This window comes from Lissotriton vulgaris, chromosome 3_1, assembly GCF_964263255.1.
Source record: "Lissotriton vulgaris chromosome 3_1, aLisVul1.2, whole genome shotgun sequence".
In the NCBI taxonomy this organism is placed as follows: domain Eukaryota; kingdom Metazoa; phylum Chordata; class Amphibia; order Caudata; family Salamandridae; genus Lissotriton; species Lissotriton vulgaris.
The window spans coordinates 992,210,154-992,282,242 of NC_141689.1; positions in this window are offsets into that span (position 1 = coordinate 992,210,154).

A 72,089-nucleotide genomic window follows, 5' to 3' on the forward strand; every position below is an offset into this window, starting at 1 on the left:
CACGCAGATCGTGGAGATGCTGGAGGGCTGATCTTCGGTGCAAGGGCTGCTCGGTGGTGGGGGTTCTCAGTCCCCAAAGCACAACATCGAGGATGCCTCAGAAGCTGCGCAGTCAGCTTTTCGGGTGTCTTTCAAGAGGTCCGGTCCCACGTCACTCGGTGCCTCCACGGGTCCCTTCTTCGCAGGGACTGTGGATCGGGCTCTGAGAGGTCTGGGAGTCTGGTTCTTGTCGGGCTCTGGGCTCGGTCTCCGGCGGGAGGCGGCGGCAAAGCAGACGTCGAGTTGCTGGTTGGTACCTGTGTTCACAGGGTGGTCACTCCTTGGCCACAAGGGAGATTCTTCTTCAGTCTTCTGTGCAGCAGAATGTCGAAGTCCAGTCTTCTTCTTAGTTTTAAGTTGATTTCGGGATGATCTGCTGTGCAATGGCACTGCTCCCCCTCTTATTCCCAAACTGGGGGTGGATCACCTACTAGGTCCCTCCTCTGGGAGGAACCAGGAAGGGGGGCGGTTACACCCCCTTTCCTTTGTCCAGCTCCGCGCCAGGACTGGGGCTGGAAGGCCCCAGAACCGGTTTGGACTGGCCTATGCACGGGGACACCTTGTGTGCCCCGGGCATGTCTGATTCTTTTCAGCCCTGTCCTACCTAATACACAAAATCCTGTCTGGGGTGGTGCTCGCACCTCCCAAGGCAGGAAACCCTTTGTCCAGGCCACCATCTGCCGAGTTTCGGTCAGCAGCAGGAGGCCAGACTTGTGTCTGTGGTGGCAGCGTCCATTTTGTGAAGCTGAGGCTCTGTTTAACTTTAACCGGGGTTAAGGCTACACACATGTCGTGTCCCTCTAGAAGGGTGGAATGCTATCCCCGTCGCCAGAATTGGCGAGGGGATAGTATTCCAATTCGTATGACACCTTACTCGACATGTTTTGATAAAGCCAAACCAAAGATAGCATTTAACCGCGAGGATTATAATGCACTTAAGAGTATATGGTATGGCAATATCCCGGAACAGCTTAGGGAGTGGTTCCCGACAGCTGCAGACAGGCTCAGCTCATGCCAGAGCACCATCTCACATATTTCCAAGCACTCTGCCTCCAGGATTGATGAGGCCTTCCATAGGAGTGGCTGATAGGAACATATGTGTCCAATTTAGGGTTAGGCACAGACATACTGTACCTAAGTAAGAGGTGATTACACCAACTTACCCCAGCTGAGTGATCAGCCAGTTGTGTCAAATATGGAGGCCAGGCCAGGGGTGGCACAATACATGCTGCAGCCCCTGGCAGGCCTTGGCTACACCTATGCCCTGGGTACCTATGGTACACTGTTACAGGGGCCTATAAGGTGAACCAATTCCAATTGTGTTATGCACCTAAGGTACATGGAGTCCATTTTAAGGAGAGAGCAATCAGCCTGGGGCCCTGAATAGCAGGATCCCAGGCCAACTAAGTCAAAAACCAGCTAAACACCAGGCAAAAAGTTTGGGGGTAACCATAGTCAGATATCCACCTTCCTACATATTGTTCCTAGGCGTGTGCGGGAACCAATGCAGGACGCCAACCGCTTTAGTAAGCTGGATATCCCTATCTGTCGCGACATTAAGGGCCCGCCCAACTTCCTGCCAATAGTCTCCCAGAGAGGGGCAATCCCACAGCATATGGCACAAATCCGGCCCAATTGTATTACACCTGGGGCAAGCAGCGTCGGTCGCCCCAAAATACTGTTGGATTTTCCCGGGGGTGAGGTATGCCCTGTGAATGATATAGAAGTGAATCAATTGAAACCTGACATTCCTCGAGCTCTTCCGTGCCCGCCCTAGCAACTGGCCCCAGGTCGCATCTGGTATCTCCACCTGAAGGTCCAGCTCCCACTTGGTCTTCAGGGCTGCCAAAGGCTGCAAGGCCTCCCGCTGCATCCTAGCGTACAGGCACGTGACAGCCTTAAAGGTTCCCGCCGCCATCATGGCGTACTGGCAGGCCATCGAGGTGCCCGGTTCCTGCAGCCCTTCCCCCCAGTGAGCTTGCATAGCGCCCGTGACTGCTGCGTGCAGCAAGTAGTCGCCCCTCGGAAGGTCAAATCGCTCCTGCAGGTCCTGGAACGGCAGCAACACCCCATCTTCGTAAAGGTCACCCAGCATTTGAATTCCCGCCTCCTCCCATCCTAGCAAGCGCGACCAGTCGCCTCCATGTGGGAGGGAGGTGACCATCCCCAGGGGAATTTCGGGGGCATACATAAGGCGGACACCCGCCCGCTTACGGGCCCGGTCCCAGCAAAGCCGGAACGTCTGCTCCTCGACCGTCAGGTCTCCCACCCGGAGCTTCTGGTGCAGCGTAATATACGCCAGAACATGTCGCGGGGTGCCTTCCACTCTCGCGTCCTCAGGGCCTCTATACACCCTCGCCACCTCCTGAGTAAAGGTCTGCAGCTGTGCGGCTAAGTAATATCCTTCAAAATCCGGCACCGCCATACCTCCGTCATCTTTGGGGCGCAACAGAGTGTCGAGCGCTATGCGCCTCCTTCCCGTGCCCCACAAGAAGGCTATGACCAATGACCTCAGGCGTTTGAAAACAGAGCTTGGGACCCATACCGGGAGTGTTCTAAAATAGTACAAAAGCCTGGGCAGGGCTATCATCTTAAGCAGGGAGATTCTACCAGCCAGGGATAACGGCAGAGTTGCCCAGAAGTCCATGGACCCCCGCAGGGCGTTAATACAGCGAGTGATGTTGCCATCCAGTATGTCGGACGGGGTGTGGTAAATATAGACCCCCAAATAATGCAGGCAACGCGGCTCCCATCGGAGTTCCTGAGCAGTGAGTGGGCACGGTTCTCCCGGCCTCAGGGGGAACAGACAGGATTTAGGCCAGTTGACCCTCAGGCCCGACAACCGGCCGAGCCGCCCCAGTAGCTGCCGCGCCCCCTGGAGTTCGGGGCCCGCATCGGCCAGAAACATCAGCAGGTCATCCGCGTACAGGGAGATGAATTGCGGTCTCCCCCTAAACGATAAACCTGCGTAGTGGCGGCCCAGTCTGGCTTCCGCTGCGAAGGGTTCCATCGCCAACGCGAATAGGAGCGGGGATAGGGAACAACCCTGTCTAGTGCCACGCCTAATCGGGAATTGTCCCGAGATCAGTGTGCCCACCCGAACCCTCGCTACCGCCTCGGTGTACAGGACCTTGGTCCATTTTATATATCCGTCCCCCAGCCCGAAGCGACGCATCACCTCATACAAGTATCCCCATTCAAGGCTGTCAAATGCCTTCTCAATGTCAATGGAGAGGACAAATGGGGAGACGGCACCCGGCCAGTCCGCACCCATCAGTCCCGTGAGTCTACGAATGTTATGAGTGGTGTTGCGTGTCGGTATGAAACCACACTGGTCACCATGAACCAGGCTTGTCATGTGTACCAGCAGTCTGTTGGCCAGAATTTTACTGAGAATCTTGTAGTCCGTCGTCAACATAGACAACGGACGATACGAGGACAGAGCCGCACCCTCTCTGCCCGGTTTCAGGAGCGGGATCATGAGGGCCTCGCACATGGAGCCCGGGAGTCGACCCCTCGCCTGTGCCTCGTTGTACACCTCGCGCAGCCGTGGGGCAAGGTACTCTAGGTATTTACCATAAAATTCGATCGGTAGCCCGTCGAGACCCGGGGTCTTATTTCTAGCCATCTGCTTTACAGCACAACCTATTTCTCCAAGAGAGATGGGCCGGCCTAGCTCTTCCGCCTCCGAGTCTTCCACTCGTGGCAACTGTAACCCGTCCAAGAACTCTTCAAGCTCCTCCGCCCCTCCCGTCCCACCACTCTCATAGAGCCCCTCATAATAAGCACGAAACTTATTCAGGATCCCGGGTTGAGTGTGGCAGGGCTCCTCCCCAGGCTCCTGGATCCCCATGATCGGCACACCCCTCTGGACGGGGTTAGCAAGCCAAGCTAGCATCGACCCCGCCTTATCACCTTCCGCATGCGCCCTTGTCATGTACGCCTTGTGGTCGAAGCTGCGCAGCCGCTCCAGCTCTACCGCCAGCCCCTCCCGTGCCCCGCTAAGCCCCTCCTGCAGCTCAGGGACTTAGAGAAGAGGCGCCATAATCACCTCTTCTCTAAGTCCCTCAGCCGTGTCTCAGCCTTATCTAAGTCATCCAGCAGAGTCTTCCGAGCCCCTGCCGTGTGTCCAATACAGTGTCCCCGCACCACCACCTTAAACGCATCCCATTCAACCGCCCTCGTGGAGGCCGAGCCACTGTTCTCCTCAAAATACCTCTCAATGCGCTCACCCAGGGCCTCCCTGAACAACAAGTCGTCCAGGGTGTCAGGTTGCAGGCGCCATGTTGGCACGCAGTTAACAGTCACCATCCAGTCCAGAGACATCAACAAAGGGTTGTGGTCCGATAGCGTCCTGGCCAAGTATTCCGCCCCTCCCACCGCGGGGAGCACACACGCCGAACAAAGAAACGCATCCAGCCTCACATGCAGGTCATGCAGGTGCGAGTGAAAGGAATAGTCCCTAGTGGTGGGGTGTAACGCCCTCCATGCATCCGTGAGGGCCCAGCTCTCCTGCCATTCCAACCTACGCTTAGCGACCCTATGCACTGGGGACGCGCGCAGCGGGGGATGGGATCTATCTAATGACACATCCTCAACCGAGTTGAAGTCCCCCCCCAAGAGGACCGGCCCTGCCAAATAACCCGCCAATTTGCCCGAGATGGTAGATAAGAAGGCGGGTAGGTCTACATTAGGAGCATACACATTACAGAGAGATATCACCCTGCCTCTCAGCCTCCCCTCCACCGCCACATATCTGCCCTCCGGGTCCACCAATGACTTTGAAACCTGGAAGGGGACCCCCGCCCGTATCCAAATCAGTGCCCCCCTTGCAAAAGCCGAAAATGTCGTGTAAAATAGCTGTCCCCTCCAGCGCCTCTGCAGAGCAGCCCCTTCTTGCTTATTAAGATGTGTCTCCTGCAGGAACGCTATATGAACCCCCCTACGCTTGAGGTACGCCTGAACTTTATGTCTGCGCGTCATGGACTGCATACCCCGCACATTCCAGGTCACACATTTCAACGCCCCGGTACTAGCCATCCCCCCCCACACAACCGGACCAGAGAGCAAAGAACAATGTCCGCATAAGTCCCGCGACCACGGGTCCCCCCACCCACCCTCTCCAAACAGGAAGCCAAACCCCTCCAACAACAGCTACCCCCCGAGCAACCCCAACTGCTCGCAACTCCCACCCCCCCAGGACAGGCCCCCCCGCAACTGGAAGTACCCCCATCCAAACCAACACTCCCGACCACCCCTCAAGGAAAGGTGGTAATGGTCGCAGTCCCCACTGCGGTGACCTTAGGGGCCAGTAAGGCGTGGCTCAATGCGATATAACCTCAAAACAAATCAGCCCCGTACGCTCCACCCCACAATCCCCACATTACAGCTCCCCAAAACCTCAATTAACAACGTTCCATTGCTGCGGGCCCATTGCCCCGGTGTCCAACCAACGAGGTCACTCCACCAGTTCAGTTCAACACGCCTCCAGTATCTCCCCCGAAGTCTGCGGTGTCACAATAGGGCCCCGGGCTCCACCAAATTCCGATTGTCCCGTCTCCGAGCCCGTGCCCGGGTCCTCCGATTCCGTGCCCTTCCCGGACCGACTCCTGGCGGTCCTAGATAAGTCCACTACCGCCTGTAGTGCCGCCTGCCTCTCCGCCTCCGTCTGCGACACCGATGGTTTTCCGGTCCTCTTGCGGTTCCTCCTGATCCGTTGGGATTGCCTGACCGGTTGCGCCACCTTAGCCTCCTCCTCCCTGGTCTTAGCACCGTCCGTTCCCGCTTTATAAGTGTCCCACCAGTCCCAAGCGTCCGCGGAGGTCGTGAAGAATAATGTTTTCTCATCCACCACCACTCTTAGCTTGGCAGGGAACAACAGGGAGTACTTGACGCCTTCCTGGCGGAGCTCCCGTTTGAGGGACAGGAAGTTTGCCCGGAGTCGCTGCGTCTCAAATGTATAGTCCGGGAACATGGTGACCCTGTTGTTATCCACTTGAAATGGCCCTGCTTCTCTCGCCCTCTGTAAGAGCCAGTCTCTGTCCCGGTAATGGAGCAACTTGAACACCACTGGGCGAGGAGGAAGGCCCAAGGCTGGCGGGCGCGCTGGAACTCTATGTGCCCGCTCCAGGGAGAAGAAGGGGGACAATCCTTCCGGTGCCACCTCCGTCCGCAACCAATTATCAAGGTAGCCCACCATGTCGTCGCCTTCGATTTTTTCCGGCAGGCCCACTAGGCGAACGTTGTTGCGCCTATTTCGGTTTTCCGCATCTTCGGCCCTCCTTTCCAGCACCTTCAGACGGTCCATCACGTCCGCCATCTGGGCCTTCATTGTGGCTTGGCCCGGGGCTAATTCCTTAACCGTGATCTCCACGGACTTCACCCTGTCCTTAAGTTTGTCGTGGTCGGCCTTCAGGAGGCCCAAACCCGTCGCCACCTGAGCTATATCTTGCTGCAGGGCGTCCTTTGTGGTGGCGATGGCCTCCAGGATACGATCCTGCATCCGCTGCAATGCCGCTTGGTCTCGCTCCGCTCCCTCCGCAGCCTCAGTATCGGTCGCGCCATCTCCCTTCCCTTTCGTCTTCCCCATCTGGGCCGGCTCGTTCGGTGGCCTCCGAGTATGTTCCTGGTCGTCCTCTGTACGCCGTCGGGTTTCGCCCTCCGGCAGGGCTCCCGGGTCCGAAGTTATCTCCAAGAAGCAGGAAACACTGAATGACCGCAGCCCGGCCGGCGCCAGTCGTGCCAGGGGCCCGGGGCTCTTGTCACTGGGTCATTATCGCACTGTCGTCGCCCCAGCCAGGGGGGGTCCCCAGTCACCGCCCGAGGGCGCGCCCAATGTCCACTCGGCACCTGGGGGAGAGGCGCTATGCAGCCGCCGACACCCCTGTTTCGCCAGGGAGCAGTCCTTAGTAGGTCTCCAGGCAGATGTCTCCGTCGCTTCCGAGTCTCATGCCCTCGCCGCCATTTTGGGGTCCGCGACTTCTCGCCTAGGTCCAACTTTCAAAGTCGAAATACTGCTGTGGAATGGCTCGGTGTCGTCCTCCGTGGGCCCCGGACCCTCCGCAGTACCTTCCAGTACCGGATGATATTGGTTACATCGGGGTCCGATCAGATTTTCAGGATGTTTTCCGGGATCGGGCACGGAGCTCCGAGCTCACGCTGCCTACCTCCTCGGCATCCAAGCCACGCCCCCGGCTTGCTTGTATCATGAGCCTCAAATAATGTTAACAAACTAAATCAACATGTTCGTGTTACTAATATTGCAAATTTTTCCTCTACACGGGGTGTCCCAGTGACGCTTGTCTATGTGTTTACTAAACCTAATACGCTGGCCATTAAAATGGCTGCTGCTACGCGGGAATTTAGACTGGGCATGCGTCGGTCATACCATGTGACGTGACGTACTCGCAGTTCTGGTGGGAATTTGTTGCTCATGCGCAATACAGCTGACATGGCCGCTTTGTGTTCTCACATGCTCTGAGCTTGCATTGCCGCTTTTGCAAAGCTGTTTGTTCTGCCTAAAATGTAATGCTTTAGTTATTATAAAGTAAGGGGAATAATATAGCAACTCATGGTATACAGTGAAATCATTTATTCTATGTATTAAAACTATTCTTTTCCATTTCATGTAACACTTCGAGAACTTGGCCTGTTCTAACGTGAGCTTGCTTGAATCTGAGTCTGCGCGAGATCTGCGAGGCTCCAGAGAAATGACCTTTGGCCGGAAGCCAGATGGCAACCCAAGCCAAGATGTGCCTGGGAAGACAATACTAACCTAGTCGAAGAAGCCAAACTGTACTACATTTGTAACAATTGTATATAAAAAAAGTATTCACCATTGTTAGGTGAAAACATATGTCATGGGAACCCAAAGAATAAGGGGTTGGTACAAAGATTGAATATTAAGCCTGAGCAAGTCTAAATTTTAGGTGGTGTGATGACCTAACCTCCTCCTTTTTTCAATCAAAATTGGGGATCCTTACACTTGCAACATTAGGGGGTGGTACACAGACCCGAAAAACAGTATAACTAGCCTAGGTTTAGCAAGAGAAATTGTCCGACTTGTCCGAATAACTGACCTGTTCCTGACCCAACGCTCTCTATAGGTGACTGAACTCAGAGAGCTGTGAAGCACTCTGTTGGGAGGTTCGAGAAACCCATTTGGGGTTTATGCAGACTTATAGTGCTGGTGAAGCACTTTGCTGGAAAGTTTGAGAACCCAATCAGGGTTATTGGCAGATTCCTTGCAGAGAGGGAGTAGCGCAGGCGTTGCAACCGAAGCTGCGGGTGTTGGTCGTACCCTTTGGTGAACCCGGTCCTGATCAAAATTCTGGGGTTATCATGTCCTGACTGTCCAGGAGCTGTACCTGCTCGCCTACTGGCATCTAAGTCCTTGAGGGTCCTTTCCCGTCTTTCCAAACTGACCTGTGGCCAGGGTTGGTCTTCACTCTATCCTAGGTAAATATAAAGTCTGTGTGGGTGATTGCTTATCCATATTTGCATTTCTAATTCTCAAATATTGCAAAGCATAATTGCATATGTTCCTTTTCTCCCCTGTCCTTTTATAAATGAGATTTTCATGCATTATTTGTCTATTAGCATGTTCCACTTTTCTACCTACCTTTAGTCAAATGCTAAATCCTTTTCTTTTATATTTTATGTTCCAATCTTACCCTCCCTATAGTAAATAAGCAAAATCTGGATAAATCTAATTGCATAAGTTTCATTTCCTTTTAACAGTTAGTGAATTACGAAAGTCTACTTTGATTTAGCATGTTCCTTTTCTTTACCCGCCTTTAGTGAAGTTGTGAAAGTCTGTTTATCTAAATTTGCATGTTCCTTATTTTCAACTTCCCTTTAATTATCGATTTCTAAATGATTAGTATGTTTTGCCTTATTCATCGCTATACGATATTTCTAATTCGAGTTGCTCATGACATATGATGATGATGATGATGATGATCAGATAAAGGTTTTCAAAAACTTCCTGAGTCTGTGGTTATTATAAAGAGTGAAAACATTATTAAATTGATATTGTATTGTGATGACTGCTTATCATTTTAACTAGCTCCTTGATCCATTGTGATCTTAGGTACCTGTGACGAGGATTGGTAATTAAGGTACATTGGAAATAAAGAAGAAAGGAACAGGGTTGCTGGTAGTAGAGTGTAGGTCACCAGATTAAATAAGTGTGGTTAAATAAATTCATGGGCCCAAGTGTGCATATTTGGTAACAAAATAGTCGGGTGACCTGCGCGCTCTATCAGTTGCACAAGGCGATTTTTATGGCATATTAATGTCATTTTTTTTACATGCATAAGGTAGATGTATTACGCATTTGTGAGAACCCTTTCATATGAATGAAAGGGTTAGCTCCCACCGCTATACAAAACATGAGCAAGAACACGATTTAACCTATTTGTTATTGTTGTGCCATTATGATTAGAAAAAGACACGCAATTGTGATTAGAAAAGTACGCTGATATGTAGTTATGATATTTAAAATACTTGTTCAAAGATTTAAACAACCTAGCATCATGTCACAGTAGCGGACATTAAATATATGTAAGATATTAATTTGCAAACAAGTGAGGCCTCTGTCACTTAAAGCCAATATTACAAAAATGGTACTGAGGCAGAATGTGAGATAAGCATATACCCGTAAGTATTAGCTAACTACGTATTGTTTATCAGCAAACACGAAACACACTGTAGGTTCTGTTTACAGAGCGAACACGTAATGACACAAATATGTCCGATTTGTGTGCGTCATCAGATCCCTGGATGAGGAGCTCCCAGGTGCGCCTCAGGCGCCGCCTTGAGAGTGTGCAGGCCTCTCTGTCAGGATATATTGTGAAGTCATCGCGTGCTCGCGCTCCAGATTTACCAATGAGAGTCCTCAAAGTCCACTTATGAACATGGAAACATCTGGCATATCTGGAGGGAGGTTTGTTGGCCTGTACTTGTAGCAAGGGACCTCACGAAACTTCGCCAATTAATACTGTTTAAAATAGTGATGAGGTCGAGTATTGAGGGGCTCATTCCACGGCATCTCGTGAGACTCGTAAATTACAAGTAAAAAAAAACTAGAATCCAAAAGCCAGCTCTCAAGATAGAGGAGAACAATAAATCAATGCAATGACTAGAATTTAAATAGAAAGGAACAGCTGTGGCTAAGAGCCGGCCGTGACATCTGCAGTTCTTATACATCACCTGCTTCAGTCCCTTGACCTCTCAGAAATTAGTCAAGAATGCAAGCTGCGCTTCATTAGAGGGCCAAAAAGTCTGCAGTGACTGAACTGGAAGTTCCGCGAAGTACTACACCACACGCATAAGTACCGAAATCCAGAATGCTGAAAAACTACTAGCTTGACATTCAGTGAAATATTTAATTCTCTGTATGTTCTCTTTACTTACTTTATTTTTATTTTATTTGCGCTTTGTAGCATGCTGTAGGCCTGCATTAGCTTTGTTATAGTGAATGAAGGTTAATACAATAGGAAGCATTTGGTGGGCAGACGGGCTGGAGTTGTGAGGACCCCAGTGATTCTTTGTAATAAAATAATGTATTTCTGCCCAGTCAGGCATCATGTCTTAGTGTGCATTGATGTTTGTGTTGGTAAAGCTTCTAACAGGACAGAAAAAAGCTGAAGCACATTTATGAAAGTACCTAGATTCAGAGCAGACAAAAGGCTTAGCCGTCTGATTGATTAATGGCTGCTCCAGGGGATTTGCTTCAGGAGGAATGATTGGGGTGTGATAACCCCCCTATATATTTGCTATACTAAATAGTTGGGTACAGGTGCTTTCAGGCTAGTATGGTGAGGTGCCTGTCAGATTTCACCAGGCATTTTTACACACAGACAAAAAGCACATGCGGACTCCCTCTCTCTGTTTTGATTGTCTTTAATACTGTCGCTTATTTTACAAAATATTGTGTTTTCTCTCGCTTAGTACCCTTTTCAATCCACATTCCTTTCCCTTTTTACTGCCTCTTAAGTCCCTATCATACACCCTGCTTGTCGTGTAATGTATTTTATAATTATATGCCCGCCTGATTGTTGGAAAATCTGAAGCTCCCCCCACCCCAATCTTACTGACCAAGCTACGCCCGTAGGCTGCTGAGTGAAGCCTGAATAGATTTTAGAGTGGGAGTGCTGACCAATAGTGTCCGCTTACTGAAATGAGTGGAGCTTCAAAGCATAAAAAATTTCTGTTTTTGAATGAGCGAGTGTTACATATGAGAGAAACCGATCCAGCCAGATAGTGTGTTTGTAAAAATGATCCCCTTTAGTACATTCCTACACGTATGCTCCTTAATGCACAGGTAATATGTAGTACAAGTGTGCTTAGTCGTATACAGTAAACACTTTTTCAATCGAAATGATGTTTGGATGCTAGTAAATTGCAAAAAGAGTAGACCATCACTGGAGGGTGGCCTGAGAGTCTTGCAGCGGCAGGTCCAAAACTACTCTTCACAAGATGATGGTCCGATAGAAACCTTATGAATTCATCTAATAGTTCACAATTATCAACAGTGCCCAGATGTAGTTTTTTGTCACTCTAAACACTGGGTTAGCGCTGAAGTAATGTTGATCTGAAAAGTTTCAGCGCTTCGTCTATCATCTCTTTGTATTTGCTTTATTTGCCCTAAGTTGGCAGAGTATGCCCAGACATGCGTCCCTTGCTCACTTTGCCACTAAATTCAAGCATTGAATTTAGTGATGAGAGTTGGTAGCCCGAAACCGGTCTCACGATGCATATTTCCGGTCCAGGGAAGACATGGCTTGGCAGTTCGGCCTTGAGTGTTCCCATGAGGCACAGGGTCAAGACCAATTTGCATATAGCTGTGTCTGAACTGGGGTGGCGAAGTGAGCTAAACAACGATGATGAATTCAACCCAGATCTGTGACTGGGGTGAGTGTCTGAAAAGTTTCAGCACTCCATCCATCATCTCTTTGTGTTTGCTTTGTTTGCCCTAAGTTAGCAGGGTATGGCCAGACGTGGGTCCCTTGCTCACTTTGCCAATGGATTCAAGCTAGCCGGGCTGATGAGGACTGTTAGCCGAAACTGGTCCCAGGATGCTTGTTTCCGGTCCAGGGAAGACATAGCTTGGCAGTTCGGGCTGGACTGTTCCCATGAGGCACATGGTCAACACTGATTTGCATATAGCTGTGTCTGAACTGGGGTGGCAAAGTGAGCCAAGCAACGATATTGGATTCAATTCAGATCTGTGACTGGTGGTGACTGTCTGAAAAGTTTTAGGGCTCGGTCTATCATCTCCTTGTAATTGCTTTGTACTCGCTAATTTGGCAAGGTATGCCCAGACTTGCAACCCTTGCTCACTTTGCCACTGGATTCTAGCTAGCCTGGCTGATGAGGGCTGTTAGCCTGAAACCAGTCCCAGGATGCTTGTTTCTGGTCCAGGGAAGATATTGCTTGGCAATTCGGGCTGGACTGTTCCCATGAGGCACAGGGTCGAGACTGATTTGCATATAGCTGTGTCTGAACTGGGGTGGTGAAGTGAGCTAAACAACGATGATGGATTCAACCCAGATCTGTGACTGGGGGAGAATGTCTGAAAAGTTTCAGCGCTCCGTCCATCATCTCCTTTTGTTTGCTTTGTTCGCCCTAAATTGGCAGGATATGCCCAGACGTGGGTCCCTTGCTAACTTTGGCAATGGATTCAAACTAGCCTGGCTGATGAGGGCTGTTAGCCCGAAACCGGTTTCAGGATGCTTGTTTCAGGTCCAGGGAAGACATTGCTTGGCAGTTCGGGCTGGACTGTTCCCATGAGACACAGGGTCAAGACTGATTTGCATATAGCTGGGTCTGAATTGAGATGGCGAAGTGAACTAAACTACGATGATGGATTCAACCCAGATCTGTGACTGGGGGATAGTGTCTGAAAAGTTTCAGCCCTCCGCCCATCATCTCCTTCAGTTAGCTTTATCCCAAATAGAATGCCAGGATAAATACTGACTGTTAGGAATACTGTGCTATGGACCTAGATTCATAGCAGACAACCGGACTTAGGTGTCTGATTGGTTAATGACTGCTCCAGGGGATTAGCTTCAGAAGGAATGATTAGGGTGGTATAACCCCCCATTATATGTTTTTTCTACTAAGGTGCATGTCAGATTTCCCCAGGCATGTTTACATAAACACAGACAAAAAGCACACGCGGACTCCCTCTCTCTGTTTTAATTGTCTTTCACCGCTTGCATGCTGGGGTTATTCCCCAGCTGTGCTCGGGAATGGGGGGGGGCGTGCACAGTGCCCCGGTGCTCATGACAAGCTCAGCTCGTCATGAGGCACAGTGCTCATGTGCTCATGATGAGCTGAGCTCCTCATGACCACACCCGTTTTCATGGAACGTTCAGCACAGCAGGGGAATTAGCCCAGCATGCAAGCGTTCCACGGCTCATGAAGAGCTCAGCTCATCATGAGCATCGGAGCACTGTGCCTCATGACGAGCTGAGCTCGTCATGAGCATGCAAGGGGTTAAAACTGTTGGGTATTTTACAAAATATTGTGTTTTCTCTCAAATAGTACCCCTTTCAATCCACATTCCTTTCCATTTTCACTGCTTCTTAAGTCCCTATCCTGCACCCTGCTTGTTGGACAATGTATTTTATATGCCAGCCGAAATGTTGGAAAATCTGAAGCTCCCCCACCCCAATCTTACTGACCAAGCTACGCCCGTAGCTGCTAAGTGATGCCTGAATTGGTTTTAGAGTGGGAGTGCTGACCAGTAGTGTCCTCTCACTGAAATGACTGGAGCTTCAAAGCATAAAAAATCTCCTTGTTTTTGAATGAGCGAGCATTACATATGAGAGAAACTGGTTCAGCCAGATAGTGTGTTTGTAAAAATGGGCCCCTTTAGTACATTCCTACACATATGCTCCTTAATGCACAAGTGATATGTAGTACAAGTGTGCTTGGTCGTATACAGTAAACTTTTTTCAATCAAAATGATGTTTGGATGCTAGTAAATTGCAAAAAGAGTAGACCATCACTGGAGGGTGGCCTGAGAGTCTTGCAGGGGCAGGTCCAAAACTGCTCTTCATATGATGATGGTCTGATAGAAACCTTATGAATTCATCTAATATTTCACGATTATCAACAGTGCCCAGATGTAGTTTTTTTGTCCCTATAAACACTGAATAAGCGCTGATGTAATATTTATCTGAAAAGTTTCAGGGCTCCGTCTATCATTTCCTTGTGTTTGCTTTGTTCGCCCTAAGCTGGTAGGGTATGCCCAGATGTGCGTCCCTTGCTCACTTTGCCACTAGATTCCAGCAAGCCTGGCTGATGTAGGCTGTTAGCCTGAAACCGGTCCCAGGATGTATGTTTCCGGTCCAGGGAAGCCATGGCTTGCCAGTTCAGGCTGGATTGGTCCCATGAGGCAGAGGGTTAAGACTTATTTGCATATAGATGTGTCTGAACTGGGGTGGTGAAGTAAGCTAAACACGATGATAGATTCAACCCAGATCTGTGACTGGGGGTGAGTTTATGAAAAGTTCCAACGATCCGTTCATCATCTCCTTCTGTTAGCTTTGTTCACCCTGAGTTGGCAGGGTATGCCCAGATGTGGGTCGCTTGCACACCTAGCCACTGGATTCAAGCTAACCTGGCTGATTAGAGTTGTTAGCCCAAAACCAATCCCAGGATGCTTGTTCCCCGTCCAGGGAAGACATGGCTTGGCAGTTCGGGCTGGACTGTTTTCATGAGGCACAGGCTCATAACTTATTTGCATACAGCTGTGGCTGAACTGGGGTGGGGAAGTTAGCTAAACAGCAGTGATGGATTCAACCCAGATATGTGACTGGGGGTGAGTGTCTGAAAAGTTTCAGCGCTCCGTCCATCATCTTCTTGTGTTTGCTTTGTTTGCCCTAAGTTGGCAGGGTATGCCCAGACGTGGGTCCTTTGCTCACTTTGCCACTGTAATTCAAGCTAGCCTGGCTGATTAGGGCTGTTATCCTGAAACTGGTCCCAGAATGCTTGTTTCGGGTCCAGGGAAGACATGACTTGTCATTTCAGGGCTGGACTGTTCCCATGAGGCACAGCGTCAGGACTACTTTGCATATAGCTGTGTCTGAACTGGCATGGCGAAGTGAGCTAAACAACGACGATGGATTCAACCCAGATCCGTAACTGGGGGAGAGTGTCTGAAAAGTTTCAGCGCTCCGTCCATCATCTCCTTGTGTTTGATTTGTTTGCTATAAGTTGGCAGGGTATGCCCAGACATGGGTCCCTTGCTCACTTTGCTACTGGATTCAAGCTAGCCTGGCTGATGAGGGCTGTTAGCCTGAAACCGGTCCTGGGATGCCTATTTCAGGTCCAGGGAAGACATTGCTTGGCAGTTTGGGCTGGACTGTTGCCATGAGACACAGGGTCAAGACTGATTTGCATATAGCTGGGTCTGAACTAAGATGGTGAAGTGAGCTAAACAACGATGATGGTTTTCGACTCAAATATGTGACTGGGGGAGAGTGTCTGAAAAGTTTCAGTGCTCCGTCCAGCATCTCCTTCTGTTTGCTTTATCCCAAATAGAATGGCAGGATAAATACTGGCTGTCAGGAATACTGTGCTATGGTTTAATACCCAACGTCCTCGAGGAACATAGTGGCAAAAAAAACACTACTGTCATATATGCTGTTATTTTTCAAGATGCAGTCCAAGTTTCTCTTATCAAAACTCTAAATACTGATTGGTGCAGATATGCATTTTTAAAATGTAATTCTCCTCTAAGGACTGCTGGGAAGGAGCCTTGCTTTATTGTCCTCCAGGACCCTAAAGAGGCTTTAACCATCTGAATGTATAGTGACTAATATGCTATTATCACAACACTTTCTTTTATTAGGTGATTTCAATTATCATGGAGAAGATCCCCGTAGATTTAGAAGTAGCACAGCTTACATCTGATTTAGAGATACTAGGCCTACATCAAAAAATCAAAGGCACCACTCATGCGGCAGGCCATTTTTATTTTATTTTAAGTTTTATATAGCGCAAACTTGATCCCGAAAGGATATCAGAGCGCTTTACAGTTAGAGGGAGAGGAAGGCAAGATCACAGTCATACAAAAATAGTGAAACAATATGCATAGATATGGTGCAAACATAATAGATTCTATCTAATTCAGGGTTATCGCAGAGTGGGCTAGTCAGTGATAAGATGACATTAGGGAGTGATGATACATAAAGATGTAAGGGGAGGGGAATACCGTTATAACAAACATAATTATGAACCAATGCTGTTGTAATTACAGAGCGATTAGGGTCCATCGTGTTAAGGTAAGAACTTATTCATGAGGAATCTTTTTGCTTCCACTTTGAAAGCATACTTGGAGGAGATTCTACAAATGTCGGGTGGAAGAGAGTTCCAAATTTTTGGTGCAACGCCAGAGAAGGCTTGTTCTCTTTTTGCAAAAGATCTGAGGTTTCAAGAGGAGGGAGTTAGCACTCCGAGACAGTCTACCCCCTCCTGATAGTACTAAATTTTGCGCCAGGTAGTTGGGTTTTGATGTGAAGGGCTTTGTGGGATAGGCAGGCAATCTTCAGCTAAATTCTAGCTTCAAAGGGCAGCCAGTTTAGAGATTTTAAGACCGGGGAGATGTGGGCATTTCGCTTGGTGTTTAACAGGAGGTGGATCTCCGTTACCAGTTCTGGGTAGTCAGTAGGGTGGACTTGAGTGAAGTGAAGTCATCTGGGAAGGAGATTTTCAGATAGAGTTGGTTGTCGTCTGCATACATGTGGAAGCGAATGTCCAGGGATTTTAGAACATTAGTTAAGGGTTCAAGTAACAAATTGAAAATAATGGGAGAAAGGGAGGACCCTTGGGGAACCCCCATGTTGACTGGGGATGGCAGGGAGAGGGAGTGGTTAGCTTTAACTCTTTTTGACCTGTGCTGCAGGAAGGATGAAAACCACAGAAGCACCTGACCAGAGAGGCCCATCCTTTGTTCAAGAGTGAATAAAAGGTTGTCATGATTGACAGTGTCAAAGGCGGAGGAGAGGTCGAGTAGGATAAGAAGGCAGGATTCATTTTGATCAAGCATCATTAAGATGTCATCCATCACATGCGTGAGAGCCGATTCTGTGCTATGCCCACTCCTAAAACCAGATTGGTGTTTCTCCGGAAGATTGAAATTTTTGATATGCGCACAAAGCTGAGATTGGACGCATTTTTCAAGGAGTTTGGCTAGTGTAGGGATACTGGAGTTAGGTCGGAAGTTGTTAAGATCTGTACTGTCTGCTGTTGGTTTTTTAAAAATAGGTGGTACTTGCGCCTCTTTTAGGCAATTAGGTATCGTGCCTTGTGACAGAGATGCATTGACAATCTTTGTCCAGAAAGGGGAGATTTCATCCTTAATTTGAAGATGGTGGGAGGCAGCGGGTCGGTGAAGTAATTTGATGGGTTAATACTCCGAATAACCTTTTTGATCTCAGTTTCAGTTAGGGGAATAAATGTATCCCAGGAGGCGTTGTTCTTGATACCCCATCTGACTGGTTCTGCCTTGTCTAACAAGGCTGGGGGGCGGGGGTGCAGGTTCATTGTGTAGCAATAGAGCCTTCCTGGTCTCCAACTCGATGTTAATAAGTCTAGATTTCTCCGTGAAGAAGGAAGCCAGATCATCACAAGAGGGAGAGATGACTTCCGCAGCTGGACGGTTAGGGGCTTCCACCGATTGTTGTTTAACCAGTTCAAACAATTTCTTGGGTCGATTAGACGCTTGGATAAGTCTGAAATATTCCACTTTAACTGTCTTGATTTGTTAGTTATAAGCGCTTCTTGCTGATCGTAGGGTTTTTAGATGGTCCGCAGAATGTGTGGATCTCCAGGAACGTTCAATGGCCCTTAGATTGCGACGTTCCGAGTTTAGGTTGCCATTGAACCAATGTTTAGATCTTTTAGTAGGTGCATTCTTTTGTTGGAGTGGCACTATAGAATCCATGATACTGGAAATATATGAGTTGCAGTAATCTGTGAGTGCATTGACTTAGAGTATTTCCCCTTTGGGAGAAATAGCTCGCTTACAGCGGGTTGCTAGGTCAGCTGTGTTGATATCTCTGAGGTCCCTTTTCCATATCTTTGGTTTAGTTGTTTGTGTCTTACAATGGAGGACCTCCGAGTTGAGATGGAATGTAATGATGTGATGATCCGACCAGTCACAAGGTATGATGGAGTCCAGAGTGAGGTTATGATCTTTGGAGATGATGAGGTCTAGAGTTTCCCCTTTAGTGTGTGTGGGTTGGTCACAATGTTGAATCAATTCGTGATCATTCAAGAAGGACTTAAGACTTGATACTGCTTGATCATTAGTATTTGACCAATGTAGGTTAAAGTCCCCAAGGTAAATGTGAGGCTGGACTGAGTCCACATTGCCAGAGATGATTTCCATTAACTGTTCAATGAAGGGAAGATTGTTGCCTGGAGGGTGATAGAAAGTGTGTAATTTGCAGACCAATTGGTTGTTACTAGAGATGTTGAGACAAAGGTGTTCATAATTAGCTGGCGAGGAAGGCTCTGCTAATCTGTGAGACTCCTTTACCTTGGACAGACCATTCTTTGATTTGTTTTCAAATTCCTAAATAGGAGGGGACTGAAAAATTAAAAATTGGACTAAAGGGAATTACAAGATAATGACAGTGAGCTGCTTCTTATTCCTTTTCTGAGATATTTTTTTATTTCACTATAACCTTCAAGGATATAGAAGTAAAGCAAATTTTAGCAGAATATCATAATGCCCCAAACTCTGCCTTTGATAAGATCATTTCTTCGACTGTCTCGTACTGGAGGGATCGCGCTGGGATGTGCATTTTATAGCGCAATTCAACCAGGATATACTTGCGAGAAGTAAGACTATCACTCCATATTCGTCCCGTTTTTAAACAATAATACCGTACTATTGAGGGCATGTGGAGGGCATACAAACAAGCCCTCCACAGCGCAAAAAGCTCCTTCTTTGAGGAAAGAATAAAAAGCTCAGCGTGCTCTGCTAAGGAGACTTTTTCCATCCTCAAAGAGCTTCTCCATGTCCCAGCCCCCCCACAGATAGCCCTGGACCCCAAAGCAGCCGAGGAAAAATGCGCCAACCTGGCTAATTTCTTTGATAACAAAATAAAGAAAATCCTTTCCTCCCTACCCACCACCAATCAGACCCCCCCCGGATCAGCCAAGGATTGTATCCCCACTTCAAGAAATCCCACGGACTCTTCCGAACTCCCACGTTTAGCCTCATTCGGGCCATTTACAGAAGAAGAAGTGGCAACCACCCTAGCAGCCACGAAAAGCGGCGCCCCCAGCGACTCAGTGCCCGTACGGTTCACAAAAAGCATCGCTCGGACTATCGGAGCTAGACTCACGGCCCTTATTAACTCCTCTTTTTCCCAAGGAGAAGTCCCTCTAAGCTGGAAGGAGGCCGTGGTCAAGGGCTTACTAAAGAAGCCATCTCTAGACCCCACGGACTTGTCCAACTATCGACCCATCTCGCTCCTCCCCTGGATAGGGAAGGTTGCAGAGAAGCTTGCAAATAAACAACTGTCCCACTTCTTGGAGGCTAACCTTCTCTTAAAAAACTCCCAAACCGGCTTCAGACCAGGTCAGGGGACAGACACCGCCCTCCTGGCGGCCGTAGAGAAAGCGAGAGAGATCATTGACACAGGAGGATCAGTGGCAGTGGTCCTCCTGGACCTCAGCGCGGCATTCGACACTGTCAACCATCAGGTCCTAGCCCAGCGCCTAGACAACACAGGTATACAAGACAGCGCGCTGAGATGGCTCTCATCTTTCCTCTCCCAACGCTCCTTCCAAGTCTGGGAAGGAGAAAGCCGCTCCCCCCCCAATTCCCCTCCGGTGTGGAGTTCCCCAGGGCTCCTCACTGAGCCCCACGCTTTTCAACGTGTATATGGCCCCACTGGAGGAGTTGGTCGCCCCATTCGGAGTCACGATCGTCAGCTATGCTGACGACACCCAGCTGGTGGTGACTCTCTCACACCCCAAGCTAAAACCCTCCAACCTGCGTGACTGTCTCTCCACCGTCCACCAATGGATGAGCGACTCTGACCTAAAGCTCAACGGGTCAAAAACAGAGATCCTGCTCCTCGGCCACAAATCCTCGAGTCTTCCACCCGACATCTGGCCCGCCTGTATGGGTGACCCCCCCTCCCCCAAAACAGAGGTCAAGAGTCTAGGAGTGTGGCTTGAGACAGACCTCACCTTTAGGACTCAGGCTAGGAAAACTGCAGGCATCTGCTATGGGCTTCTGAGATCATGCAGAAAGGTACTTCCCCTACTACCATTCAAATCCCGCCTCCTGCTGATACAAGGCCTAGTGCTAGCAAGGCTAGACTACAGCAACGCCATTTACCTCGGCGCACCGGAAGCCACCTACCAGATCCTACAAAAAACCCAAAATGCCGCAGCCCGCCTGCTCACAAACACCCCATCAAGAACATCGGCCAAACCAGCGTTGAGAAAGCTTCACTGGCTCCCCGTGAGGGAAAGAGTCGCATTCAAGGCCCTGTGCCTGGCCCACAAGACCCTGCACAACGCTGGCCCCCCCATTTTGAGCACATGGATCACCCCATACAGACCACCGAGAGCGCTCCGGTCTGAACTGGGAAACCTTATTGTGGTCCCTAGGGTGAAGAAAACCCGCTTTGGCGGCCGCAGATTCTCGGTACACACGGCCAGAAAATGGAATGCACTTCCCCCGAACCTTAGAGCAGAACCAAACCTTTTAAGATTTAGGAAATCCCTCAAAACCCTCCTCTTTCCTTGATCCACCTGAAGTTTTCCTTGCCCCCCCCTTTAGGAGTACGAGGTTCAGCGCTGGGATACTCGAGGGTGACTATGCGCTCTATAAAAACCTAAAATAAATAAATAAATAAATAAATATTGAAAGGTCCCAATACAAAGTATTGCGCTTCACCTCTGTGCACATATCTTTGTTTAACAGGGAGACACGCTTGGTCTCCTAGCAACCACCCGGACGCCACGCATGATTGGCCTGCAGATGACGTACTCACGTCGGTTGCCTAGTAACTAGGGTAGCTACGTCGCGGCGGCATGCTTCCGCATTCCATAACGCGAAGTGGAACTGGCAAGCCGTGCGGCACGTTCTGTCAGAGGATTAATCTCTCCGTGCTGGATACAGCAAATTTGGGTAGGTTCATTTCGAACCCTCAACTGTAACACAATGTATCTAGTTTCATTTTATGCATTCATATCTTCGGCTTCTAACAGAGACGTTTCTCGCTCTTTCTTAGCATTTCAATTCAAACTCTTTGGAAAACATCCCCGAATTAACGCGGTGGGTGAGTACGAATCTCTGTCTTGACTATGAGTTTGTATAGATACCTCAGACTTACCCGGTTTTTATACTTGGATTGTATATACAGCCAACAATCTAATTGGCTATACTAAGCCACAAGCAAATAATTAACTACACGCTAAAGTGGTTTCTCTTCCACCAATTGTTGGAATCCTGAGTAAATGATGTGATACACACGGGATGTTATAACGTTTAAGTGAGACTCTTGTTCAAAATAAATGATGGAAAATCTTCCCTTATGTGTAAAGTAACTCACATGGGAACAACCAGAGGAGCAATAATGGCTACCTTTTTCTCTATTTACAGTATTAACCTGTGAACTACTAATTTCCGAGTGCAGACAAAACGTCGCACTGATGTTGATGCACCACAAAAGGGTGAGTGCAATTCCATGACCATCATACAATGACTCATTTGATATGATTTAGTGATACTTAGCCCCATTTTTATTTATCATTACAGGTGCCCAATGACAATGGTTTTTAACCTACGTGCACTCTGAAAGAATTTTTGTACCTCCTTTCCCCCCCCCAAAATCCCGTCCTGATGAAGACCCGTTGTTGAGGACTTGAACCACCCGTTTCATGGTTGGGTCAAAACGTCGACGACAATTCCCTGTGGGAGCCTGCACCTATTAACCCCTGCCCCCTGCTCCAATTCCAAATCCCCTTGCCAGTTGTGCAAATTAAGGACTACGGAACTGTATATAGCATACAAGCTAGTAAAAAAGAAGTACATTTTTTACAAGCGTTCTCTAGGGCAGGCTCAATTTTTTGTATATAAATAACCTACACTATGTTTCTCTGATCCTCTTGATCATTCACTTGAGCACACACTTTGATCTTTCTCTGTGCACGTTTCTCTTTTATTGTAGAAATATATCTTGGATTATTATTAATGTAAATATGTGTATAAAAATACGTTGAATTTGAAACTCTGTTGAATTGTACATTAAACATGCCAATCTGATTGGATTCTTCCCAATGCTAAGGTTTTTAGTGCTTACTGTATGATATCTTGTCAATGCGGGCTAGTATTTCCTATTGAACCAACAATACAGATTCAGTCTGGGTTTGAAGAAATTTAACTTGACCAAATACAATAATTGTTTTATATGTTAAATATATGTCGAGGACCAACGCTTCTCTATATTTACATCTTCAGCATATTTATTAATTAAAATGAAGACAAGTTTGGGAATTTTTTTAAGCACGAATCTTAACAGATTATCCCTGTTGACTGCAACCATATAGAGCAACCATTAAGGATTATGCTTTCTGCAAACTTCTTCAATAAACGCTTTTAGATGCTGCATGTTAATTTCATCTATGTACGCTCAGATAAAATGTATAGTTCTATATTTGAGTGTATTATATTATTGTTTTCTTTTGCCAATTAGGCCAGCTGTGGTCTTAAAAATATCCAGAGAAACTGATACTTTTGGACTGTACAGACACTAAAAGCACAGGGTCTCTGAGAACTATACCTCACTAACTCCAAGAACCACTATTAGGCTTTTTTCATACAATCTAGTCACTCTCAGGACTGTTCTTGGCAATACACAGACTAACTCAGAGATCTTTATATAATTCATCTTCTCTCAGAGATTGCCTCTGAAAAATACTGAAACTCACATGGAGTTCATCTCATGATGCTTCTGCGATGCAGACATAGAAACTCTTCCAGTGAATAGATTCATAAAATACAGATTCATTTAAAGCACAGCTCTTGATAATCCTAACATTTCTGACATTTTCACAATTGATAGTACCCAGAAGCAATCACAGCTCCTCAGACTCACTTCAAAAATAGAGGCCACATCCTTTACCATGCAGTCTATACTACGCAAAGTCATTATCTCGCAGCCTTTACCACTCATATGACTTTACCACACATGGTTTTATCGCGCATTATAGTGAGAATATGAAAGTATTGCAAAATAATATGAAGTTTGTTTAATTCAATATATTTTGCAATTTTTATGAATCATTTAAAGGTTGTAATAGATCTAATTTACTTATATATTTTTAAATATACTTATAGATTATGTAAATAAAGTTTTTGAAGCAGGATGTTTGGGAGATATGGGCTATGGGGGAGAAAGCATATTAATATTTAGGTATCAACTAAGTCACACAGTTTTAGGTGCAGGATGTTACAGATTTATATCTACATATAAGAGGCAGATGACACCTGGCCCCTTCTTTTGTTCTCCCAGTCAAGCATCTCAGTAGGAGGGGCGCTATCCCCATGAATGATTTGGAGAGACCACAGAAAAGGAGCTGCTCATTTCCATGGCAAGACCTCTTGGGTGAACAAAGGCTGCCTATAAGGAGAAAAGGCTTATGTTGGCAAATGTTGCAAAAGTGGGTAGGGTTACCCCCAGGAATTTTTACCCCATTGGTTTTGCAGGGACCAGAAGTCACCTCCACCCACACGCTAGTGCCAGGCATAAATGTGGCATCCCTTGTCACCCTCTTTAGAACATGTTCTGAACATGAGGAAGAACAGAAGACAGGACCTGCTGTCTGTGAAGAGAGAGAAGCCCCCGAGACTAAAACTGCTCCCTTCTGTGCCCAGGACAATGAATTGGACTCCAAGAGTCATAGGACTGACCTCCTGTTTAAGCTCTAGGCATACAACAAGCTACAAGAGACCTCTCCTGCAACTACCCAGCTGACCAGTTCCAACTGGACTTGCCCTGGACCCTGCTGTTGGCCTCTGTTGGAGTGACTACTGACTCCTGTGTGCTGTTCCTGAGGTCCTGGAACGCTTGGCCATGTCTGGCTAGACTACTCTTATTAAGCCCTAAAAAACTTGGACTTAGAAATATTTTCAACTTTAAGACCTCCAGAGAACCAGGACACGCAAGGCAAACCCATCCCACGAGATAGATTGCGACTGGGCTGAGGATTTAGCTTTCTCCCACTCAGAGCATCTCTAAAGTATCAAATCTGATTCAGTGGGACATCGCAGAGAAGGTACCCAGACTCATGGAGTATTTTTCAGCTACAATCTGCAGCCTAGCCCTGTTGAAGGTTTCTGAGGTATGAAAACATGACAGGGTGCAAATGTAGAAACCTTGACTGACAAAGGATCCGAAAGAATTGGGCCATCGAGGTACCTTGTCTTGGCATAAAATTCAAAATGTTCCAGCTTCGAGATTTCTCATCAATAACCATCAGCTTCATCTGGATTGCGTCCAATGGCTATCCTACCTTGTAGAGCCCTTCTTGGGTACAGTCTGTTGTGTTGTACTGGTCCATATTTTGGACCTCAATTTTTGCGACTCAGTTCCCGATTATTATTTAGGCAGGCGTCCTGTTTCTCCTTCAGGGCAATGGAGTAAACTACTCCGTTGCCCTGCCGGAGGTGCCGCCCATCTAATTTAGAAATGACCACCAAGCTGGCGGTCATCTAAAGCATTGGCAGGAGCTGCCATGACGGCGGTTTCTATCAATGCTTTTTGCAGTTTGGTACAGGGCTCCATCAATATGACAGAGCCTTGCAAAAAACTGATTTTGTTTTTTTAAAGAATATCTTGAAGCAGGATTTTCTTTTTAGAAGTACTCCCCTCTCCATGGGAGTCCTCTCATATGGCAGGGGAAACATTAAGGAGTTCTCACTGTCTCTTACCCCTATGGTTTTCCTGGCAGGGGAAACTGACCTCTAATTCTGCCTAGCTAAATCAGAAGAGTGGAATTAGAGGTCTTCCTCCAATGGCCTTTTCTTTACAGGGCGATACAAAAGGGGATGATGGACGGAGCGTTTGAGCGAATCAAACACTCACCCCCAGTCCACTGATCTGGGTTTAATCCATCACCATTTTTTAGCCGACTCAGCCACCCCAGTTCAGTCATGGCCATATGCAAATCAGTCTGACCCTGTGCCTCATGGGAACAGTCCAGCCCGAACTGCCAAGCCATGTCTTCCCTGGACCGGAAACAAGCATCCTGGGACCGGTTTCGTATTCATAATCCTCATCAGCCAGGCTATCTTGAATCCAGTGGCCAAGTAAGCAAGGGACTCACGTCTGAGCATACCCTGCCAACTTAGGGCGAACAAAGCAATACAAAAGGGGATGATGGACGAAGCGTTTGAGCAAATCAACCACTCACCCCAAGTCAACTGATCTGGGTTTAATCCACCACCATTCTTTAGCCCACAAAGCCACCCCAGTTCAGACATGGCCATATGCAAATCAGTCTGACCCTGTGCCTCATGGGAACAGTCCAGCCCAAACTGCCAAGCCATGTCTTTCCTCGACCGGAAACAAGCATCCTGGGACCGGTTTCGGATTCATAATCCTCATCAGCCAGGCTATCTTGAATCCAGTGGCCAAGTGAGCAAGGGACTCACGTCTGAGCATACCATGCCAACTTAGGGTGAACAAAGCGATACAAAAGGGGATGATGGACGGAGCGTTTGAGCAAATCAACCACTCACCCCCAGTCAACTGATCTGGGTTTAATCCATCACCATTCTTTAGCCCACTCAGCCAACCCAGTTCAGACATGGCCATATGCAAGTCAGCCTGACCCTGTGCCTCATGGGAACAGTCCAGCCCGAACTGCCAAGCCATGTCTTCCCTGGACCAGAAACAAGTGTCCTCGGACTGGTTTCGGATTCATAATCCTCATCAGCCAGGCTATCTTGAATCCAGTGGCCAAGTGAGCAAGGTACTCACGTCTGAGCATACCCTGCCAACTTAGGGCAAACAAAGCGATACAAAAGGGGATGATGGACGGAGCGTTTGAGCAAATCAAACACTCACCCCTAGTCAACTGATCTGGGTTTAATCCATCACCATTCTTTAGCCCACTCAGCCACCCCAGTTCAGACATGGCCATATGCAAATCAGTCTGACCCTGTGCCTCATGGGAACAGTCCAGCCCGAACTGCCAAGCCATCTCTTCCCTGGACCGCAAACAAGCATCCTGGGACCAGTTTCGGATTCATAATCCTCATCAGCCAGGCTATCTTGAATCCAGTGGCCAAGTGAGCAAGCGACTTACGTCTGAGCATACCCTGCCAACTTAGGGCGAACAAAGCGATACAAAAGGGGATGATGGACAGAGCGTTTGAGCTTGTATCGCTTTACTTTACAGGGCCATCAGAGAGGTTTAATCACAGTGGAGATGGAGGTGGGGATATCAGCATTCATCGTGGAGTGAGACAGAGTTGTGTGTTAGCCCCTCACCTATTTATTCTTTATATTAATAAGTTGCATTGTCACTTAATTCATGCCACTTCTGATGTATCTACTATAACATGCAATCCCCTCCCCTCGCTCCTTTATGCAGATGACCAGTGCTTATGGCTCGCAATTCTAGGGCATTCTGCTTGCTAGTTCATCCCTTTGATGGTTTAATGTCCTCCCTTGATCTTCAGACTAACGTTTCTAAATCTCACATAATGCCCTGAGGCCCTAAGCATGTTACCGTTTCAGAAATATCATTTGGTAACCATTGTCTGAGCAGTGTAAATAATCTTCTCTATCTGGCAGTTACTTTTTCTGCCCAAGGATCTTGGTCCTCTAGTATTGCTCTTCACACCACTAGTTCTCAATGGATAACAGCTCACTACTCAGTCTTCCAAACCCTAAAGGGGGATGCTCCTTTATACCTATTCTGAAAATTTACAAATCACAATGTATACCTATTGCCATGTATGGGGGCAGAGTTATGGGGGATTTTAAATTGCACAGCTATCTAGATTTAGGAAAATAGGTTTTGCAGATCTTTTCTGTCAGTACCCATTTCAGTCTCACATTTTATCTTTCACATGGAACTGGGCATTTCCTGCATAGTAGACCTAATTAGTCTTCAGTCAGTTCTGTTATGGCTCACAATATGGCGAAATCCCAGAGCAGCACTAACTAAGGAGATAATAAGGGACTGCCTCTCTTTAGATAAGGGACTATCAAGCCCCTGGCTTGCATTTGTAAAGGCTGAACTCTGTAAAATTGGGATTCAGTCTTGGTGTTAATAAGAAGGCTGTGGCCAAAGCAATTTATGATTATGAAGAAGTGAGGCAACTGAGGTATATGGAGGACAAGACTAGTGTGGTCCAATATCTTGATTAGAGTGAATTTGACTGTCCCATCAGTTACATCAGTCTGGCTCGTACCCGTTGGGAATGGTCTTTGTTGATCCGTTTTAGATCTGGAACTATGAAATACCTGCATTGCTTCCCTTTAGGCTATTTATCCAAACTTGAATCCGAGCCCTGTCCCTGTGAATAAACATCTGGCCAATCTATGCTCCATTTAATTATTTTCTGTAAGTTTTATGTTAAGTATACCAGATTGTTCTTGAGTCCACTTTTAAAGAAATATTGCTTTAATTCCTCTCAATGGAGACCTGCTTTCAGATTTTTATTGCTGCTCTTAAATAAGGAAGCTTTTTTGTAAGTTGGTTCATTCTTAAAAGATGCCGCTCATGCATGAAGGACTCTGCTACTCCAAAATCTTGTGCATCATTTAAAGAGTCATTTAATGGCTATTTCTGCAGTTTTATTGTGCATACTTTTATGAATGTTAGAATGCATCCTAATAACGTTTTTATTGATTGATTGAGGTCCAACACCCAGAGTACGTGGACAACAATCTGCCACTGAGGATACCTGCACTCCAGACCAGGAAGAAACTTTCAGTGAGGACTCTAATCCTGCAAGTCAGTTTGACAAGGAGCTGTCTGGTCTATCTGGTCTGCCTGGGAAGAATGCTCCAGTGGGTCTTACTTGGCCTACACCTAAACCGCCCACCCAGCCGTTACCACACATCAGCTGATGGATACCTCCATTTCCTGTGTTCAAACCAACATCACCCAATCTTGTGCTCCCTAGTCCTGGTAGCTGTTGATCTACCACCACCATCTCCAGTTAAGCTAGGATCCAGTGGGATGGGGCACACTTATCCATGGGCAGAGGGTAGTGGGGGTATGTGTTGTCGGACGGAATCTGTGAACAGCAAATTAAGGCCACTGGGTTCGCTGTCACCCAGGTCTAATCAGTCCCAAGACATGGTGGACCAGGTCCTGACAGAGCTCCGGGAGATAAAGTAGTTGCAGGGGGAGCACAATGGATAGATAGAGAATCTGAATTCCAATTTAGGCTCCCTGACTGGGATGCTGCATAATATGTTTACCCATATGTGCAAGGCTTTCCCAGCAACATCTTCCCCTTTATGTGGACTAACAACATCTGCGCCAACTACATCTGCCAACTACATCTGCCTGAGCCACATAAAGGGAGGCTCTGTCTCAAGAGGAAACAGTTGCAGCCCACCTCAGTCCCTGCAACTGTGGATCCACCAGCCCCCCTCAGCAGGAGACCTTCATCCCGACTAGCAGGAGAGATGGCAAGACCTCCACCACCATCAGCAAGAGACGCAGAACCTACCATTCACTCTGTCGACTATTTTCTGGACACCTTTACCTTTTTAATGGTAGTTGTATTTTGAACATTGGATTATATCTACAAATGTAAGAAATGAAGATGACATAGTGAAGAAACCTAGAATAGAATAAATCAAAAACAATTTCTTTGTATGCTATTACAAAATAAACACATTACAAGTGACAAATATTGTGGACACATTCTCTAAAAACAATTAAAAAAACAATGTAAATAACACAGTAGTCAATCAGTAAAAACTAGGATCAACACGAAATTGTGCCCTGGATTTCCCTAAACTTGCACTTTCATGAAAATGTCTAGCACCGACTTCTATTCTAATTAGATTAGAAGTTGTTTTCAAATTTATTGTAATAATATGTGAATATATACTTATACTCGTGTGATGAACTTTTCAACAACATGTTGACGTACGTCAATTCCTTCCTCTTCACCACTGTCATCTTCATTTGTCATTTCAGCACCTTCACCTGGTCTTCTTTCTCTGCAATGTACCGGATGTTCCGTTGCAGGGCTATGTTGTGTAACATGTAACATGCCATGGTGATTTGGCACACCTTTCCGGGTGAGTAGGGTAGGGCTCCACCATTCTTGTCCACACATCGAGATCCAGCCTTTTTGAATTTGAATTTGAATTTAAAATATTTATATAGCGCTACATACACCTTGCAGTTTCTTGGCGCTGTGGAGACTAAATTGGCAGTAGGAACGCAAATACTGGTAAGGAAACAGGAAATGAGATCAGTTTACATTGGAAAAGGCCTGGGTAAACAAAAAAGTCTTAAGATCTTTACGGAAGAGGGAGTAATGTCTGGCCAGACGTAGATGATCGGGAAGGGAGTTCCAGAAGGATGGTGCCAAGAATGAAAAATTGGCTCCACCCCATTTCTTACGTCTGTAACGAGGTACCTGAAGAAGTGAATGAGTGGATGAGCGAAGCTCACGGGCAGGGGTGTACTCTTTTAGCAAGGAGGAAATGAAGGCAGGGGCTGTGCCCTGACGCGCCTGAAAGACCATGCAACCTGTTTTGAAAAGGGATCGCTCCCTGACAGGTAACCAGTGCAGTGCCTTCAGTAAGGGGGTAGAGTGATGAGAGCGGGGGAGACCATGGACCAGTCTGGCCGCCTGGTTTTGAACCAGCTGGAGCTTCCGCAAACTATATGCTGGAATGCCGTTGTATAGGGCGTTGGCGTAGTCCAGCCTGGAAATCACCAGAGCGGACAAGATAAGCTTAAGTGCGAGGGGGGAGAAAAAGCGAGAGACAGAGCGAATAGTTCGAAGAACAAGAAAGCAAGAAGAGACAACAGAAGTTATTTGTGAGTGAAGAGTGAGATGATTGTTGATTTTAATGCCCAGGGTCTTAACTGAGGGAGAAGACGTGGGAGGGGGTCCTAAAGAAGAAGGCCAGAATGAAGAGTTCCAAGGACTGGAAGAACCACCCGTGAGAACCAATTCAGTTTTATCGGTGTTCAGCTTCAGATGATTGTGGTTCATCCAGACCCTGATGAAAATCATAGTAGTCTGAAAATTAGAAATAGAATGAGAAGAGGAAGAAAGATTAAAGATAAGCTGAAGGTCATCCGCATAATTATAAACGGTGACCTCCAGGTGCTGAAGTGCAAAGATCAAAGGATAGATGTAAAGGTTAAATAAAAGAGGGGAAAGAGAAGAACCCTGGGGAATACCACATGTGTGAGGAAAAAAGGGGAGGGGAAGCACTCAGTGTTGTGTAAAATACCCCTCACACACCAACAGGCCCCTTGGTGTCCTGCTTCATCATCGGGGTCTTCGCACCCCGCTAGAGGGATGCGGCACGCTGCGACCTACGACTACGTGGGAGCGTTGACAGGTGTAAACTATGTGTGGTGTGTGTTGATTGTGAGTGATAAGAGGATTAAATGTGAGTGGGAAACGTGGTGAGGAAATTAAAAAGTACCTGGCTAGTGGGAAAATGAAAAAAACTTTATTTCGTACCCCTAGCTGGTGCTATTAAAAGGTGTGCAGAAAAAGACGAGGTTGGTTTGTCTTAGTTACGGACAAAACCTCTGGTGTGCGTCGACATGTTTCGGTACGTGTGTACCTTCTTCAGGACGGGGCACAACTCCCAACCCTACTCACGTATTTCTAACAAAAGGGGATAGTTATATTTAATAAAAAGTGAAATCACTCATTTCAGGTTGGCTACCATGTGCCTATAGCGGTATTTGGGATCATGTATTTACATGTCCTGCAAAAAAAGGTTTGGTTACCATGAGGTATTGGCTCAGACAGGTGCAGTCACCTGGAGCCCCAAACAAAGAACAATCTGTAAAGGAAAAGACATACTATACACACAACACATAGGACACACTTAGGTTTTTTTGTACTTATTGTTTTTCAGACATACTCGTAGTCTTTGATGTCTACTGCATCATGAGCAAGTCCTGTGCATCAAGGTGGGTAGGTGGATCCACAATCTACAATGATAGAGAGGTGGGCTCAGTGCTGTTGCTTATATTTACTTCTTACCTCATCCATCTACCTAGAGAGGCTGGATTTTGTGTGGAGAGAATACTCACGAAATCCGCCTGTATTGGCCTCCTTCTACCACCCCGTGCTGCTCCGCCTTGAATGAATTACGGACGTGTTTGGTGGTATTTAAGGAGAGGCTAGGTGTAATGTCATTGGTTAATTGCCGGAAGTCACCGGGACCATGTATGACGACTGTCTGTTTTCGCCTTTATGCATGTGATCTAATTAACTTTGACATGTGACCCATTGTTGTTTGTTCATTACCGGAATGTCCATGTATGGTCTTTCCGTTTCTTGGCCAATCATGTGCTATTAATGGGTCCGGCGCTGAATGTTTACACGCCTGTGTGTCATGTGTGCATGCGCATGAGCTGTTTCCCATTGGTGTCTATGCGCATGCGTAATAGCCGGTTAAGGGTAGTGCATGTTCAGAGATGTGATTTGCAGCGTTGGCCCTTGTGGGCAGATATCAGCCGTAGTGGTCAAGTGATTTGGCTCCACGGTATGTCATCGTTTAGTCCCGTGATATGGGTACCCAGGCGGAACACCCAACGTTGTTCCTTCTGGAACAGGCCTGATTCCGAAGGTAGTCGCTCAATGACAGTCCAGCGAAGATCATTTACGCAGTGCTGTAGTGACAGGAAATGTGATGCCATTTTGGTTGTTGATTTTTTACAGCGTATGTTTGATTTATGTTCACCAATTCTTGTTTTGACCGGTCGGGTGGTCATGCCTACATATTCCAATCCACATGGACAGTTAATCAAGTATACCACATTTTTCGTGTTACAGTTTGAGAACTGGCGCTGTTCCCATGTCATGCCATTCCTGAAGGTGAGGTTCCTGCTTTTCTGAGTCTGGTGGCAGCAGCTACAATCACCGCATGGGAAGTGGCCCTGTACACTGGTCGGATTCTGTCTCGCAACCTGGTTTTCCCGTGGTCTAGTGTGGACCACGATGTCTTTTATGTTCTTGCCCCTCCGATGCGCATGCATTGGTTTCTCAAAATTGAGGTTTCCACAGTTCAGGATGCCCCAATGTTTTTCGATCACCTTTGACACCTGGTTCGATATTGTGGAGTAGGTTGTCACGCAGATGGGTCTCCTGTTCACATCCTTCTCTTCGGGATTTTCCTCTATGAGAGCCTCCCTATGGTTGTTTTTTGCGCGTTTCATCGCTTTTTCAATGGTTCTCGTTGGGTACTGCCTTTCCACGAGTTTCGTTTTTAGGTCCTTTGCCTGACGGTTGAATTCACTTAGTTCCGTACAGTTCCTCCGTAATCTCAGAAACTGTCCGTACGGCAGATTTTCCCTCAGGTGCCTAGGGTGAAAGCTGTCATAGCGTAACAGGCAATTTCTGGCGGTGGGCTTGAAGTGGGTGTTACTTTTTAGCCTACCATCCTCGCTGTAAATGTTCAAATCTAGGAAGGCCATCGACTTATTTGAAAAGGTGCTAGTGAATTTCAGATATTGGTTCTGGTTATTTAGCCAGATCACAAAACTCTTAGCACTGTTGGCATCACCGTTCCAAATGATGAAAATGTCATCGATGTACCGTTTCCAGATGTCAATCTGGGACCGGTAAGGATTGTTCTCATGCAGGATTTTTTGTTCTTCAAGATGGTGGACATATAGTCCTGCCAGGCTCGGCGCAAACGTGCTTCCCATACTTGTCCCATGGGTTTGTAGATACAGTGTCTCCTTATACTGAAAAAAATTGTCTTTCAGAGCCATACTGATACACTCCAGGACTAGGTTTCTTGGTGTTTGGTACTTCCACGGTCGGCTAAAGAGTACCTCCTCGATTATCTCCAGTGTCTCCTCGTGGGGCAAGCTTGTGTATAAACTTTCCACGTCGAGACTTACTAGGAGCTGCATGGTTGGGTCAAAAGGTAGGTCTTCCAAGAGTTGCAGGACCGACTTGGTGTCCTTTAGGTATGTATTTGTGGTTTGTACCATCGGTCTGAGGAAAGCGTCAGAGAATTTTGATAAAGGTTCCAGGATAGACCCAATGCCAGACACAATAGGTCTCCCTGGTGGGTTGTCAAGATTCTTATGTATCTTGGGGATACAATAGAAATATGGTATCCTGGGATTGGGTTGCTGTAGGAAATCAGCTTCCTTCTTGCTGATCCAATCGTGGGCAAGTCCTTCTTCAACCATGCCACCGATTCGTGTCCGTAGTCTTTCTGTTGGATCATTATCCAGTTTTCTGTAGTTCCGTGGGTCAGACAGAAGACGTAGGCATTCCTTGTCATATGCTTCAAGTGTTTGCAATACGATTGCTCCCCCCTTGTCGGCAGGTTTTATGACAAGTTCACTATTGGCTGTTAGTTCTTGAAGGGCTCTCTGCTCTTCTCCACTTGTATTGTGGAAGACATTTCTTCCTTGGATGTTCAGTTTGTTAACCTCTGTAACCACCGCTTTCTCGAAGGTTAGAATCTCCACCGGGATGCTTGTGTCTGGAGGGGTGAAAGTTGATTTTAATCTCAGACCCGTATCGGTTTTATCTTCAGGAGGAGGTTTATCCTTAAAAAAGGCCTGCAATTTCAATTTCCTGAAGAAATCTTGTAGCTCCACATTGAGTTTGAAGACGTCCGGTTTATGTGTGGGGACATAACCCAGTCCTTTATTCAGGATGTTTTTCTGCGTGGTGGTCAAAGTGATTGGTGTGAGGTTCACCACTAGGTCCCTTTCTTGCTGGTAGACGGTTGGTTCGGAAGTGACCCCGTCATGCTCCGGGTTGTTCGGGCGTTGGGCTGTTCTTGATCTTCCCACGTTACGTTGTTCCCTTTCCGGTTCTTCCCGCGTGAATTCTGGCGCGCCCCTAAAAAAGGCTGCTGTTGACCTCCATAGGGTTGTTGTTGTCCGTAGAAACCATCACTGTATTCCTGGTTCCACATTGGTCCGAACTGGAAAGGGTTGAATTGAGGTGGACCCATGAACGGTTGGTAATGGTTTGGCGGTTGGAAACCCCGCCATCCCCTTTGTCTAGGGAATTGTTGGCGTCTTTGTCTCCATCCACCCCTCCGTTGTTTGTTCCCCTTGTTTCCACTCGAGTTGGAACCTGATGAGCCGGTATCTGAAGTATCGCTGTCTGCGTCGCTGTAGTTGTTTTTTGAGACATAGTCCACTTTAGTGTATGGGTATGCACTCTCTGGAGTAAATTTAGCTACATCCTTTGTCAGCTTGTTAGTTTTGCTTTGTTTCAGATTAAATTCGAATTCCGACATCTGTTGGTTTAGTTCTTCGAGTCTGGTTTTCAGTTCCTCTGGTGTGATATATGTTTGTAACTGGATCTCAATTTTATTTATCTCAATTTTGAGTTCTTGTGTGATCCTGGCCGCCGTTTTGATTATGAGGACTAACCAATCTCTTGAACAGTGCCAGGAGATTAGTGACCACTCTTTCTTAAAAACCATGTCCTGCTGGAAAATTAGTGGCTCATTTTTCACAATCAGGCCCGGTGGTGCCATTTTGTTGCGGAGGTATTGGGTCATGAACAGTCCGTGTAAAGCGGCTTTTATCTGGTTTCTTCTGAGATTCAACAGTTCATTCCAGTCGTTTGTTTGGGGGCCTGTGTCCTGGTTGCATAGTCCCTCGAAGAGGTTGCTGTCTGCTAGAATCTTATCGATTTCTGCCTCCGCGAAAGTGAGACCATGTTCGTCTTCCATTGTGATGGAACCGCTGGCTTGTTTTTAACTAAGTGTGTGTCTGTCTATGTGTATGGAATAGTATGTCTGTGGGGAACTCCCGCAGCTGCGCGCTGCCTAGACACTATTTTTAACAAAGAAGGGAGGTAGAGTACAAAGTAGGATTCCTACTCCACGGGCACTGATACATAAACAAGAAGAATCCTACTACTAGTGTGAGGAAAAAAGGGGAGGGGAAGCACTCAGTGTTGTGTAAAATACCCCTCACACACCAACAGGCCCCTTGGTGTCCTGCTTCATCATCGGGGTCTTCGCACCCCGCTAGAGGGATGCGGCACGCTGCGACCTACGACTACGTGGGAGCGTTGACAGGTGTAAACTATGTGTGGTGTGTGTTGATTGTGAGTGATAAGAGGATTAAATGTGAGTGGGAAACGTGGTGAGGAAATTAAAAAGTACCTGGCTAGTGGGAAAATGAAAAAAACTTTATTTAGTACCCCTAGCTGGTGCTATTAAAAGGTGTGCAGAAAAAGACGAGGTTGGTTTGTCTTAGTTACGGACAAAACCTCTGGTGTGCGTCGACATGTTTCGGTACGTGTGTACCTTCTTCAGGACGGGGCACAACTCCCAACCCTACTCACGTATTTCTAACAAAAGGGGATAGTTATATTTAATAAAAAGTGAAATCACTCATTTCAGGTTGGCTACCATGTGCCTATAGCGGTATTTGGGATCATGTATTTACATGTCCTGCAAAAAAAGAAAAAAACCATTAGGTTTGGTTACCATGAGGTATTGGCTCAGACAGGTGCAGTCACCTGGAGCCCCAAACAAAGAACAATCTGTAAAGGAAAAGACATACTATACACACAACACATAGGACACACTTAGGTTTTTTTGTACTTATTGTTTTTCAGACATACTCGTAGTCTTTGATGTCTACTGCATCATGAGCAAGTCCTGTGCATCAAGGTGGGTAGGTGGATCCACAATCTACAATGATAGAGAGGTGGGCTCAGTGCTGTTGCTTATATTTACTTCTTACCTCATCCATCTACCTAGAGAGGCTGGATTTTGTGTGGAGAGAATACTCACGAAATCCGCCTGTATTGGCCTCCTTCTACCACCCCGTGCTGCTCCGCCGTGAATGAATTACGGACGTGTTTGGTGGTATTTAAGGAGAGGCTAGGTGTAATGTCATTGGTTAATTGCCGGAAGTCACCGGGACCATGTATGACGACTGTCTGTTTTCGCCTTTATGCATGTGATCTAATTAACTTTGACATGTGACCCATTGTTGTTTGTTCATTACCGGAATGTCCATGTATGGTCTTTCCGTTTCTTGGCCAATCATGTGCTATTAATGGGTCCGGCGCTGAATGTTTACACGCCTGTGTGTCATGTGTGCATGCGCATGAGTTGTTTCCCATTGGTGTCTATGCGCATGCGTAATAGCCGGTTAAGGGTAGTGCATGTTCAGAGATGTGATTTGCAGCGTTGGCCCTTGTGGGCAGATATCAGCCGTAGTGGTCAAGTGATTTGGCTCCACGGTATGTCATCGTTTAGTCCCGTGATATGGGTACCCAGGCGGAACACCCAACGTTGTTCCTTCTGGAACAGGCCTGATTCCGAAGGTAGTCGCTCAATGACAGTCCAGCGAAGATCATTTACGCAGTGCTGTAGTGACAGGAAATGTGATGCCATTTTGGTTGTTGATTTTTTACAGCGTATGTTTGATTTATGTTCACCAATTCTTGTTTTGACCGGTCGGGTGGTCATGCCTACATATTCCAATCCACATGGACAGTTAATCAAGTATACCACATTTTTCGTGTTACAGTTTGAGAACTGGCACTGTTCCCATGTCATGCCATTCCTGAAGGTGAGGTTCCTGCTTTTCTGAGTCTGGTGGCAGCAGCTACAATCACCGCATGGGAAGTGGCCCTGTACACTGGTCGGATTCTGTCTCGCAACCTGGTTTTCCCGTGGTCTAGTGTGGACCACGATGTCTTTTATGTTCTTGCCCCTCCGATGCGCATGCATTGGTTTCTCAAAATTGAGGTTTCCACAGTTCAGGATGCCCCAATGTTTTTCGATCACCTTTGACACCTGGTTCGATATTGTGGAGTAGGTTGTCACGCAGATGGGTCTCCTGTTCACATCCTTCTCTTCGGGATTTTCCTCTATGAGAGCCTCCCTATGGTTGTTTTTTGCGCGTTTCATCGCTTTTTCAATGGTTCTCGTTGGGTACTGCCTTTCCACGAGTTTCGTTTTTAGGTCCTTTGCCTGACGGTTGAATTCACTTAGTTCCGTACAGTTCCTCCGTAATCTCAGAAACTGTCCGTACGGCAGATTTTCCCTCAGGTGCCTAGGGTGAAAGCTGTCATAGCGTAACAGGCAATTTCTGGCGGTGGGCTTGAAGTGGGTGTTACTTTTTAGCCTACCATCCTCGCTGTAAATGTTCAAATCTAGGAAGGCCATCGACTTATTTGAAAAGGTGCTAGTGAATTTCAGATATTGGTTCTGGTTATTTAGCCAGATCACAAAACTCTTAGCACTGTTGGCATCACCGTTCCAAATGATGAAAATGTCATCGATGTACCGTTTCCAGATGTCAATCTGGGACCGGTAAGGATTGTTCTCATGCAGGATTTTTTGTTCTTCAAGATGGTGGACATATAGTCCTGCCAGGCTCGGCGCAAACGTGCTTCCCATACTTGTCCCATGGGTTTGTAGATACAGTGTCTCCTTATACTGAAAAAAATTGTCTTTCAGAGCCATACTGATACACTCCAGGACTAGGTTTCTTGGTGTTTGGTACTTCCACGGTCGGCTAAAGAGTACCTCCTCGATTATCTCCAGTGTCTCCTCGTGGGGCAAGCTTGTGTATAAACTTTCCACGTCGAGACTTACTAGGAGCTGCATGGTTGGGTCAAAAGGTAGGTCTTCCAAGAGTTGCAGGACCGACTTGGTGTCCTTTAGGTATGTATTTGTGGTTTGTACCATCGGTCTGAGGAAAGCGTCAGAGAATTTTGATAAAGGTTCCAGGATAGACCCAATGCCAGACACAATAGGTCTCCCTGGTGGGTTGTCAAGATTCTTATGTATCTTGGGGATACAATAGAAATATGGTATCCTGGGATTGGGTTGCTGTAGGAAATCAGCTTCCTTCTTGCTGATCCAATCGTGGGCAAGTCCTTCTTCAACCATGCCACCGATTCGTGTCCGTAGTCTTTCTGTTGGATCATTATCCAGTTTTCTGTAGTTCCGTGGGTCAGACAGAAGACGTAGGCATTCCTTGTCATATGCTTCAAGTGTTTGCAATACGATTGCTCCCCCCTTGTCGGCAGGTTTTATGACAAGTTCACTATTGGCTGTTAGTTCTCGAAGGGCTCTCTGCTCTTCTCCACTTGTATTGTGGAAGACATTTCTTCCTTGGATGTTCAGTTTGTTAACCTCTGTAACCACCGCTTTCTCGAAGGTTAGAATCTCCACCGGGATGCTTGTGTCTGGAGGGGTGAAAGTTGATTTTAATCTCAGACCCGTATCGGTTTTATCTTCAGGAGGAGGTTTATCCTTAAAAAAGGCCTGCAATTTCAATTTCCTGAAGAAATCTTGTAGCTCCACATTGAGTTTGAAGACGTCCGGTTTATGTGTGGGGACATAACCCAGTCCTTTATTCAGGATGTTTTTCTGCGTGGTGGTCAAAGTGATTGGTGTGAGGTTCACCACTAGGTCCCTTTCTTGCTGGTAGACGGTTGGTTCGGAAGTGACCCCGTCATGCTCCGGGTTGTTCGGGCGTTGGGCTGTTCTTGATCTTCCCACGTTACGTTGTTCCCTTTCCGGTTCTTCCCGCGTGAATTCTGGCGCGCCCCTAAAAAAGGCTGCTGTTGACCTCCATAGGGTTGTTGTTGTCCGTAGAAACCATCACTGTATTCCTGGTTCCACATTGGTCCGAACTGGAAAGGGTTGAATTGAGGTGGACCCATGAACGGTTGGTAATGGTTTGGCGGTTGGAAACCCCGCCATCCCCTTTGTCTAGGGAATTGTTGGCGTCTTTGTCTCCATCCACCCCTCCGTTGTTTGTTCCCCTTGTTTCCACTCGAGTTGGAACCTGATGAGCCGGTATCTGAAGTATCGCTGTCTGCGTCGCTGTAGTTGTTTTTTGAGACATAGTCCACTTTAGTGTATGGGTATGCACTCTCTGGAGTAAATTTAGCTACATCCTTTGTCAGCTTGTTAGTTTTGCTTTGTTTCAGATTAAATTCGAATTCCGTCATCTGTTGGTTTAGTTCTTCGAGTCTGGTTTTCAGTTCCTCTGGTGTGATATATGTTTGTAACTGGATCTCAATTTTATTTATCTCAATTTTGAGTTCTTGTGTGATCCTGGCCGCCGTTTTGATTATGAGGACTAACCAATCTCTTGAACAGTGCCAGGAGATTAGTGACCACTCTTTCTTAAAAACCATGTCCTGCTGGAAAATTAGTGGCTCATTTTTCACAATCAGGCCCGGTGGTGCCATTTTGTTGCGGAGGTATTGGGTCATGAACAGTCCGTGTAAAGCGGCTTTTATCTGGTTTCTTCTGAGATTCAACAGTTCATTCCAGTCGTTTGTTTGGGGGCCTGTGTCCTGGTTGCATAGTCCCTCGAAGAGGTTGCTGTCTGCTAGAATCTTATCGATTTCTGCCTCCGCGAAAGTGAGACCATGTTCGTCTTCCATTGTGATGGAACCGCTGGCTTGTTTTTAACTAAGTGTGTGTCTGTCTATGTGTATGGAATAGTATGTCTGTGGGGAACTCCCGCAGCTGCGCGCTGCCTAGACACTATTTTTAACAAAGAAGGGAGGTAGAGTACAAAGTAGGATTCCTACTCCACGGGCACTGATACATAAACAAGAAGAATCCTACTACTAGTGTGAGGAAAAAAGGGGAGGGGAAGCACTCAGTGTTGTGTAAAATACCCCTCACACACCAACAGGCCCCTTGGTGTCCTGCTTCATCATCGGGGTCTTCGCACCCCGCTAGAGGGATGCGGCACGCTGCGACCTACGACTACGTGGGAGCGTTGACAGGTGTAAACTATGTGTGGTGTGTGTTGATTGTGAGTGATAAGAGGATTAAATGTGAGTGGGAAACGTGGTGAGGAAATTAAAAAGTACCTGGCTAGTGGGAAAATGAAAAAAACTTTATTTCGTACCCCTAGCTGGTGCTATTAAAAGGTGTGCAGAAAAAGACGAGGTTGGTTTGTCTTAGTTACGGACAAAACCTCTGGTGTGCGTCGACATGTTTCGGTACGTGTGTACCTTCTTCAGGACGGGGCACAACTCCCAACCCTACTCACGTATTTCTAACAAAAGGGGATAGTTATATTTAATAAAAAGTGAAATCACTCATTTCAGGTTGGCTACCATGTGCCTATAGCGGTATTTGGGATCATGTATTTACATGTCCTGCAAAAAAAGAAAAAAACCATTAGGTTTGGTTACCATGAGGTATTGGCTCAGACAGGTGCAGTCACCTGGAGCCCCAAACAAAGAACAATCTGTAAAGGAAAAGACATACTATACACACAACACATAGGACACACTTAGGTTTTTTTGTACTTATTGTTTTTCAGACATACTCGTAGTCTTTGATGTCTACTGCATCATGAGCAAGTCCTGTGCATCAAGGTGGGTAGGTGGATCCACAATCTACAATGATAGAGAGGTGGGCTCAGTGCTGTTGCTTATATTTACTTCTTACCTCATCCATCTACCTAGAGAGGCTGGATTTTGTGTGGAGAGAATACTCACGAAATCCGCCTGTATTGGCCTCCTTCTACCACCCCGTGCTGCTCCGCCGTGAATGAATTACGGACGTGTTTGGTGGTATTTAAGGAGAGGCTAGGTGTAATGTCATTGGTTAATTGCCGGAAGTCACCGGGACCATGTATGACGACTGTCTGTTTTCGCCTTTATGCATGTGATCTAATTAACTTTGACATGTGACCCATTGTTGTTTGTTCATTACCGGAATGTCCATGTATGGTCTTTCCGTTTCTTGGCCAATCATGTGCTATTAATGGGTCCGGCGCTGAATGTTTACACGCCTGTGTGTCATGTGTGCATGCGCATGAGTTGTTTCCCATTGGTGTCTATGCGCATGCGTAATAGCCGGTTAAGGGTAGTGCATGTTCAGAGATGTGATTTGCAGCGTTGGCCCTTGTGGGCAGATATCAGCCGTAGTGGTCAAGTGATTTGGCTCCACGGTATGTCATCGTTTAGTCCCGTGATATGGGTACCCAGGCGGAACACCCAACGTTGTTCCTTCTGGAACAGGCCTGATTCCGAAGGTAGTCGCTCAATGACAGTCCAGCGAAGATCATTTACGCAGTGCTGTAGTGACAGGAAATGTGATGCCATTTTGGTTGTTGATTTTTTACAGCGTATGTTTGATTTATGTTCACCAATTCTTGTTTTGACCGGTCGGGTGGTCATGCCTACATATTCCAATCCACATGGACAGTTAATCAAGTATACCACATTTTTCGTGTTACAGTTTGAGAACTGGCACTGTTCCCATGTCATGCCATTCCTGAAGGTGAGGTTCCTGCTTTTCTGAGTCTGGTGGCAGCAGCTACAATCACCGCATGGGAAGTGGCCCTGTACACTGGTCGGATTCTGTCTCGCAACCTGGTTTTCCCGTGGTCTAGTGTGGACCACGATGTCTTTTATGTTCTTGCCCCTCCGATGCGCATGCATTGGTTTCTCAAAATTGAGGTTTCCACAGTTCAGGATGCCCCAATGTTTTTCGATCACCTTTGACACCTGGTTCGATATTGTGGAGTAGGTTGTCACGCAGATGGGTCTCCTGTTCACATCCTTCTCTTCGGGATTTTCCTCTATGAGAGCCTCCCTATGGTTGTTTTTTGCGCGTTTCATCGCTTTTTCAATGGTTCTCGTTGGGTACTGCCTTTCCACGAGTTTCGTTTTTAGGTCCTTTGCCTGACAGTTGAATTCACTTAGTTCCGTACAGTTCCTCCGTAATCTCAGAAACTGTCCGTACGACAGATTTTCCCTCAGGTGCCTAGGGTGAAAGCTGTCATAGCGTAACAGGCAATTTCTGGCGGTGGGCTTGAAGTGGGTGTTACTTTTTAGCCTACCATCCTCGCTGTAAATGTTCAAATCTAGGAAGACCATCGACTTATTTGAAAAGGTGCTAGTGAATTTCAGATATTGGTTCTGGTTATTTAGCCAGATCACAAAACTCTTAGCACTGTTGGCATCACCGTTCCAAATGATGAAAATGTCATCGATGTACCGTTTCCAGATGCCAATCTGGGACCGGTAAGGATTGTTCTCATGCAGGATTTTTTGTTCTTCAAGATGGTGGACATATAGTCCTGCCAGGCTCGGCGCAAACGTGCTTCCCATACTTGTCCCATGGGTTTGTAGATACAGTGTCTCCTTATACTGAAAAAAATTGTCTTTCAGAGCTATACTGATACACTCCAGGACTAGGTTTCTTGGTGTTTGGTACTTCCACGGTCGGCTAAAGAGTACCTCCTCGATTATCTCCAGTGTCTCCTCGTGGGGCAAGCTTGTGTATAAACTTTCCACGTCGAGACTTACTAGGAGCTGCATGGTTGGGTCAAAAGGTAGGTCTTCCAAGAGTTGCAGGACCGACTTGGTGTCCTTTAGGTATGTATTTGTGGTTTGTACCATCGGTCTGAGGAAAGCGTCAGAGAATTTTGATAAAGGTTCCAGGATAGACCCAATGCCAGACACAATAGGTCTCCCTGGTGGGTTGTCAAGATTCTTATGTATCTTGGGGATACAATAGAAATATGGTATCCTGGGATTGGGTTGCTGTAGGAAATCAGCTTCCTTCTTGCTGATCCAATCGTGGGCAAGTCCTTCTTCAACCATGCCACCGATTCGTGTCCGTAGTCTTTCTGTTGGATCATTATCCAGTTTTCCGTAGTTCCGTGGGTCAGACAGAAGACGTAGGCATTCCTTGTCATATGCTTCAAGTGTTTGCAATACGATTGCTCCCCCCTTGTCGGCAGGTTTTATGACAAGTTCACTATTGGCTGTTAGTTCTCGAAGGGCTCTCTGCTCTTCTCCACTTGTATTGTGGAAGACATTTCTTCCTTGGATGTTCAGTTTGTTAACCTCTGTAACCACCGCTTTCTCGAAGGTTAGAATCTCCACCGGGATGCTTGTGTCTGGAGGGGTGAAAGTTGATTTTAATCTCAGACCCGTATCGGTTTTATCTTCAGGAGGAGGTTTATCCTTAAAAAAGGCCTGCAATTTCAATTTCCTGAAGAAATCCTGTAGCTCCACATTGAGTTTGAAGACGTCCGGTTTATGTGTGGGGACATAACCCAGTCCTTTATTCAGGATGTTTTTCTGCGTGGTGGTCAAAGTGATTGGTGTGAGGTTCACCACTAGGTCCCTTTCTTGCTGGTAGACGGTTGGTTCGGAAGTGACCCCGTCATGCTCCGGGTTGTTCGGGCGTTGGGCTGTTCTTGATCTTCCCACGCTACGTTGTTCCCTTTCCGGTTCTTCCCGCGTGAATTCTGGCGCGCCCCTAAAAAAGGCTGCTGTTGACCTCCATAGGGTTGTTGTTGTCCGTAGAAACCATCACTGTATTCCTGGTTCCACATTGGTCCGAACTGGAAAGGGTTGAATTGAGGTGGACCCATGAACGGTTGGTAATGGTTTGGCGGTTGGAAACCCCGCCATCCCCTTTGTCTAGGGAATTGTTGGCGTCTTTGTCTCCATCCACCCCTCCGTTGTTTGTTCCCCTTGTTTCCACTCGAGTTGGAACCTGATGAGCCGGTATCTGAAGTATCGCTGTCTGCGTCGCTGTAGTTGTTTTTTGAGACATAGTCCACTTTAGTGTATGGGTATGCACTCTCTGGAGTAAATTTAGCTACATCCTTTGTCAGCTTGTTAGTTTTGCTTTGTTTCAGATTAAATTCGAATTCCGTCATCTGTTGGTTTAGTTCTTCGAGTCTGGTTTTCAGTTCCTCTGGTGTGATATATGTTTGTAACTGGATCTCAATTTTATTTATCTCAATTTTGAGTTCTTGTGTGATCCTGGCCGCCGTTTTGATTATGAGGACTAACCAATCTCTTGAACAGTGCCAGGAGATTAGTGACCACTCTTTCTTAAAAACCATGTCCTGCTGGAAAATTAGTGGCTCATTTTTCACAATCAGGCCCGGTGGTGCCATTTTGTTGCGGAGGTATTGGGTCATGAACAGTCCGTGTAAAGCGGCTTTTATCTGGTTTCTTCTGAGATTCAACAGTTCATTCCCGTCCGGGCCTGATTGTGAAAAATGAGCCACTAATTTTCCAGCAGGACATGGTTTTTAAGAAAGAGTGGTAACTAATCTCCTGGCACTGTTCAAGAGATTGGTTAGTCCTCATAATCAAAACGGCGGCCAGGATCACACAAGAACTCAAAATTGAGATCCAGTTACAAACATATATCACACCAGAGGAACTGAAAACCAGACTCGAAGAACTAAACCAACAGATGACGGAATTCGAATTTAATCTGAAACAAAGCAAAACTAACAAGCTGACAAAGGATGTAGCTAAATTTACTCCAGAGAGTGCATACCCATACACTAAAGTGGACTATGTCTCAAAAAACAACTACAGCGACGCAGACAGCGATACTTCAGATACCGGCTCATCAGGTTCCAACTCGAGTGGAAACAAGGGGAACAAACAACGGAGGGGTGGATGGAGACAAAGACGCCAACAATTCCCTAGACAAAGGGGATGGCGGGGTTTCCAACCGCCAAACCATTACCAACCGTTCATGGGTCCACCTCAATTCAACCCTTTCCAGTTCGGACCAATGTGGAACCAGGAATACAGTGATGGTTTCTACGGACAACAACAACCCTATGGAGGTCAACAGCAGCCTTTTTTAGGGGCGCGCCAGAATTCACGCGGGAAGAACCGGAAAGGGAACAACGTAGCGTGGGAAGATCAAGAACAGCCCAACGCCCGAACAACCCGGAGCATGACGGGGTCACTTCCGAACCAACCGTCTACCAGCAAGAAAGGGACCTAGTGGTGAACCTCACACCAATCACTTTGACCACCACGCAGAAAAACATCCTGAATAAAGGACTGGGTTATGTCCCCACACATAAACCGGACGTCTTCAAACTCAATGTGGAGCTACAAGATTTCTTCAGGAAATTGAAATTGCAGGCCTTTTTTAAGGATAAACCTCCTCCTGAAGATAAAACCGATACGGGTCTGAGATTAAAATCAACTTTCACCCCTCCAGACACAAGCATCCCGGTGGAGATTCTAACCTTCGAGAAAGCGGTGGTTACAGAGGTTAACAAACTGAACATCCAAGGAAGAAATGTCTTCCACAATACAAGTGGAGAAGAGCAGAGAGCCCTTCGAGAACTAACAGCCAATAGTGAACTTGTCATAAAACCTGCCGACAAGGGGGGAGCAATCGTATTGCAAACACTTGAAGCATATGACAAGGAATGCCTACGTCTTCTGTCTGACCCACGGAACTACAGAAAACTGGATAATGATCCAACAGAAAGACTACGGACACGAATCGGTGGCATGGTTGAAGAAGGACTTGCCCACGATTGGATCAGCAAGAAGGAAGCTGATTTCCTACAGCAACCCAATCCCAGGATACCATATTTCTATTGTATCCCCAAGATACATAAGAATCTTGACAACCCACCAGGGAGACCTATTGTGTCTGGCATTGGGTCTATCCTGGAACCTTTATCAAAATTCTCTGACGCTTTCCTCAGACCGATGGTACAAACCACAAATACATACCTAAAGGACACCAAGTCGGTCCTGCAACTCTTGGAAGACCTACCTTTTGACCCAACCATGCAGCTCCTAGTAAGTCTCGACGTGGAAAGTTTATACACAAGCTTGCCCCACGAGGAGACACTGGAGATAATCGAGGAGGTACTCTTTAGCCGACCGTGGAAGTACCAAACACCAAGAAACCTAGTCCTGGAGTGTATCAGTATGGCTCTGAAAGACAATTTTTTTCAGTATAAGGAGACACTGTATCTACAAACCCATGGGACAAGTATGGGAAGCACGTTTGCGCCGAGCCTGGCAGGACTATATGTCCACCATCTTGAAGAACAAAAAATCCTGAATGAGAACAATCCTTACCGGTCCCAGATTGGCATCTGGAAACGGTACATCGATGACATTTTCATCATTTGGAACGGTGATGCCAACAGTGCTAAGAGTTTTGTGATCTGGCTAAATAACCAGAACCAATATCTGAAATTCACTAGCACCTTTTCAAATAAGTCGATGGTCTTCCTAGATTTGAACATTTACAGCGAGGATGGTAGGCTAAAAAGTAACACCCACTTCAAGCCCACCGCCAGAAATTGCCTGTTACGCTATGACAGCTTTCACCCTAGGCACCTGAGGGAAAATCTGCCGTACGGACAGTTTCTGAGATTACGGAGGAACTGTACGGAACTAAGTGAATTCAACCGTCAGGCAAAGGACCTAAAAACGAAACTCGTGGAAAGGCAGTACCCAACGAGAACCATTGAAAAAGCGATGAAACGCGCAAAAAACAACCATAGGGAGGCTCTCATAGAGGAAAATCCCGAAGAGAAGGATGTGAACAGGAGACCCATCTGCGTGACAACCTACTCCACAATATCGAACCAGGTGTCAAAGGTGATCGAAAAACATTGGGGCATCCTGAACTGTGGAAACCTCAATTTTGAGAAACCAATGCATGCGCATCGGAGGGGCAAGAACATAAAAGACATCGTGGTCCACACTAGACCACGGGAAAACCAGGTTGCGAGACAGAATCCGACCAGTGTACAGGGCCACTTCCCATGCGGTGATTGTAGCTGCTGCCACCAGACTCAGAAAAGCAGGAACCTCACCTTCAGGAATGGCATGACATGGGAACAGCGCCAGTTCTCAAACTGTAACACGAAAAATGTGGTATACTTGATTAACTGTCCATGTGGATTGGAATATGTAGGCATGACCACCCGACCGGTCAAAACAAGAATTGGTGAACATAAATCAAACATACGCTGTAAAAAATCAACAACCAAAATGGCATCACATTTCCTGTCACTACAGCACTGCGTAAATGATCTTCGCTGGACTGTCATTGAGCGACTACCTTCGGAATCAGGCCTGTTCCAGAAGGAACAACGTTGGGTGTTCCGCCTGGGTACCCATATCACGGGACTAAACGATGACATACCGTGGAGCCAAATCACTTGACCACTACGGCTGATATCTGCCCACAAGGGCCAACGCTGCAAATCACATCTCTGAACATGCACTACCCTTAACCGGCTATTACGCATGCGCATAGACACCAATGGGAAACAACTCATGCGCATGCACACATGACACACAGGCGTGTAAACATTCAGCGCCGGACCCATTAATAGCACATGATTGGCCAAGAAACGGAAAGACCATACATGGACATTCCGGTAATGAACAAACAACAATGGGTCACATGTCAAAGTTAATTAGATCACATGCATAAAGGCGAAAACAGACAGTCGTCATACATGGTCCCGGTGACTTCCGGCAATTAACCAATGACATTACACCTAGCCTCTCCTTAAATACCACCAAACACGTCCGTAATTCATTCACGGCGGAGCAGCACGGGGTGGTAGAAGGAGGCCAATACAGGCGGATTTCGTGAGTATTCTCTCCACACAAAATCCAGCCTCTCTAGGTAGATGGATGAGGTAAGAAGTAAATATAAGCAACAGCACTGAGCCCACCTCTCTATCATTGTAGATTGTGGATCCACCTACCCACCTTGATGCACAGGACTTGCTCATGATGCAGTAGACATCAAAGACTACGAGTATGTCTGAAAAACAATAAGTACAAAAAAACCTAAGTGTGTCCTATGTGTTGTGTGTATAGTATGTCTTTTCCTTTACAGATTGTTCTTTGTTTGGGGCTCCAGGTGACTGCACCTGTCTGAGCCAATACCTCATGGTAACCAAACCTAATGTTTTTTTTCTTTTTTTGCAGGACATGTAAATACATGATCCCAAATACCGCTATAGGCACATGGTAGCCAACCTGAAATGAGTGATTTCACTTTTTATTAAATATAACTATCTCCTTTTGTTAGAAATACATGAGTAGGGTTGGGAGTTGTGCCCCGTCCTGAAGAAGGTACACACGTACCGAAACATGTCGACGCACACCAGAGGTTTTGTCCGTAACTAAGACAAACCAACCTCGTCTTTTTCTGCACACCTTTTAATAGCACCAGCTAGGGGTACGAAATAAAGTTTTTTTCATTTTCCCACTAGCCAGGTACTTTTTAATTCCCTCACCACGTTTCCCACTCACATTTAATCCTCTTATCACTCACAATCAACACACACCACACATAGTTTACACCTGTCAACGCTCCCACGTAGTCGTAGGTCGCAGCGTGCCGCATCCCTCTAGCGGGGTGCGAAGACCCCGATGATGAAGCAGGACACCAAGGGGCCTGTTGGTGTGTGAGGGGTATTTTACACAACACTGAGTGCTTCCCCTCCCCTTTTTTCCTCACACTAGTAGTAGGATTCTTCTTGTTTATGTATCAGTGCCCGTGGAGTAGGAATCCTACTTTGTACTCTACCTCCCTTCTTTGTTAAAAATAGAATACCACATGTGACCTTGAGTTGGGTGGCCGAGAAATCCCCCAACCGGACTGCCTGGGTGCGGTCCCTCAGAAAGGACGATAGCCAAACCAGGGCTGAGCCCTCGACCCCCGCCGCTCCGACACGGGAAAGTAAGATGGAATGATCCACTGTGTCGAAGGCGGCGGAGAGATCGAGGAGCACCAGGGCCTGGTGATTGTTCCGGTCCATGCCCTCCCTGAGGTTGTTCAGGACCGACACCACGACGGACTCGGTGGAGTGCCTAGGCCGGAAGCCTGCCTGCCGGGACGCTAGGCCCACATTCGCTTCTACATGGGCACTGAGGACCGATGTTACGTGTCGCTCCAACACCTTGCCCAAAAAGGGTAGAAGCGAGATGGGGCGATAGTTAGCTGGAGCAGAGGGATCCATGCCAGGCTTCTTCAGGATGGGCACTATGGTGGCAGATTTAAGTGCTGGGATTACCACCCCCTGGGCTAGAGAGCTGTTGAGAAAGGAGATTGGTGGTTTAGGGCAAGCAGAGTAGATCTGTTGCAGAATATGGGCTGGACAGATGTCCGCCGGGGAACCAGACTTTTCTTTGGGAAGTATTGCAAGGAACACTTCTTCGGTAAGAGGAGGGATAGACGAGAGACAACAGTGAACAGTCGGGGGAAGGAGCTCAACAAATGAAGGGGAAGGAAGTGGAATATTGGCTTTAATATTGCTGATTTTATCTAAAAAATAAAAATTCAAAGAGTCACAGAGGGACTGGGTAGGGGGAGGCTTAAGTGAAGCCCTGTCAGAATAGGCCAGGTCATGAACGATGGAGAAAATCTCCCTAGATTTGTTCTTCGCCACCAAAATTTTGGCTGAGAAGTACGCAGTTTTAGCGCCTAATATGGCCCTTTTATAGTCGCCCAGCAGAGTCACATAATGGGTTTTTAATAAAGGACAGTAATCCTTTCTCCATTGCCTCTCGGCCCGCCGGAGGGTCAGCTTTTTTATCTTCAGGTCATCGCCGAACCACCGATTAGACTCCTTAGGTCGTCGGGTTGATATCCGACGTAAAGGGGCTGCCGTATCGCAGCCTCCAGCAAGCCAGGTATCGATGGCAGCGGCTTGAGAAATAGAAGATAAACCGTCTAGGTTAGGTGCAAGATTCAGAAGGGAGGATGATAGTGCAGAAAGGTCTACCCTATTCCAGTTCCGCACGCAGGTGTTTTTGGCGAGCGGAATCTTTACTGCCGGCTTAAGGCGAAGGAGGAAGGAGATCAAGGCATGATCTGACCAGGGGCATGGGGTCACGGACATGGAGGAGACCGAGATATTAAGAGACCAAACCTGGTCTAGTACATGACCGTGAATGTGCGTAGGAGTTTGCAGGTGGGAAACAAAATTTAGGGATACAAGTGATTCAGAGAACTGCTTAGAAGCAGTACATTCATAGGGATCGGTGGGCTAATAATTAAAGTCCCCTAATACTAGTACTGAAGCGTGGTTAATCGCTAAAGTGGCTAATACGTCCTGAAATGCTGGCAGTGGAGCCCAAAAGCTCCACTGGCCTCCATATTTTTCCATGGGACCCATTGAAGCAGTCTTTTCCTGACGGTGTCGGATCCCTCAGCAGTGTGAACCACCATTGCCGGTTAGGATAAGCTAAGTCCCCTATATGAAATGAAAAATAAAAAAAGAGCCAAAAAATGACATAGTATTTTTTAAGCATTGGAATTACAGTTATCAAAAATTGTATTGACAGATTATACTTATCTCAAAACCAAGCCAGGCCCTCTCAGTTCCAAATAGTAACATTTGCCGGGGTATGATGCTGTTCCGTAGTACTAAGGAATCATGTGTAGATCCAGTAAAATGCAAACACACACGCTTGCAATTTACAAATCTGGTAAGCACGCATCTTGCAAATTGATTGCATGGAAGTTTTTCTGATTGAGGTAGACTTATTGGCTGTTGTGTGGTGTCCCCAAGGCAATATGTGTGCCATTAAATGCTCCAACCACATGTGGTAGGCGACCGAAAGCATAAAAATCTCCCTTCACTTTGGCAATATCCTCTATTTATGAAACCTGTATGAAGCTGTTGATGTGTCTCATCATTCAAGAAAGAATTTCTTGTAGCACACCAATGAAAGTTGGTTATAAGATTCCATCTGATACAGCCACAGTGTATTGGAATGATCCAGTGGCCACAAATTGAAGTACTGACGTGATTTTGGCGTTTGGTTTAGTTGATGTGGGATTCCTACTGTGAGGCAGAAAATCTGTCTCCAGCTGATTACATAAATCAAGAATAGTTTACCTATTTTATTTTTTGATAATATCCCATTCTTCCATGGTGGCAAGGACTGGAAATGGTCTAAAAGCGTGAGGCTGTCATCTACTCACTGTCTCTGAGTTCATATGTCTGCAATTAAAATAAGAAATATGTGGGAAACGTTTGCAACCATGTTGTTCAAACATTCAGACATTTAATCTAGTTTTCAAAAAAATACAATTTCTTAAAATAATTAAACACATTTGTTTTATTGTTTTAAAATGACATTTTTTACAGGTGTATTTTTTAAATGTGTAAGTAATACGTTTTAAATGAATTATTTAAATATTCTAAATTTATTTCAATTTTTGTCATAAAAATGTCATCAACGGAACTATCAACAAAACTGAAAATATTGCATTTAACCACAGTAATGCACCACATAACACTTTTATTGTATAAGAACAAATAAATAACATTACCAATTTGTTTATGTAAAAAAGTAGCCACTATTTTGAATGGTGGTGAAGTACTTAACATTCACACACTATTTCACAATCTAGAATGGCTGACGCCTGATCTCACCGTCAGAACACTTCCAACTACACAGCCGTCAGTGGAGGTTGACCGGGTAGTGGGTGGGAAACACCACAACAGACACTACAATAGGCTAACATGTGTGAAAGCAATGTATGAAAGCCAATGGGTGTGTTTGTCTCCATTGACAATCGCGCACGTCATGTAGATGTACGTGGCATTTAAAAAACTCAATTGCCTCCTAACACTGCAGTCAATCACACCTAGTCAGCTTTTGCTGCTGTTTCCGACTTCTGGGAGCCACAATGCTAGGAAAAGCAGGTGACAGGGCCCCAATCTTCTCTTAGTGGAGCTGGAGTTGCTGGCAATGGAGAACCAGTCCCTGTACAGCTAGCTTTATGGCTCACCAGAGGAACAGGTACATGTTTAAATTTAAAATGGAATTCTGGCAAACTTATTTTTTATTAAAACACAGGCTAGAATATCCCTTTTAGGTCCTGAGTGAAGTACCGTGATTGAAGTAAAGTTTCAGTTTTTTTTTTATTTATATAGAAAAACATAGAAAAATTATAGTGTGTATTTTTGAATATGCTAATCAAATGAGAAAGGATCACTACTTCTCTTATTTGCAAACCTCGGTTTTGGTCATGAGAAGTTGCCTGATGTTAGTATTCGCCAGTTCTTGTTGATAATGTCGACCAACTTTTAACCTCCCCCCACTATTTATGATCCCAATACTCTGAGTGCACCAATTACTCATAATCCAGTTCACAAGATGCACTACCGCAGCGTTTACTAAACCCGAACCCAGACCAAATAAAATTCTCCTTTTTCTGGTTTTTCGGGCTTTTTATATTCCTTATCACTGGCTCACTACTGCATCAACCTTGGGTAAGAACCTCCTGGTGGAGGCTGCATACTCTGATCTACCTAATGATTATGCACACACGTGATTCAAAAGCGGAGAATCAAGATATACCTCTTCAGATACCACCATACCCATCACATGCATGAGGGTCTTTTATACTGGGACATCCTTCGCTCTTCCTGCATACCTAAGGTTGTGTAGGACAAGTGATCCTTTCTCATTTGATTAGCATATGTAATTTGGAAACTGAATGGATCAGCATTCCATCTCCCCCATTTTTGATTAGAAGTGTATTTTTGAACACATTATATTTAGACAACACCACAACATTAGCATTTACATATATATTTAATAATTTCATGGGAAATATACAAAATTAACATTATGTTAATTTACAAAATATATTGCATTTTCATACAAATTAACCCCTTTAGTGCTAAGGTACAATTACTCTTTTGCTATAATTTCCATTGAAATCAATGGAAAGTCCATGACGAGTTACCCTTGTCATTAGCAGCCAAGAGGTTAAGATATTTATATATATATATATATATATATATATACATATATATATATATATATACATATATATATGTATATATATATATATATATTACCTACTGGCGGTCACCAGTAGGTAGTTATAGTTAGGATTTTTTTCAATGTTAAATCTGAAAATTCTATTTGCAATAACTTTGGCGCCGGTTGACGAATCTGTCTGAAAATTTCCTCAAAATCGCCTCGTCGAGCTCCGGTCCTTCCCTGAAAGTTTGGGGGTGATGCATCAAGCGGGGGCCGAGATAAAAGGGGGGTCCCAAAACGCGTTTTCCCCATGTTAATTTCCATAGGGCGGTCGACCTCACTTTTAGCCCGAACGGCTGAATGGATTTACACCAAACTTGGCAAAATTGTAGGGACTGGTAGCCCGATGTGCCTTTGCTATGTCTCAAGATATGTGCTCCAGTGGATTTTGAGTAATTTAGGTTAAAAAAAATATATATATATCTATAAGCGCACCCGGGTACGCGCACCGGGGAGCACACTGGGCGCGCCACGCGACTTGCGCACGGAAAGCTGATTGGCTCTCAGGTGTCTGTAAACATTCTAAACAGTTCGGAGCAGCCGCCATCTTGTGTCTCGGTAGGATCGAGACATGAGAGGTGGCCAAAACAAAGGGGGAAATGACCATAAGGGGGCAGAGTAGACCCTCCCTGACCCCCTAGGTTTGATGTGGGGGCTTTAAAAGGGCCCCGCTGGGCCAAAAAAAATGTTTTGTTTTTTTTTTCTCGATTTTTTGCGGGGGGAGCGCCCGGTACGCGCACCGGGAAGCGGACCGGGGAGCGTACTATGGGGAAAAAAGAATGATAGACTTTTCAAATATTGTATTTTTATTAATTGTTCTTTTTGTTGTTTTTTTTATTTAAGTAGCAACATGGGTACCAAGGCAGAGTCTAATATTTAATATACGCTGTCTCCTTTGTAGATATCTTGCATGTTGTTACAGAAGTTATTGTGGTATATGGAATTCATACCATAGTCTGTCAGGAAAGCAGAAACAATATGGAGGCAGGAGATGATAAAGAGATGTTAAATACACATTGGAGATAATATAGTGGGAGAAAGGAAGTAACTATGAGCAAACTTACTATGTAACACAAAAAAGTTGCACAGTATATTTTAAGTCTGACTTTACATTATAATCAATTTGGTACTAGTTTAAGAAATACATATAAAAATGAATAATGTCTCAAACAATTTTTGAATTATTATTAAATATAAATTTATTTTTCAGATTCCTTTTCCAAATTTAACAGAACTTCTAATATTTGATTGTAGGAAATGACCTCATTTTGAATCAGGAAATCTACTGATTGTACACATTGAAGTAGTTCATAGTCCCGTGATTCATCCATGAATTCTGAATCATCATTGGGTTCAATAACTTTTTCATTGTTGCTCTCCAGAACAATTTCGATGGAAATTTTTTGCTCTCCTTCCATTTTTGTGCTGTAATTTGCATTTTAAAAAAATATATCAGTAGAGATAGGGCACTGTTGGGTTTAAGTTCAGACAGGTACTTTGGTTTTTTTAACAGTGATTTTATCTTTGGGCAGTGTATGGTATCAGACTGGAAGTAGAAATATAAAAAAGTGTATGTGATAAAGCCTAAGTAAATTCATAATTATACAAGACAAGCCTAACTCCATCCATAACTATAACAGAGAAGTCTATCTCATTCTATAACTATTACAGAGGGATAGTATATAACTATCAGAAAATGTTTTCCAAATTAACTTAAAGTGCACAACATACTTCACTTTTTAAAATAACATCTTACCTTTCAAAAAGAAGTTTAAGATGTCAGTGAAAATGCTCTTGAAATGTACTTCAGGAAGTAGTAGTCAAAATGGCTGTGTTTCTCTCTCTTTCTTTATATATATTCAGGTACATAACCAATCAAATGTCATGAAATAATAGTAGAAAATGAAAGTAACATTTTAATTGGTTGTCAATTCTAACACTTCATATGTGTTTTTGTCATGTAATTTACCTCAGGATATTTAGTCAGGCCTACAGCATAAATGTCTCAATGGAATTCCATCAAATTTGGGTAAATGGTAGGGACTGCTATGTAGTAGGGACTATTCTATATTTGATGAAAGTGTCTCCAGTGTTTTTTCTATAAATTACTTTCCCACCTTTTTTTAGGGAGCGCTTACCGGTGCTCACTCCGGTACGCGCACCGGCAGCGTTACGGGAGTCCTCCATTTTGTGTTTCGGTAGAATCGAGACACAAGATGGAGGACAAACAACGTTGGGAATGGGTAGAAGGGGGCACGGTAGACACTTCCTGACCCTCTAGGTTTTCTGAGGTGGGCTTAGGACACTCATATAGGCCAAAAATTAAAAAAAAAAGTAAAGAATTTTGCGGGGGGAGCGCCCGGTACGCGCACCGGTAGGCGTACCGGGGAGCGTACTTTGGTGAAAAGTAGTGAAAAAAGTTAAAAAAAGATAAACGTTTTGAATGATCAGAGGTAGGGTAGCTCTGAAAAGAGCTTTTGGGTTCTGTGGCTGATTTAGGTACCTACAAGTAGGTTCCAATGCACAGTCTTAAATTCAGGAGGAATATTCTATTCCCCTCATCTGAGAAGTGCACATCATCTCCTCTGTAGATGTCTTGCATGTTGTTACGCAAATTGTTGTTGTATATTGAACCCATTCCAAAGTCTCTCATGTAAGCAGAAACAGATTTATTCACATGTTTCCGTGCTTTCTCAAATTGTGGACAAAATTGGTTGGACCAGTTCCATTTCTGTCTTTGGCATATATTGGAATATACCAAGGCAGTTTGTGGAAAAAGTGTCATCAATTGATCAAAGGTGTCCTTTAAAAGCATTTCCAGACCAACCCCAGTCATAGTGCCCAAATCATTTCCACCACAGTGCACTATTAAGAGGTCACGGTTTGGCAGATGCAAAAAGGTTTTCAACAATGGTATCAATTGATGACATCTCAATCCTCTCTGGCCAATCCACTCGATTTCCACATTTGATAAATCAAGGCTGTGATAATTTCTGCTTGCTGCATACCTTTGAGCCCAGTGGATGTAGCTATGTCCAATAATCCATACAGAAAACATGATGAGAGAAGGTTCTGGTGCAGTCAGATGAAGTGTGGGAATGAAATGGCAGTTGTAACAGTATGGGCCCGATTCACAGAATGAACTTAAGTCTCCTAAACTTACTACTATTTTGGTATTCACAGAATGCACTTACTACTTTTGGTATTCACAGAAGTTAGGATTTTGTCTTAAGTTTGTCTTAAGACAGACTTAAGACAAAATCCTAACTTCTGTGAATACCAAAAGTAGTAAGTTCATTCAGTGAATGCCAAAAGTAGTAAGTTCATTCTGTGAATACCAAAATAGTAGTAAGTTTAGGATTGAGACTTAAGTTAATTCTGTAAATCGGGCCCTATGAGTTTACAAAAAAAAAATTGTGGAGTTTCCCTGCTGTTGAATCACAAGCAATGATTGGTGGATTCAGATAGTTGAAAACTGAAAGTTAGGGTGCATGGTTGTGTTGTGTGAAAGAAGTAATTTGAATGGTTAAGAAAAAGTCACTAAAAGCAATAATGCCCTGGATAAGCTGGTGTATTGAGAGGTCAAACATCCTTGCTGACTTAATTTGCAACATTGTAGAATAAACTTTTGAACCTGAGAGTTCAGGTAGGAGGGAGATGCTATGGTAATAAATAGAAAGGTCTGAGAGGGGGAACGGTGTTGGTTTGAAAATAGTGAGGGAAGACTTTTGATTGGTTGAAATAAGGCATATGTGTGTAAAGTTAGAGATTTTCTATGCCAGTCTTGGTTTCAGTGTATTGAGTGCACACCTTTTGCTCTGCTAAAAAAAAATGTTTGTGTGTGTCTGACACTGTTTTCAATCTCCCAAAGCATTTGTAAAGGTAAGTAATGATTTATTTAATTTAGATAGAGACTTGTTTGCTCTATGGAGAATATTTGGAAGCAGATAGTGAAGTTTCAGTAGTGAAATTGATTCCTTGTACATAGGACTTGTGCTGTGTTTGTAAAAAGTTATTTAAAAAACGATTTTGGGGTAAAAGAATGGCTTTTATATTTTTGAGAAGTAATTAATAGTGTTTGCCTCATTAAATAAATAAATTTGAACCATTTAGAATAATGTCACTTGCATTACCTCAGATTTGGAAGCAGATTAAGATTCTTTTTTATTGGTTTGTGGCATGTTTTTTTAAATGTTTGCTATGAACATTTGCAAGATAGGGGGTTTGTATTTTGTTAAACAGTGAGGTTTCAGTAGTGAAATTGAATGCTTGTACATAGGTTATGTGTTGTGTTTCTAAAATGTTATTCAAAAAACGATTTTGGGGGCAAATCAATGGTATTTTCATTTGGCTCTTATTTATGATTGCCTTGTGCTGCTGGTACATCACTTTAAACATGGGAAAAAAGTGACGCTCTGGTGGCGCAAGGCCTTCATAAATAAGGCCCTCAGTTTATTTGTTGTTTGTTTGTGTCTTGCTTTTTGATAATGCTTGATATCAACATTTGCAAGATAGAGGATTTGTATTTTGTGAAATAGTGAGGGTTCAGTGGTGAAATTGAGTGCTTGTACATAGGATCTTTGCTGTGTTTCTAAACTGTTATTCAAAAAACGATTTTGGGTGCAAATCAATGGTATTTTCATTTGGCCCTTATTTATGATTGCCTTGTGCAGCCGGTGCATCCCTTTAAACATGGGAAATAAGTGACGCTCTGGTGGCGCAAGGCCTTCATAAATAAGGCCCTGAGTTTGTTTGCTGTTGGTTTGTTTTTTGCTTTTTGATAATGCTTGTTATGAACATTTGCAAGATAGAGGATTTGTATTTTGGGAAACAGTGATGTTTCAAAAGTGATATTGAGTGGTTGTACATAGGTTCTGCGCAGTGTTTCTTAAATGTTATTCAAAAAACGATTTTGGGGGACAATCAATAGTATTTACATTTAGCCCTTATTTATGATTGCCTTGTGGCACCAGTGCGTCTCTTTTAACATGGGACGCTCTGGTGGCGCAAGGCTTTCATAAATAAGGCCCTGAGTTTTTTTGTTGTTGGTTTGTGTCTTGCTTTTTGATAATGCTTGATATCAACATTTGCAAGATAGAGGATTCGTATTTTGTGAAATAGTGAGGGTTCAGTAGTGAAATTGAGTGCTTGTACATAGGATCTTCGCTGTGTTTCTTAAAAGTTATTCAAAAAACGATTTTTGGGGAAATCAATGGTTTTTTCATTTGGCCCTTGTATATGATTGCCTTGTGCTGCTGTTGCATCACTTTAAACATGGGAAAAAAGGGACACTCTGGTGACGGAAGACCTTCATAAATAAGGCCCTGAGTTTTTTTGTTGTTGGTTTGTGTCTTGCTTTTTGATAATGCTTGATATCAACATTTGCAAGATAGAGGATGCGTATTTTGTGAAATAGTGAGGGTTCAGTAGTGAAATTGAGTGCTGGTACATAGGATCTTCGCTGTGTTTCTAAAATGTTATTCAAAAAACGATTTTGGGGGAAATCAATGGTATTTTTCATTTGGCCCTTATTTATGATTGCCTTGTGCTGCTGGTGCATCTTTTTAAACATGGGAAAAAAGTGACGCTCTGGTGGCGCAAGGCTTTCATAAATAAGGCCCTCAGTTTTTTTGTTGTTGGTTTGTGTCTTGCTTTTTAATAATGCTTGATATCAACATTTGCAAGATAGAGGATTTGTATTTTGTGAAATAGTGAGTGTTCAGTAGTGAAATTGAGTGCTTGTACATAGGATCTTTGCTGTGTTTCTAAAATGTTATTCAAAAAACGATTTTGGGTGAAAATCAATGGTATTTTCATTTGGCCCTTATTTATGATTGCTTTGCGCAGCCGGTGCATCACTTTAAACATGGGAAATAAATGACGCTGTGGTGGCGCAAGGCTTTCATAAATAAGGTCCTGAGTTTGTTTGCTGTTGGTTTGTGTCTTGCTTTTTGATATTGCTTGATATGAACATTTGCAAGATAGAGGATTTGTATTTTGAGAAACAGTGAGGTTTCAAAAGTGATATTGAGTGGTTGTACATAGGTTCTGTGCAGTGTTTCTTAAATGTTATTCAAAAAACGATTTTGGGAGAAATCAATGGTATTTTTATTTGGCCCTTATTTATGATTGCCTTGTGCTGCTGGTGCATCACTTTAAACATGGGAAAAAAGTGACGCTCTGGTGGCGCAAGGCCTTCATCATTAAGGCCCTCAGTTTTTTTGTTGTTGGTTTGTGTCTTGCTTTTTGATAATGCTTGATATCAATATTTGCAAGATAGAGGATTTGTATTTTGGGAAACAGTGAGGTTTGAAAAGTGAAATTGAGTGGTTGTACATAGGTTCTGCGCAATGTTTCTTAAATGTTATTCAAAAAACGATTTGGGGGGCAAATCAATGGCATTTACATTTGGTCCTTATTTATGACTGCCTCATGGCACCGCTGCGTCTCTTTTAACATGAGACGCACTGGTGGCTCAAGGCCTTCATAAATAAGGCCCTGAGTTTGTTTGTTGTTGGTTTGTTTTTTGCTTTTTGATAATGCTTGCTATAAATATTTGCAAGATAGAGGATTTGTTTTTTGGGAAACAGTGAGGTTTCAAAAGTGATACAGAGTGGTTGTACATAGGTTCTGCGCAGTGTTTCTTAAATGTTATTCAAAAAACGATTTTGGGTGAAAATCAATGGTATTTTCATTTGGCCCTTATTTAATATTGCCTTGTGCTGCCGGTGCATCACTTTAAACATGGGAAATAAGTGACACTCTGGTGGCGTAAGGCCTTCATAAATAAAGCCCTAAGTTTGTTTGCTGTTGGTTTGTTTTTTGCTTTTTGATAATGCTTGATATCAACATTTGCAAGATATAGGATTTGTATTTTGTGAAATAGTGAGAGTTCAGTAGTGAAATTGAGTGCTTGTAAATAGAATCTTCGCTGTGTTTCTAAAATGTTATTCAAAAAACGATTTTGGGGGCAAATCAATGGTATTTTCATTTGGCCCTTATTTATGATTGCCTTATGCTGCCGGTGCATCACTTTAAACATGGGAAATAAGTGACGCTCTGGTGGCGCAAGGCCTTCATATATAAGGTCCTGAGTTTGTTTGCTGTTGGTTTGTTTTTTGCTTTTTGATAATGCTTGCTATGAACATTTGCAAGATAGAGGATTTGTATTTTGGGAAACAGTGAGGTTTCAGAAGTGATATTGAGTGGTTGTACATAGGTTCTGCGCAGTGTTTCCTAAATGTTATTCAAAAAACGTTTTTGGGGGCAAATCAATGGTTTTTACATTTGGCCCTTATTTATGATTGCCTTGTGGCACCGGTGCGTCTCTTTTAACATGGGACGCACTGGTGACGCAAGGCCTCCATAAATAAGGCCCTGAGTTGCTGTGGTATAAACTTTAATATGTTGCAAATTAGTGTTTATAATGTTTTCTTTTTGTCATTATTTTGTTGTTTGTTAATAGTGGTCTTTATTGTGTTATTTTTTTCAGAACCACAGATTGAAATCAACATTTTAATAGCAAGCAAAAATGCCGTCAAGGCAAAGGAGTAGAAAAAATACCATACGTAAAAGAACAAAATCATCAAAGGAATTAAAAGAATCCTCTACAACAAGTACTTCAAAAAACACCAGAAAATCGCCTGGTAAGACAATTAAGTCTTTTCTTCGCAATTTATGTAGATCAAAAAGTAATGTTAATGGTAATGTGAAGATCCAGAAGCAGAGAGCAAATCTAAAAAGGAAGGAGAGGCCCTCAAAAAATTTCTCTATTGGAGCAGGAGATAAGAGTATGGATAGCAATAGAAGGTTAAGGTTAAGGTTAAGGTTAGGGACATTCGTAGACGAATGTTTCGCAATAGGGTACTTTTAAATTTGCTAAATAAATGAAAAGAAAGGTAAACAGAGAGCTGCTTTTTACAAGAAAAAGAAAAGTGTAGAGAAGATTGTTGATTAGGCTTTTGAAGTTAAGAAAAAATTATTTATTTTAGTAATCATTAGAATTAGGATACTTAATAAGGCAATTGATGTTTTCAAATCGAACAGTAGATGGAAAAGAATTATTAATCGGACTCATTTTTGTGAAGTATTTTCTGGAGAATGGATGCATAGTTCAAGTTCTGAGCCATTTTTTAATGAGGAGAGTTACTTTCAGGAAAATGATTTGGTGCATAAAGTTGACACCAGTGGTCAAGCATATGAGGTGAAAGATGGTTGTGTGATGGAAAAAGAGAAACTTATGTCTAGAGATGCAGAAGAGGTGTTAAGTGATGAAGTATTAGGGAGATGTACTAAGGGTCCAGTGTACACATGGAAGTGCAGTAGTATTTGTAGTGTGCGACAGGATTCAATCGATTTGCTTCGGAATTTCTTACGTACATATAGTAAGAAAAGTCTAAAACAAAAAATGAAGATCTTGCAAGAGTTAGATCCTTGCAGAGTAAGAGAAAACACAGGTTTGCATGGGCATTCACTGGCTTGTCTTTCTAGAAATGTATGTCAGAGTGTTTTTCATCATTTTAGGATGTTAGCAGTGCATCATAATGAGGTGAGGAAATTAGTGAGAAGGTTGTATTATGCAAAAAGTCCAGCACTTAAGCTTAAACAGTTAAACAGTGCTCTTTTGCATGGATCTGAAGTAGATGTGAATACTATTTGTGAAGACATTGAGTTTTGTTATTTTGGGAACAAAGAGGACAGTGTAGAAATGGATATAGTAATGGATGGTAATGTGGAAGACAATGTACAGATTTCAAGTATAGAAAGGTTTGACGAGGAAATTACCAAGTTTAAGGTGAAATCAAGTGAAAGGCCTAATTTAACTTGTGTGTGTTGTCGACTGACTCATTATAAGATTCAGACTAGGTTAGTTGATTTATATGCAAAATGTGAATTGGAAAATAATAGTGAATGGAAGGATTTTGTAAGTTATTTGTTGGTGGAGAATTCTTTCGATTTGAGTTTTTATCAGTGTATTTGTAATTATTGTTTGAAAAAATTAAATGAAAATAGAATGCCTGCTAGAGCTGTTCATAATAATCTTCAGTTGATAGATATTCCTACTGAATTGATGGATTTAAATACTTATGATTCAATTTTGATTCAATGTGTCCATCCTTTTCAAGCTATTGTTCGCATGGAGCCTAAGATAGGGAAATTACCTCCTACAGATTTACAAAGAGGATTAAAGGGAAGAGTTGTTTATTTGCCTTTAGATGTCAAAAAAATATTGATACAATTGGTGTAGAAAGAGTAGAAGAGGATCCTCTGGTTATTCTAGTTAATGGGGTTCCGACAAAGAGTAAGAAAATCTGGCAAGATTTAGTGGATGTTAGGAAAGTCAAAAAGGCAACGTTATATTTGGTCAAAAACAGTGAGTACTGTAAAGATGTAAGTGTTGGAGCAGAGGAAACAGCTACAAAAGAAGACAGTGATTGTTCAGTTGGCCAAATTGAAAAAGTTGATGTGTCTAGAAGTGAAAAAATATATGAACATTATACTGTTCCAAAGAAGTAATGGGGAATGCAATTGACTTGTTTCAAATGAAAGCAGCAAAAGGAAGTCCCATTAGTGTATGGGAAGAAAGTTTGGAAGCTTGTTGTTTTCCACAGTTATTTCCAACAGGTCGTGGTGGACGATATGACGATCGACCAGTTCAAATTCCTGCAGCTGAATACCGGACTTTAAGATTATATGCTGAAGATCCAAGGTTTTGGCAATGCATTCCGTATTTGTTTCATCTACTGTAAGAAAGTGATTTGTCTGGGCTTTCTTATGCAGTTAATCATATATTGAAAAGTGGAGCTCATCTGCAAAATGTTTCAGCAAGGGACTTTATGGAGAAAGTCAATCTGCAAGACAGTATTTTGGAATCTCAGCTAATCAATCTCATGGCATGTCAGTGTGGAACAAATGAGTATTGGTTCCGTCGTCATGGGAAATTGAAATGTATGCTAAGTAACTTAGGAACTCCTACATGGTTCCTCACTCTTAGCTGTGCTGAGTATGCATGGGATGACTTTAAGATTATATGCTGAAGATCCAAGGTTTTGGCAATGCATTCCGTATTTGTTTCATCTACTGTAAGAAAGTGATTTGTCTGGGCTTTCTTATGCAGTTAATCATATATTGAAAAGTGGAGCTCATCTGCAAAATGTTTCAGCAAGGGACTTTATGGAGAAAGTCAATCTGCAAGACAGTATTTTGGAATCTCAGCTAATCAATCTCATGGCATGTCAGCGTGGAACAAATGAGTATTGGTTCCGTCGTCATGGGAAATTGAAATGTATGCTAAGAAACTTAGGAACTCCTACATGGTTCCTCACTCTTAGCTGTGCTGAGTATGCATGGGATGACTTACTTCAATTTCTACGAGAGGCAAATGGAAACATACAAAATATAGAATTGAAAACACCTGGAGAACTGTGTTCTTTGGATCCAGTGAATGTTTGCAGATATTTTAATCATAGATTTGAAGCTATGATGTCTTTTATTACCAACAAACCCACCCCCCCCCCCCTTGGAGAGGTTTTGGATTTCTTTTGGAGGAAGGAATATCAAGCGAGAGGTGCTCCACATATACATATGTTGTTATGGATTAAAGATGCACCCAAATTTGGATTAGATTCGGATGAAACAGTAATGAGTTTCATTGAAGAGCATTCAACATGTGCTGTTCCAAAAACTACCGAAGAAAACAGTTTAAGGCAACAAGTTTTACGTTTTCAATCTCATCGCTGTGGAAAGTACTGTCGTCGAAAATTTAAAAACAAAGAAAAGTACTACACGAAATGCCGTTTTGCATTTCCACGATCAGTGATTTCTAAGGGAAGAGTAAATAATTTGATGTCATCTCTACGACATACTGTGACAAGGAAATCTCCCAAAAATACATATAATTTAAAAAGAAACGAAGAGTCCAAGTATATCAACGACCACAACCCAGTGATTTTGTCCATGTGGAATGCTAACATGGATATTCAGTTCGTTGCTGACAACTCTATTGCTGTGGCTCGATATGTGACATCTTACATCACAAAAAAAGAAAAGACAGAACTGAAGGAAATGTGGGAGGACATTTCACATGAAAAGAGTCTAAGCAAGAAATTATACAGTTTCAGTCTGAAGATGTTGTCCCATCGAGAAATTGGAGCATATGAATGTTCTGATCGGTTATCATCAGCAAGTCTCTATGCCAAATCAAGAACAATCATTTGGGTGAGTCTAGGTCTTGCTGCAACACGAAACCGAGTTTTGAAATCTGTACAAGAAATTGAATATTTGGCGGAGAAAGAACCAAACAGTACAGATATTTTGAAGACAAATATGTTGGATACATACTATCCAAATAGAAGTACTCACCTTGAGAACACTTGTTTGTATGAAGTTCTGCAAAACTACAGTTATAAGAGGAACATCACAGAAGATATCAATAATGGAAAATATGCTGTCATTGGGTATGAAGGATGTCTAGTGAAGCAGAGAAAAGGACATTTGATTAATCATCGAAAATTGAGTTGCGAAGCTCCAGACAAAAGAGAATTTTACTATTTAGCTCTTTTGCAACTCTTTAAGCCATGGCGTACAGAAGAGGAACTACTTGGAGATTTTCTCTGTTATGAAGACTCTTTTAATGCAACTAAGGATACCATAGAATGTCCTTTTTTTCTAAATTATCTGCAAATGTTGAACGAAGAAATAGAGCAAGAAACCACATTTGCTGAAGAGATTGCTAGAGACAGTTCTCAAGACAGTCAGAGTTCTACTTCATTGAGTCAGGATCCACTAGGAGGACCAATTATCCAAAATGAAGCTGCAACTGCCATGGATGAGGTGGAAAGAGCTATGGAACAAGCTCAAGAAGATGGAGTTAACTTAGAAGATTTGGTAAAGCAACTAAACGTTGAGCAGAAAAAGATATATGACGAAGTTACAGAACAGATTGAACATGGATTCAGACATGAGAAAAAAGTGTGCTCATGTACATCATTTAAGCCTGTTCGACTGTACGTAAGTGGAGAAGCGGGAACAGGAAAAAGTTTTCTGATTAAAGCCATTGCAACTTATTTGCAGAAAAGGACTGATTCACCGCTGTCTTGTGTTGTAACTGCTCCAACTGGACTGGCAGCACATAACATTAAAGGGATTACCCTACATCGTTTACTGATGCTGCCAGATGAGCATGATAATAAATTGCATTACAACAAGTTATCTGGAGATGCGTGTTCTGAAGTTTCCAGAGTCTTGAAGAAAATTAAACTTCTTATCATTGATGAAGGAAGCATGGTCTCAAATCTAATGCTTGCTTTTGTGCATTTGAGAATGCAAGAAATTCTTAGAACAGAGTATGATGTGCTATTTGGAGGAAAACACATTATTGTTTTTGGAGATCTATTGCAGTTGACTCCAGTAAAAGGACAACCAGTGTTTAAAATGCTCACGCATGAAGATACCAGGAAGTCCCTTGGAAGCATTGGAAACGTTAATATATGGTTACATTTTAAATATGCTGAACTCCTTCAAAATATGCGACAGGCAAAGGATGAAGATTATAAAAATATTCTACAAGATGTGAGAATTGGAAAAGTAAGTGAGCTTGGGAAAGAAGCTTTACATGCTCAATTAATTTCAAATTTGTATCCAAATGAGAACATTCTTCCAGAGAATATTTTTTAAAAAATGACTGAGAAGAAATCTGGGATATCTTTGATGCCAACTCTGCAAGAATGTTCCATCTTCAACAACAAAATTTTAAAGTTAGAAAATGAAGAGATTGTGAAACTGGAAGCAATAGATAAAATAGAGCATATGGGTGCAACAATTGTTTTGTCAGAAAATTTGAAAACAAAATTGGATTCATTAGAGAAAAGTATTTCTAAAACAGCTGGTTTTGAAAAGACTCTGAATGTGTGTTTAAATTGTCGTATCATTTTGAGAAGGAATTTAAATGTTGAATGAGGTCTGGTAAATGGAGCAATGGGTTATGTTGTTGATTTTGCGAATTATAGAAATAGAGATGGAATTGAATTTTTAAAAATAAAATTTGATGGTATTGAGCAAGTACAACAAATCAGTCGTTGTTCTGCTAGTTTTTTACTTGTAAAAGACTTATATGTTCGCCGAAAACAGTTTCCTGTTTGTTTGGCATATGCAGTAACAATTCATAAATCTCAAGGTTTAAGTGTAGATAGTGCTTTGGTGAACATTGGAAGATCTGTGTTTAAAGAGGGTATGGCATATGTGGCATTATCACAAGTCAGAACTTTATCAGGATTGTACTTGATTGACTGTGATGAGACAAAGATTTGTGCAGATCTAGATTGTGTTAAAGAATACAATAGGTTAAGAAAAGAGTATGATCCACATTTGCCTCAATATCCTCTGATTGAAAAACGTGTGGTAAGCCGAAAAAGAAGAAATGATAATAATTGCAGTGAGGTAGTAGCAAAAAGACAAAAAGTAGATGAAACTGTATTTCAAAACAGAAAGAAAAAGGATTTTGATGAAAATGTTGTTGGATTTTAGTTTGAAAATAGTTCTGGTGTCAACTGCTATGCTAATGTAGTGGTTAATGTTGTTTTTTTTCTTCAAACTTTACAAGAACAGATTGTTGAAAATCGGGATCAAAGATTGTGTGGTTTATTGAATTCTGTGTTTGAGAAATGTAGCAGCGATAGAGCAAAAATAGAAAGTGTAACAGAAATTCGAAATATTTTAGATATGTGTTCTGGTCAAGATAAATTTTCACAGAACATTCAGCAAGATTGTCAGGAATTTTTAATGTATATGTTTGGTGTTTTGGAAGATGAAGGTGTAGATGTAGATAATCTTTTCAGACTTTCTTATCAATGGCAGCATGACTGCCACAATTGTAGTTCATAAAGTAATACTAGAATAGACACTGAAAGATTTATGTATTTGACTTTACCAGATTGTAAATCAGTGTCATTTAAAAATCTAGTTAAAGCAGCAGATCATAATATGGTGTGTACCCAATGTAAGTGTCCAATGCTATCCACATTATTTATACAATGTTATGGTCGGTATATCATTTTAGTTTTCCAACGATGCAGACCTGATGGAACTAAATTGACAACTTGTATCAAAAATCTTGTGGCTTCTCAGTTATCAATTTCAGGAAGAACCTTTACAACTGAAGCTATTATTTATCATGACGGTCCTTCGACAACATCAGGACATTATACATGCTACTTAAAATGTAAAAAAGGTTGGAGTTACTGCAATGATTCTCATTTGACTTATAAACAACGTTTGCCTTATGACTTTAAAAATTCTTACCTAGTGTTTTTAAAACCAAAGTTTTAGTAAAGGTAATTGGCCTTTGAAGACGGGAATAGTTAATAAAAGTTAGTTAGTTAGTTAATCTAATGTTTAAAATTATTTATCTCATATAGGTACTGTAAGTGGATCTCATAGTAAAAAATACTCATATATCTGACACAATTTGGCCGTAAGGAAAGTGTAAGGTATGATGTTCTTAGATCTTTTTTCATAGGAAGTCGATAAAATGGAAGTTATAGAGAAGAGCAGACTTTTTTTCCCACCAAAGGGACCTCCACTATCTTCTATTTGGCCTCACGGAAAAGTAAGTGAATCAAAGATTAGTGTACATATATGAGTTGTACGTTTTTATGTTTTTTTTTAAACATAATCTTTTAGATTGTGTTTTTTTCCCGCTGTTATATGATGAAGAGTTTGAACTCACTAATTTAAGTGAAATTCAATATATTCTGAGAACAGCAAAAATAAACAATGTAACATATTGTATAAGTTATTCTATAGTTTGCATTGTGTAATTTATATTGTATTCCCATTGTCTCACACTCATTTTCCTTTTTCCACCCTTATTTAGCTCTCTTTACTCACTTACACTGCCTTTTTTTAACTTTGTTTCATGGCTGTTCCTTTACTCCACTTCATTCACAACTCCTCAATCCAATTTCAACTGTCTGCATTTCCTCTCTCCCTTCCACAACTTTTCATCTTTCTCACATTCTCTGAGTACCACTGCTTTAGTTCTCTTCCCCTCTCTTTCCTTCTTTTGCTCCTTTACTCTTTTTCCTTTCTCACTCATTGTACTGCAGTTCACTCAGTCCTTCCCTTTGTCTTTCTGTGTACTTACTCTCTCACTCCTTTTTCCTTCATCGTTCTATATTAACCTCATTTCCTTCATCCCTTCACTCTGTGACTCCCCTTCACTCACTCTCAGTCATCTTCTATTCCTCTTTCTTATTAATAGTTCCTCATTTAGACTCCTCTCCTTTTCACTCATTTTCTTTTTACTTTCTTATCTTTCCTGATTTCGTTTTGGTATCTCGCATTCTTTTAGTATCTTACTTATTTTCAGTAATTTGTTCTCTTTCTATTTCTTTTACCCTCTTTTTTCTCTTTCTACATTACTTTATTTCTGTTTTTGTATCCTTCACTATTGCTTTATTTCTTAGTAAACTTTTTTAGATTTTTTACCTCTTGACCTGTTTCTTTTATTTTAGAATATATATTTTACTAATTATAACTTGTTTTTTGTTTTGTCTTTTAACCTCACTACTTTTCTCTCACCCTACCTCACCCCTGTTTTCTTACTCTGCTTCCCTCACTTATTCTTATCCTCCATATTTACTTCTCTTTTCCTTACTTTCCTTCCACATTCAACTTCTTTCAGTGCCCCTGCTCACCCACACTCCCTCTCTTTCCTTTTTTTTCTGCTTCACTTAGTCCCTTTCTGACACTCCTTCCTTTACTCTCTCTGTTCTTTCTTTCTGTCACTCCCCATGTCTTACCCTTATTCACTTTTATCCACCCTCTTTCACTCCTCTTTACTTACAATCACTGCTATTTTCTTTCCCTCCGTCACCATTGTTCCTTTTCTCTGGTTCCGTCACTACCTTTCATTCCTCATCCTTTACTCTCCTTCCTTTTACTGTCATCACCCATTCACATTCTCCTAGAACATCTGATTTAGTTTTCTACCTCTTTCTTCTCTTCTTTTGCTCCCTTATTCATTTTCTTTTCTCAGTTAATTCCTCTTATACCTTTTCTCTGTTTTACTATCTCTTACACAGTCCCTCTGTGTTTCTCCCTCTAGCTCTCTTTCTCTTTACACCACTCTCTTTTTTTCCCCATTCCTCATGCTCACTCCTTTTTTTTTTCTTTTTTTTTGGTGGTGCGCTGACGGTACGCGGCCCGGTACTTTAAAAAAAAAAAATTATATTAATATACAATATAGGATTCATTTTTAGAAAAACATACCTTTCTAAGCTATTGATATTTGCGAAAAAATAACCTTAGAAATTCACTAAAAAACACATAGGTATGAGGCCCTATAAAAAGTTAGGAATTAGAAGTTAAAAAACCTATGAAATTCACAGAAAAAAACATAGGTTTCACACCAGTTATAGTTAGGAATTAGCATTTAAAAAACCTATAAAATTCACTGAAAAAACCATAGGTTTCACACCAGTTATAGTTAGGAATTAGCATTTAAAAAACCTATTAAATTCACTGAAAAAACCATAGGTTTCACACCAGTTATAGTTACCTGGAAATTTTACTGACATAAAACCATTGAAATTCCCACGTTATAGTTAGTTGGACTCACTGTAACTTGCGCGTGGTCACCTAGTATCGCATATCGTAGAATGTAGTTCTCAAAGGCAATCGGCTTATTACTCTGCCTCCCTCAACCTCGTGGTCGGGGCAATTGAAAGCTATGCTGCAAATCTGCAAATCAAAATGTGTTCACATTGCCATCTGTGGCTCTGAATTTTGGTTGGTCACTAATTTGTGAAGCCTTACAATACGAAGAAAACAGGTTCTGTAGGCGACTCCTTGGAGTACCAATTTCCTCGCCTCACATTATCTGTCACAAAGGGTTAAATCTACAAAATATAACTGATTTTATTAGGGTGAGGCCTTTACTATTTTGGTTACCTATCTGGAGCAACAAGAAGGCAGTAATAACAAAATATATCAAATCTGACTGCCTCACCTGTGATAATGGCCTTCGAATCCAATTGCTGGCATACATCAAATCAGAATTAGGTAAAATTGGCACGCAGATGGCTTTTACAGTGACAGATTGACATACCCGTTTTAATAAAAATGAAAGTAGCCTCAGCTTTCTATGAATCAGTGCAGGAAAGATGCCTTAAAAGGGAAAACTATGATTACTGCATATTTGTCTTTGAGTGCCTCGGTGTCTCCTCCCATTAATTTATGGGAGCCTTGCGGGAGACGGGAGAGCTCTTTGGTATTTAGGTTTCGAGCTGACACCATCAAATATTTACTGTGCCTCCCACTTGGGTATAAACCTAACCTTGCTGCTATTACTTGCCCCCGTGATAACAAGGCAGGCCAAACCATCATCAGCCATATTCATCAACCTGAATTGCGCTCGCAAATGGCCATTTGCGAGTGCGATTTTTGCATTTGGGATTCATCATCCCAAATGCAAAAATCGCTATTTGCTAAATCGCATATTTGCGAGGAATTGGATTTAAGGAATCTCTAATAGAGATTCCTTAAATCCAATTCATCACCCTATTTGAAATTGCGAATTCGCAATATTTGGTCGCAATTTACCACGAAATCTGACTTCGTGGTAAATTGCAAAAAAAGAGTAAAAAGCACTTAAGTGCCTTTTTTTCTTTTGCATGTTGCACACACACATGTCCTCTGGACATGTGTGTGCGCAACACCTGTTCAAATGTGCATTTGAGGGGTGCTACAGGGTGTCCTTTGGACACCCCTGGCACCCTTCAAATCGCAATCTTATTTGCGATTAGCAATTTGCTAATCGCAAATAAGGAATCAGTAGGAATCGCAAACATTTTTGCTAATCCTACATGAATCCCGTTTTGCGAGTCCTTAATAGCGAATCGCTATAATTCGCTATTAGGGCCTCGCAAAACGGGAGATTGATGAATATGGCTGCATGTCACACTTTTTATTGTCTTGTACATTTTATGAAAGTTATACTAGATTATTCTAGATCCAACTTTAAAAAAAGAAATTCAGTGACATTAGGCAGTGTAGATTCGATTGTCTGACAGTGAAACATGTATCCACTTAGGTTCATTATTAAGATATACTGTGAGGGCATGTGGCACTTTATCAATTAAAATACTGCAGCTATCTGTAATTTCCCTTTTGACAATGTTTACCTATGTTTTTAACAGGATGAAATGTTAACCCGTTATATGCTTGTTACCTTTATGGATGAAAACCTTCCAAATAAAGTGCCAATGATGATGATGATGATGATGATGATGATGAATACCAATTTAAAAAACTTCATTTACATAAAAAAATGGAAAACCTAAGATTGTAAATATTTATCCATGCATGTGCATATGCGACTTTATCTTCTACAATTGTATATCTCCTGATTACTTTCCATATACATATCATTATATTATCTCTATGTATGTAAACGTTTTATGTACGGTTATGTATTTACACATTAATATATTTTCTTTCCCATTGCAAAGAAAAAAACGAATTTCTCCAACCCATCATTATACGGCAGATCCTATTTCTCTTCCAAACTATCCCTTACCTCAACTCTCTGAATCATCCCTATCCTCTTTACTTCTATGAAGTCCAAAGCAACTCTTTCCCCCCCTCTATCCATCTTTTAACAATGAATTAAACTAACAGGCTCTCTGACCCCTCCCAACCCTCTTTTACTACTATGACATCCCAAATAATCCTTTTTAAATGCTTCCCTCCTCTATCCTATTCATCCAACTAACAAACTCACATCTCTACCACTCCCACCACTCCTAAGAGCAATGTATATTTCCCATTACTAATACACCACTAATCCAACTTTAGGTTCAAGAGTAGCATGCTTACTGGCCGAAAAGCACTTCATTGCCTCATCAGGGGTAGAAAGCGCTATATAAATACAATTATAATTATGGAGCTTGAATTCACAGAGATTTGCCTACATTTCAAGAAAGAATATAAGGCCCACACACTGCATACACATGTGCACAATGCACCAAGGCTGTGTGTGCTGGTGCATGGCAGCCAAGAGTGCGCCAACGCAGAGAGAGAGGAGAACAGCACCACATATCCTAATATATGGCACTGTTCGGCTCTCCCTTAAATGCAACACCTTTACTTCTATGTGAACCTGGGCCTTGGCTCCCTTTGCTAACGAACTTGACTTATTAAGAAATATCGT